The 57,832-nt window shown below is 36.2% G+C and overlaps 5 protein-coding genes across 5 annotated transcripts; 3 read left to right on the top strand and 2 right to left on the bottom strand.

The window, feature by feature from the left end:
• Positions 1-18,251: 18,251 nt before the first annotated feature.
• BDR25DRAFT_288409 (putative ABC multidrug transporter) lies at positions 18,252-22,289 on the top strand (the record flags this gene model as incomplete). The annotated part of the gene is made up of 4 exons (XM_033688388.1): positions 18,252-18,497; positions 18,574-20,489; positions 20,549-21,877; positions 21,941-22,289. 4 exons carry the CDS (start codon positions 18,252-18,254, stop codon positions 22,287-22,289), a joined length of 3,840 nt encoding a protein of 1,279 aa, XP_033546770.1.
• Positions 22,290-22,732: 443 nt separating this feature from the next.
• On the top strand, positions 22,733-24,978 carry BDR25DRAFT_370600 (glutathione synthetase ATP-binding domain-like protein). The gene is made up of 2 exons (XM_033697155.1): positions 22,733-22,795; positions 22,851-24,978. Exons 1-2 carry the CDS (start codon positions 22,759-22,761, stop codon positions 24,773-24,775), a joined length of 1,962 nt encoding a protein of 653 aa, XP_033546769.1. The 5' UTR covers positions 22,733-22,758; the 3' UTR covers positions 24,776-24,978.
• A 108-nt stretch (positions 24,979-25,086) lies between these two features.
• BDR25DRAFT_334800 (cysteine proteinase) lies at positions 25,087-26,269 on the top strand (the record flags this gene model as incomplete). The annotated part of the gene is made up of 2 exons (XM_033692963.1): positions 25,087-25,104; positions 25,283-26,269. 2 exons carry the CDS (start codon positions 25,087-25,089, stop codon positions 26,267-26,269), a joined length of 1,005 nt encoding a protein of 334 aa, XP_033546768.1.
• Positions 26,270-26,522: 253 nt separating this feature from the next.
• Positions 26,523-27,142, bottom strand: BDR25DRAFT_356194 (uncharacterized protein; the record flags this gene model as incomplete). The annotated part of the gene is made up of 3 exons (XM_033695590.1): positions 26,523-26,610; positions 26,724-27,082; positions 27,134-27,142. The coding sequence occupies 3 exons, from the start codon at positions 27,140-27,142 to the stop codon at positions 26,523-26,525; spliced, it is 456 nt and encodes a 151-aa protein (XP_033546767.1).
• Positions 27,143-51,421: 24,279 nt separating this feature from the next.
• Positions 51,422-53,045, bottom strand: BDR25DRAFT_343567 (uncharacterized protein; the record flags this gene model as incomplete). The annotated part of the gene is made up of 2 exons (XM_033693838.1): positions 51,422-52,805; positions 52,918-53,045. 2 exons carry the CDS (start codon positions 53,043-53,045, stop codon positions 51,422-51,424), a joined length of 1,512 nt encoding a protein of 503 aa, XP_033546766.1.
• Between the last annotated feature and the right edge of the window lie 4,787 nt (positions 53,046-57,832).

The raw sequence follows: 57,832 nt of genomic DNA, 5'->3' as shown, positions 1-57,832 counted from the left end.
TAACAGCAGGGGTCGGGGCCAGGTCGAGGTCGGGGCCGATACGGGGGCCTTCCGGGCCATCCGAGATGGAACGATTCATGAGGATCGTTACACTAGGGTTTCTTTTTATAAGCTAGGCCTGTGCTGCAATGTTAGCAGTTTAGCATTTCACATGTAGTAGCTAACTCTATTAGGGTGTCTATAAATTGTTTACTTTCTTGCGCGCTAATTAGCTACTATCTAGCCTAGTGTTTAGTTAGCTAGTGCTAGACATAATACTTATTTGTGCATAGGTACTAAGTATAAAGGCATTATTTAAGGTTAGTGTAAATTAGTATAGGTTGTATCTAGGCCTATTATAGGTATTCCTTTGTCTAGATTATCTGTAGGGGATGATTCCTATATTTGCATTAGAAATTATTATGTTGCTTACTTCTGCATAGAATGTAATATCTATAGATTTGTTATTCCTCTAGCTCTTTTCTTATTACTACTAATGCTAGAGGTAGTGTGTTTAGTTGTTTATTTAACAGCGCTAAAGTTTAAAAAATTGTTTAGTGCTAGTTAAAGCCTTTGCCTTTTACTAATATTTTTTTAAAGAATTTTTGTTATTTTTTCTTACTTAATATGTTGTAGTAGACTATAGCAATCTTTTTTATAACTTTATATGTGTTATAGTTATTATCTAGGATTACTTTATAGAGTTCTATTCTATAAAGGTTATAGTTATAAAGTTCTCTGCATTTTTAGCAGTCCTCTTGCTTAAACTATTGCTTAAGTTTCTTAAGTAAAATACTTAATTTGTTTTGCTTAAAGAGGTATAGTTCTTTTTTTTTATGTTTTTAACGTAGTTAGCTACTTATATTAGGTTTTACTATTTTTTAAGAACTGTAGCTTGTTTAATAGCCCTAGAGATACTGTCTTCTTCTTAGACCTCTACCTTCTAGTAGTCTATTAGACAGTTAGAGGATTTGTAATTAGCTTTATATCTCTAGCAAAGTTATTTATTAAGCCTGTTGTGTATTTCTTTATGCGTTAGGCCTTTATTAACATACATAGCTTTTATAGTTAACCTAATATTTTTATTCTTTAGTTATTTAGAGTCTAGACATTTCTAACAAAAGTAGCCTACTTTTCTATAGTTAAGGCATGCCTTCTTTTTAAGCTATTTTCTTTGTTCCTTATTTAGGGGTAGTCTGTTACGGTCTACGGTTGGACCAGCGTAACTCCACCGGCAGTGCTCCACAATCTAGCTGGATTGGGGCAGGGCTCGCTTATAGACTAGTCGGAGGACACGGACGCAGCACAGCTGCCTGCGATAACGGAAGAATGTGTTGTCTAATAGGAGGACAGGCCACAAGTTTAGGGAGCTTAGGGGAGCTTATAGAGCTTGTCTTAACAGACTACTATAAACTCCCTCTGCTCCCCTTAGCACCTCTAGCATATGTATATAATTCCTGCATTAAACAACTTTTAGAAAGTGTGTTTAATGTTTAGTTTATTTTTTACATAAACTAAGTAGCATTTAGCTTTCTAAAAAGCTATAATACTAATTATATATCTTACACTATATATACCTCTAACTCTGTCTAACAGGACTGTTTAACCTAGCCTCTCTACTGCTACATTAAGGGCAAACTATAATCTAGTCACTCTTCCCCTCTCTAATAGCCTATTAGCCTGTACGTAGGACTGTACACCCTACTAGTTAGCCTCTACTACCTGTTCTACTCTCCTCTAGGAATATTATTAGACCTAAGTGCTTCTCTAAAGTAAGAATTATAACATTAAACACTACTTTTTTTAAAAAGTATAGATTTCTCTTATTACAACCTAGACTCTAACATAGCCTACAAGCTTTATTAGAAATAATAAATGTTTCTACTTAAAGCAAAGCTATTCTAGCAGAACAAATTAACTTAATCTAAGAAGACATTAAGAAACTTTAGTAAATTGCTAAAGGTAAGAGTAAAGTAGTAAGCTTTTAATAAAAAGTTATAAACTTTTACTAAAAGTAATAAAATTATAGAACTTTTTTAAACTCTTAAGCCTCTAGAAAGCTACTAACTACGCCTATTAAATACATAAACTATAAGTAGAACTAGTAAAAATTTAGAACATCTTAACTAAGAAAGTAAGCATTACAGCTAAAAAAACTTTAAGATTAGCTTTTTTAAAGCCTTTTAAAAGATTACTTAAGAACTTTTAACTATTTTTTATAAAATGCTACCTTTATATGTAATATAATAAAGGAGCATTTTAGACTAACACAGAAATAATATCCTAGATAGGACTACACCTAGAGGGCCCTTTTATAATTTAGTTCTAGCTCTACGCAGATAACTAGATAAACTTTAAAGTAAATAGTAAAGCACTTACCTTTAAAATAAAGAAAGTGTTTAGTAGTATTAAAAACTTTAAAGACACTCTAACAGCTATTTATAAAACTTTAGATAAAAAAAAAATTGCAGCTAATAAACTAAATACTATAAAATAAGGTACTAGCCTAGTTTAGAACTATGCAGCACACTTTAGAGAATAATTAGCTATCTATAAATAAATAAACTAGAAAGCCCTCTATTACATGTTTTATAATAGACTAAGTAAAATAGTAAAAGATAAATTTATATATAGTAAAAAGCTAACTACTTTTAAAAACTTTATTATATAAGCAACAACTTATAATAACTGTTATAAGAAGTGTAAAAAATAAAAAAAATAAAAAGAAACTCTCTAGAAACTAAAGTTTATTTCTAAAAAAAAAAACCTTTATAATATAATAAAAAACTAATAGACCTTAGTTATATAAAGCATACATAAAGCCCCCCCTCTAAGAAGAGCTAAGTTCTAAGACGTAATAGGCTGCTTTTAATAAAGAAATAATAAAAGTAGCTAAAAAACAAGGCCTGCCTAAACTATAAAAAAGTAGAATACTTCTACTAAAACTGCTTAAACTCCTAAAAAAAGAAGAATAAAAATACTACTATAATAATAAAAGCTATTACTGCTAAATGTAGCCTTATAGAAAGATATTAGAAAGACTAAATAATAAACTTTACTAGTAATGTAAAGAAAACTATTCTTTAAACAACTGCTTTAAAGCATATTAGAAAGTAGTTATTTAAAACTTTAGTAGCCTAAATATAGTGTTACAGAACCTTATAATTTTTAAAAGATATAAAGAGAAGACTTAGATCTAAGAATATATTATAAATATTTAAAAAAAAGAAGAATAGTTCCTCTTTTAAAACTAAACTTTTAGTACTTTAGTAAAAGAACTTTCTAAATAGTTCTAGGAATGTAAATGCTAAAAGTATAGTCTATAACATAACTATCTAAGTTATTGCATAGTAATGCTCTACTAGATAAACATTAGCAATAACTACCTTACATTTAACATAATACAGCAGATAGCTAAAGTTAAATATAACATTATAAATAATAAAAAATAATAGTAGTTTTTTATCTAGATCTAAGACTAAAAACTAGAAGGACTAGGCAGACCTGCTAGGTTTAAAGTTTCTAAACTAGTACTTAGAAAACCTAAGACGCTACTCCTAAGCCTTATAATTAGCAGGAAGGCTTTAGTAATATAACAGAGCTATAGCTAGTATACACTCTATAGAAATAAAACCTATAGCACTAATAACTGCTAATAGAAAGAACACCCTATTTAGATAGTATAAACATAAGAATACCTCTAGTAGACTTAGAAAAGTCCTCTTAATACCTTACATAGACCTAATAAATGTCTATACCCCTAGTACTAGTGCACACAGCGCTACTGTATAAAGCACTAGGACAACAAGCACTAAATAAGCTAGTAGCCTACATAGGAAAAAAACTACAACAGTTGCCTATAGTAGGGAACAGCCTTAGCCTATAAAACTATAAACTACTATACCTATTAGACTGCCTCTCTTTACAAACAGGAAAAATAGCTAGCATGTAAAGAACAAGACAACTATAGGTTCTACTACTTTTAGTAAAAAGTAGTAAGAAAAGAGGACTATCTAATGTTATATTACTTAGTTAAAGATTATAAATATAAGGCAGCTAACTGCTACAACTAAAAACATTAAATTTATAAAAAAAGAAAGAATAAATTTAATAACAACTTGTAAGATGTTAATCTTTACCTCTTTTTAAATAAAAAAGCCTTTTATAATGTATTAGCTCTAGTAGCAGTAAGATAAGAAGTAAGACACAGTCTAACAACCACCTTTACATACAAAGAGTGGCCTAGACTAGCTCTTGTAGACAGCAGGTGCACCTTTACTACAATAAATAAGAACTAGGTAGATAAATAAAGCATTCTATTCTAAATAAAAAAAAACCTGTTTAAAGTAACCCTTACTAACACATTTTTAATTAAGTATAGTAAAAAGTAAATTAACCTAGAAATATATAAAAAGAACTTTAAAACTTTAAATATAAAAGACTAGAGGTTTATAAACATACTCTTGCTAGAAAGTAAATATAATGTAATACTAAGTTATAACTAGCGTAGAACACATAACTCTGTAATTAATTAAATAATAATAACTATAAAAACCTCTAACAACTATGCACGCATAACCTAGTTAGCATGCTATAATAACCTATGCCTAGTCTATAAACAAGTAAAGCAGGGTAGCAGTTACTTCTCTAAGAAAAAGAAACTCTAGAAATTTCTCTATTAAAAGCTAAAAGCTTAGGTAGTAAGAATAATAAAAAAAGAACTTAAAGAAGTTTCTTATAAAAAAAATTAAAAATAATAAAGATGTAAAATAAATTAGTATCTTCTAAATCTAGAACAAAGCTAGCATTCCCTTTAAATATAAAGATTATAAGGATATGTTTAAAACACTAGAGGACCTAGAAGAACTACTACTACATTAGCCTTAGGACTACGCTATTAACCTAATAAAAGACTATAATTTAAAAACTTACAGGCTTTACTCTTTAATAAGGATACAGAAGAAAGCCTTGTAAAAATATGTTAACTAAATGTTAGCCTAAGGCTATATTTAGAAAAGTTATAGCTTAGTTGCTTTAGCTGTAGTTTTTATAAAAAAAAAAGAGAGAAAAAATCTAAGTCTATTAAGACTATAGAACTCTAAATAATAACATAATCTAAAACTAATTTCTCTTACTAATTATATAAGACATTATAAACTAACTAAAAGGAACTTAGTACTTTATAAAGTTTAATGTACAAAACAGATTTAATAAAATAAGAATAAGAGAAGAAGATAAGTAGCTTACTGCGTTTAAGACTTTATAGAGACTCTATAAACTGCTAGTAATGCTGTTTAGCTTAACAAACGCCTTAGCTACATTCTAGTAAATTATTAACACAGCCTTTAACCTATACTTTAATGTCTTTACTCTAGTATATCTAGATAACGTTCTTATCTACTTAAAAGACACTCTAGAAGACTACATATAGAAAGTATAAAAGGTTTTAGAGTAGTTAAGAAAGTACAGACTCTACTTATAGCTCTCTAAATATAAATTCTATGTTGTAGAAATAAAATATTTAGAATTTATAATTAATAGTAAAGAAATAAAAATTAACCTAGCTAAAGTATAAAAGGTACTTAAGTAGCTAAAACTTATAACAGTTAAGGAAGTTAAGAGATTCTTTAGACTATTAGGATATGTTAGACAAATAATTAAAAATTACTTAAAAATTACTATACCTTTAACAAATGCTACTACTAAGGAGTAGGTAATAGCAAAATTTATTTAAACTTTATAAATAAATAAAGCATTTATAACACTAAAGTAAGCTATAATAGTAAAACTAGTATTAAAGATGTATAACCTATAGTTAGATACTAAGATCTACACAGATGCATTCTTAGAAGCTAGCAGGGCGGCACTCTACTAGAAACAGGAAGATAGTAAGTAGCACCTAGTAGCATACTACTCTGCTAAGTTTTTAGGACCTAAAGTAGGCTACAGTATACTTAATAAAGAACTTAAAGCTATACTAAACACAGTAAGAGTATAGGCTACAGAGTTACATAAAATAGTAAAACTATTTAATATTATAACTAACTATGTAAACTTAGTTATGTTTCTAACAGTAAAGAAACTTTTACTAATGCATATAAAATAGGTAATAAAGCTTGCATAGTTTAACTGTGTTATTAAGCATGTCCTAGAAGCATAAAACTAGCAGGCTAACACTCTTAGCTAAAGGCTAGATTACTTTAATAAAAAAGAAGAAAAAAGTAAGAAGTTTACTTTTTTTAAAAAAACTAATAAAGAATAGATCTATAACAGACTATAACTTATAAAAGAACTTTGCATGCTTACAGTAAATAAGCAAGGATAAAAGAACTTAATTTAGAAATATTACAAATCTCTAATGTTTAAACACCCTAGAATAGGCACTCTTTAGAAGAAACTAAAGGCTGCTATACTATAACAGATACTAAAAGTAAAACAACTGTGCACTAAGGTGCTTAGAGAATGTAATACCTGTAATAAAAATAACTTATAAAAGTATAAAACCTATAGATACTTTTACTTAATTAAAGCACTAAAATTACTATAGATAATAATTATAATAGACTTTATTACAAAATTACCCCTATCTAAAGAACTAGGAATAGAAAAGATGTGCAATATAATTATAGTAGCCTTAGACAAAACTACTAAATATCTACACACTTAGCTATTAGAAAAAACAATAATAGCTAAAAAAATTATTTATAAATTAAAACAAAACATAATATCTGTATATAAATGCCCTAAAATTATTATCTGTAACTAAGATAAGCTGTTTACTAGCAGCTTCTAAAAAGTAGTAATGCAGCACCTTAGTATAACACATAAACTGTTAACAGCCTACCACCTGTAAACAGACAGCTAGACAGAGAGAGCAAATGCAGAAGTAGAAAGATACCTAAAGAAGTACATTTCTTATACTTAGCATAATTAGGCAGAATAGCTTTTAATAGCATAACTAGCTATTAACAACATAGAATTAGCTATAATAAAAGAAACACTATATAAAGCTAATTTTAGATATAACCTTTATGTGAAGCTATGTAAGGCACTAGAGACATGAGGAACTGGATTGTATTGTATTGCTAGAGGAGTCCTTTGTAGGAGTCTATATACATGCGAAATAAGTAGGTGAGTCTTGGCAACAGATCATAGTGACAACGCATACAACTATGATGACAACGCATCTAATCATGGTAACAACGCATGCGACCATAGTGACAACGCATCTGACTATCGTGTAATTACTGCAAACACTTTACTTTATGCTATAGAGAAACTAACCTATAGACTTATAGGAATTAATAGACTAGCTAACAGATCTATATGTCAGATTTGCGCACCTACTGTCAAGACAGGAGGAACGCTTGACGAAAGCTGCTACATAGTACGAGCAATAAGCTCGAACAGTATGTTGCTGCAAATTGCAGAAAATTGCAGCATTTTGCAAGCTGGTCGCGCATAGGGCAAGTGCGCGAGGGACTTAGATTGGCAAAACAAAAAGCTAAGCAACACAAGTAGAGCAGAAAAAGGATTAATAAATAAACACAATTAATACAATTAATTAATTATCCTATATATTATATCTAAACCTATTATTTATCTTAGGAAGCCTAGAAACAGTGCTTTAATCTAACAATTAAGAGTCTTAGTGCCTCTATTAATACAAAATGGCCACCTAGCCTCCTTGAGACGCAACAGTCGTCCTTCGAGACCACACTGACTACAGAGCCTGGATGATGCAGCTGCAATTGAGATGTGTAGCGCACGGCATCTGGCCGCAAGTGGATCCTAAGTTGACTATCTAAATAATCTCTAAACTAAGAGCTCTAGAGATGCTGCTAATAGCTAAGTTTTCACTAGCCTCTAATGTTAAAACGCCTACGCACATAAACAAGCTATTAATAAGTAGTGTTAGAGCCTTTAAAGAAGCTATTAAATACTATAAGATTAAGGCTAACAAGTACAATAGTAACAGACATAATTATAAAAGAGAGTAATTAAGCCTTTAATAAATTATTGTCTTTATCTAGTTAATAGTTAGCCTGCATCTACAGCGTACATGCTGTTCCCTAGATTAACTACTTAGATAGTGAATTACAAACTTTAAAGCTATAGTAGGCGTTAATAACTAATTTAAACAAGAATGTGTGTATAACTAATATAATGCATCTCTAAAGCTGCTAAGAAACGCAAGCATATAGAACCTGTAGCTAGCAGAGTATAATTACGCTGCTATAAAAGCAGAGACACAAAATGTTCTAGAAACAACGTAGTTTAATGCTATTATAAAAGACTTTCTAACTACTATAAATAAAGTTGCCCCTTATTAGTCTATAACCTTTTAGGAAAGCAGACAGTTCACACTAAATATAAATTAAAAAGAAATAATAAAGCGCTTTTAAAAACATATAATGTTAAATTATTTAATACATATAAGAAAGCATAAAGCTGCCTTTATAACAAATAACTTATTATACCTTACTAAAAGTAGAAAAACTACCTAGGGCACAAATAAAGACGCCTGTAGTGCAGAAGTTGTAATGTTAAGAAAATAGAGTAGACCTTAACATTAATATTATTAAAAAGATAATAAAAAGTTATTTTTAAGCTAAAAACTTACTAAAATAAAAAGCACTAAATGTCCTACATACAGACACATCTATGCACTAAAGGACTACTTCTATGTCTATCTAGACAGAGCACTAGACTAGTAGATGCTAAATAAAAGAGTTAAAAAGCTTATAGCATTAAAGTGTAAGCATAACTTAGAATTTTAAGGCCTACTAAAAGAGTAGTGTAGACATAATTTAAAAATACTAATCCTAAAAAGTTTACATACACTTATGCTAGAGATACAAAAAGACTAACTTAAAGGCTAGAAAGTATTAAGAGTTAAGGCAGCTATATTGCTAGCTATAGTTAATTTAAACTAGAATAGATATCTGCTAAGAGAATTATTTATCCTTAACTTAGGCTTAACATGCTACATTATAAATAATTTTAATTAGATTTATAACTATTATTTACTAACACTAAAAGACTTTATCTAGTCTAGAAACTCTTGCATATAGATTTAAAGCTATAGATTAATTACACTAAGCCTAAAAAGTAAGCATAGAACACATAGTTAAGCATATAGTCTTGTACTACATAACACTGCACTGTGCCTAGACCTGCTGTGCAACCTAGTCTTGTTCTGCCTACTGCAACAGAAAGGAATCTAGTAGGACACATAAGCAGAGCTAACTGCTTTAAAGGCCTTAGATAGGATAATAATTAGAGATCTTATAGAGATTTATAGCTAATAAGTATTAAAGTACTATCTACTATAAAAGGGCTTATATTATACACACATAATTAACATAAGAACTAAATATAGTCTATAAAAGGCATTAGTAGAGCTATAGTATAAGTGTTTAGGACACTCTAAACTAGCTACACTTTAACACCTTATATAGCAAGCTAAGGGGGTGCAAATTAAAAAAATTATAATAGTCTAATGTAACTTATGTAGCAAAGCTAAGATACAATAATAAATTAGCTACACACTATAAATTAGTAATAGTAGACCTAGTAAAAGACTGTTAATTAATTTCTATGCATATAAAGCACAAAGCATTATAAAAGAGCAGAGTTAAATACTAATTACTAATAAGTATTCTAGCCTCTAGTAGAACCTCTACTTTAAAAATAATAAGCTTACTAAATTAATTATTAAAGCTCTTATAATCTTTATTCTCTTTTTAAAAAACTATTATAACATTACTGTAAAAGTTATTAAAGCTAATAATAAGATTATAATAGTAAAACTAAAGGTAGAATACTAGCTAGCATTACATAGAATAACTATTAAGCCTTTAGCACTAGATACATAAGCTTAAAACAGAGGAGCTAAACGCTTAGAGGGTATAAATAAGGACAAGTTACAGGCTATGTAACTAGATGCTAACCTACTATAGAATGTATAGCTATACATTACTAGAGCTAGCATATACCTATATAATTAGACGCTAAACTATGCTAATAACTAGAAGACACTATACAAGATCTTCTTTATATAAGCAGCTTTAAATAACAAAGTTGTTATATTAATTTAAAAGCTAAGCTTTACATATCTAAAAGCTTATAGCTATAAAGCATTTATAATAACTAATAACACACATTAAAATAAATTTAAGCTATAGAGGCTAGACTTAAAGGTGTAAATTAGATATCTAGTTAGGTACTAATTATTAAACATCTACTATGTATAGATACTACTGCTAGTAAAAGTAATTTATACATATAATGTTATTTTTAACAAACACTTAATCTTTAGTAGTAAGCCTAAAGACCTAATAAATAACCTTATACATAATACTATAAAGGAAATTACTATATATATTAAAATAATTAAGCTTCTAACACTTAGTTATTAGCTAAAGATAGAGTTATTTTATAAAGACAACACTATAGATAATACATTAAATTTTAACAAAGTAGACCTACTAGGCTACTATTAAGAAAGAAAGATTAGAGATAACTATCTATTTTCTCTAAATACTCTGCTACCTGTAGTATTACTTATGCAGTTAATAGCTAGAGCAGCACTAAAGCTAAGCTAAATAAGGTTATTAAAGACTATACTATAAGCTATAGCCTTTATAGCTAGCATAAGATCTAAAAGTGTAAAAAAGCATAGCAGTAAAACGCTAGATAAAGCAGCATTAATAAAGATGCTATTTAAAAAAAGACACCTTATAGAAGCTAGCTACTACCTCTACTATTAACTTAAAAGCAACTAAAGGAGCACCCTCTATATAAGATGTTTAAGGCAGCAGAAAAAACACACCTAGACAGTTATTAGATAATAAAATCCTAGATAGAGGTCTAGACAAAGCTAACTAAGGCAGCTAGACAGTAGATCCTAGATTATATGTAGGTGTACACCTACAAGCTTAACAAGCACTATAAATTATAAAGATGTAAAGCGTAACTAGTAGTCTACAGTAATTAACAGAGAAACATTACTACACAAGATACCTACACTGCTACCCTAGTAAGACGTTTATTTTAAATGCTACTAGCAATATCTGTATGCTTTAACCTAGAGCTTAAATAATATAACATAACTAACGCGTTTATACATGCAGCAATTAACTGCAATATCTACATGCAGATGCTAAGAGGCTATTAGAAACTAGGTATAATACTAAAGCTTTAAAAAGTACTATATAGCCTATAAATTTCTTCTTTACTTTAGCAACACTATTTTATAATAACTTTTAAAGGCCTTAAGTTCTTAGCTGTCCTATATAAACCCTACTGCATAACTAAAGCTAGAATATTTGTCTTCTTTTATATAGACAACCTTATTATTGCGTACAAGAAAGGCTCTAAAGCAGATGCACAGTGTGTAGTAGACTAGTTACAAGAGAAGTATACCCTAATAAAAGGCAAGGACCTATAATAGTTTCTAGAAGTTAAAATTATTAAAGATTAATAGCAATAAATAATTTAGCTGTTATAGGCCTTATATATTAATAAGATAGCTAGGCTAGCTAATAAAAAGAACCTGCAGCACGCTACACCTATAAGTAGGATTAAACTTATGCTGCAATCTAGTTTTACAACCCTATTAGAAGTAAATTAATATTAGTAGAAGATTAGATCTCTGCTCTTTGCAGCAGTTACTACAAGACTAGACATTGCCTTTGCTACATCACGCCTTGCACAGTTTCTCACGAATCCCGCATCTAACTATTAGGATGCAGCTAATTAAGTCATCCTGTACCTACATGCGACACAGACGTACGCACTCTAATTAGGAGGAGAAGACTACTTTATAGTAGCAAGCAATGCGTTATTTATAGATAATACACTAAATAAAAAGAGCTCTTAGGGCTATGTTATTTAACTATTTAGCAGATAGATTGCATAGTAAGTAAATAAATAAGATATAGTTACAACATTAACAACAAAAGCAGAATTACTTGCACTGTCTTAAGTTACTAAGGAAGCTATGTTTATAAGAATGCTTCTTAACAAACTGTAGGTTAAGCTGCCTAATTTAACTATTATAATCTAGTGCAACAATAAGCAGATAATTTAACTAGTAAACAAAGAGATATCTTAACTTTAAACTAAGCTCTGACATGTCAACATCTATAACCACTGGCTCTGACAGGAAGTCTCTCGACAAACGATCAAGGTTGTCCATGTCCCCTCTAGCAAGATGCTTGCGGACGGACTCACTAAAGCGCTTCTAGTTAGCAAATGGCTAAGCTTTCTTCAGCAAATTCGGCTAGTTGACGTTAGGGAGAGGATAGTCAGTTAGGAAGCGGATATGGAAGAGATTGAAGCAAGAATGGAAGCCCTGGAAGCATACTAAGGTTGCGCAATCGGGAACCAGCTTAAAGCATGTCTAAGCTGAGGGGGTGTGTCAGATTTGCGCACCTACTGTCAAGACAGGAGGAAGGCTTGACGAAAGCTGCTACATAGTACGAGCAATAAGCTCGAACAGTATGTTGCTGCAAATTGCAGCATTTTGCAGCATGTTGCAGCAGTTTGCAGCAAATTGCAGCAAATTGCAGCAAATTGCAGCATGTTGCAGCAGTTTGCAGCAAATTGCAGCAAATTGCAGCAAATTGCAGCATGTTGCAGCAGTTTGCAGCAAATTGCAGAAAATTGCAGCATTTTGCAAGCTGGTCGCGCATAGGGCAAGTGCGCGAGGGACTCGGATCGGCAAAACAAAAAGCTGAGCAACACGAGTAGAGCAGAAAAAGGATCGATAAATGAACACAATCAATACAATCAATCAATCATCCCATACATCATATCCAAACCCATCATTCATCTCAGGAAGCCTAGAAACAGTGCTTCAATCTAACACTATAACATATACATAAAAAGTTAGCAATAGAAGCTAGATCTAGCAGAGAAATAATAAAAAAATTATGTAAATAAATTATAATAACTAGAACTAGAGATCTATCTAGAAGACTACATATATTTTAACACTAAGAACTTTAAGATACCTAGACCTTCTAGGAAGCTGGTAGAAAAAAGAATAGGGCTATATAAAGTCTTATAAACTTAATAAGATAATTATAAACTTAAGCTTCCCCTAAGTATAAAGATACACCTATAGTTCTATGTCTTTAGATTAGAAAAAGCATCTAAAGAAATCCCCTTATCCACGTAAGAATAAAAGGATAAGAAAATAAAGTATAAAGTTAAACATATTATTAGTAATTAAAAAAACTAGAAAGAGTTCCTAGTAAAATAAAAAGAGTAGCCTACTAGTAAGAATATATAGAAACTAGCTAAGAATTTGCAGAACGCGCAGCTATTAGTATAAGAGTACCTTTAGGCTTGTTTAAAAAAAACTAGCTAGGTAATAAGGCACCTATATTAAAAGGAATAGCTATGTTATTATTAGATAGTAGCAGCCTTTAGAGACAAGTCTTAGCTAAGAAGGGCTGCAGAGGGGAACAGCCCTCTGCCTTAGCCTTAAGAGCTTTTATCTTGTCTAAGAAGGAAAGGTCCCCCTCTAAGTACTTTGCGCAACAAGCCTCTAGCAGATCTAGTAATTTCTAGATATAATCTTGTTTAAAACGCTTCTTAGCCTTTGCCTCTAGAGTCTTCTAAACCTAACGTAACATCTTGTTATTAAGCTCCTACTTATAAACCTTTGCAGTAGACACTTTTTAAAGAAGCGTTTTTCTTTCTTTCTCTAGCTAATCCTACACAGCATTAGAAATAAAGGCGTTACACTTGCTATGCTTTCTTACACACTTAACACACCTGTCTAAGGATAATGTTAACACACATAATAACCTAGAGGATTAGTAAGCGCTGCAGGGCCTTATCTTTGTCTAGTAAAGGGGATTAAAACAAAGAGCAACATAAGAACAATAGAAGGAGCAGGACTAGCAAGCTATTTAGTTTAAGAAAGATAAATATTAAGGATGCCTTTTAGCAGGTAGACACCTACTTTATAAACAAACCCTTACTAACACAGTTGTGTGAGCAGAGCGGCGAGGACGCTGCTGGGAAGAAGGGGCAGCGTGTTACGGTCTACAGTTGGACCAGCGTAACTCCACCGGCAGTGCTCCACAATCTAGCTGGATTGGGGCAGGGCTCGCTTATGGACCAGTCGGAGGACACGGACGCAGCACAGCTGCCTGCGATAACGGAAGAATGTGTTGTCTAATAGGAGGACAGGCCACGAGTTCAGGGAGCTCAGGGGAGCTCATGGAGCTCGTCTTGACAGACTACCATAAACTCCCTCCGCTCCCCTTAGCACCCCTAGCACATGTATATAATTCCTGTATTAAACAACCTTTAGAAGGCGTGTTTAACATTTAGTTTATTCTTTACATAGACTAAGTAGCATTTAGCTTTCTAAAGAGCTGCAATACTAATTATATATCTTGCACTATATATACCTCCAACCCTGTCCAACAGGACTGTTTGACCTAGCCTCCCTACTGCCGCATTAAGGGCAAACCACAATCCGGTCACTCTTCCCCTCTCCAATAGCCCATTAGCCTGTACGTAGGACTGTACACCCTACCGGTTGGCCCCTACTACCCGTTCTACTCTCCCCTAGGAATATTATTAGACCCGAGTGCTTCCCTGAAGCAAGGATTGTAACATAGTCTTACACCTTTAAAGGGACTGCTTTTTTTCTTAGAGAAGCTACGTGTGTGTGTTAGATTGAAGCACTGTTTCTAGGCTTCCTAAGATGAATGATGGGTTTGGATATGATGTATAGGATGATGATTGATTGTATTGATTTATTGATCCTTTTTCTGCTCTACTCGTGTTGCTCGGCTTTTTGTTTTGCCGATCCGAGTCCCTCGCACACTTGCCCTATGCGCGACCAGCTTGCAACATGCTGCAATTTGCAGCAACATACTGTTCGAGCTTATTGCTTGTACTATGTAGCAGCTTTCGTCAAGCGTTCCTCCTGTCTTAACAGTAGGTGCGCATATCTGACAGTGTGCTTAGCGTAACTAAGGTCTATAAGTTTACTATTAAACTATAGAGTTTCCTTCTTTTTCTAAAACTAGTTAGGTTTTAAAGTTGTTATGCCTATTCTTTTCTTCTTATTTTACTTAGCATGTCTTTTATTATAGGTAAGTGCTTTCTTAATGTAATCTTTAAAGCTCTTAGGCTTCTTTATGTAAGTAAATTTATTTTTAATTATATCTAAAAGCCTATTATAGAATATTTATTTTATTGCTCTTTTATCTGTCTATCTGCAGATAGCTAGCAGCTCTCTAAAGCAGGCTGCATAATGTTAGATAGAGCTTTTCTCTTGTTATAGAAAGTCTATCTTATTAACTGCTTATTTTTTTAATTAACTAGCCTATAAATTGTAGTTAAGGCTGCTTTAAAAGAGTTAAGGTTTTTAAAGACTTTCTATGTTTCTAATAATAAGAGCTTACTGTTTACTTAATAATTTATCTAATTATTAGCATAGAGTTAAAACTATATAGTAGGTAATCCTTCTAAGTGTAGGCTTATTTATAAGATTATTTCTTTATCTATTTTAAAGGCACCTTTGTTGTATTACATGTAGAAGTAACACTTTATAAAGAAGAGTTTTAAGTCTTTAGCAGAGCTGTTAAATGCTTTAAAGGGGGCTAGGTATAAGGTCTTCTTTAATTTAACACTAGTTTTTTCTTATATAATGTTTCTAAGATTAGCTACTTCTAGCTAGAGGGCCTGTAGCTAATAGATATTTAAAGGCCTTTATTATGCTTATTGCTAGAGGTGTTGCTTAAGCTGTTTTAACTTATTATAAAGATATAATATCTGCTAATTCTATGCCTCTTTAGTTGCTATAGAGGTCTAGCTAGTGCTAGCAGCTAAGGCGCCTGTTATGCTAATGTCTAAGGTGGTAGTAGCTATACTTTGTAGGTAGTAGTAATTACTGTTATAATCCTTGCTCTGCTAAAATAGTGTTTTTTAGAAGCACTACAGCCTATAGTATGTTAATAGAGAAAAGGGGAAGGACTTAGCTAGATTAGGTGTACAGTCTGTTAAGCAGAGTGTAGGATAGGCAGGGTAAAGAAGGCAGGTTGTAGTTTAGCCTAGCGGCTGTATAGGGAGCTAGCAAACCTAATCTAAAAGAATAAGAAAGAAGGTATATATAGTGCAAGATATACAAGGCAGTAATGTTCTTATTATAAAGGTTTTAATGCCTCTTAGTCTATTAAATAAGTAAAGACTAAATAGTAATCACAGCTCTTCTAACTATAGCTGTGATTAGAGCTATATACATAGGGTTTACATGCTTGCTGTCTGCATAGCCTGCATAGCCTGCAAGCCTGCAAGGCCTGCGGTTTTATTAGATAGTGCATTCTGTTAGGCTTTTGTCTAAAAGCTAAAGCCATTCCTCATCTGTCCTGTCACGTGATTTGTTCAACGTGGAGCTAAGCGTCTTCTATCTAACGTTGCTTAGGCTGTGTAGGACAGCTAATTAGGTTATTACAGTCTGTCTGTTAGCTGTAACAGTTACATACTTTATTACTACTACTACTTGTTAATAATAAGCTCTAGCAGTTGTAAACTTTAAGTAATACTTTTAAATTTAAGTTATAATTAATGCTTATAAAAGTAAAAATTTAGAGGTATATAAATAGCTTACTAATGTCTATAGTAGAGGCTTTTAAAAAGGTTTTAAAAAGGGCAGTAATTATTACACATAAGCTAGTGTTAGCGTAAAAGAAGATTATAGAGCTTTAAGTAGTAAATAAGGCTACTATGTAATGTAGATTGCATAAAAGAAAGTAGATTTAAGTAAAAAAGACTTTAATAGTTAAGAATAGAGCTTGTCTAACTGCTTTAAAAGAGTTTAAAGCGCGTAGTAATAGAAAGAAGCTAAAGACACAAGTGCGCGCTAAAGGAAGTAAGCTAAGTTAAAAGAAATATAAGTAGTGTAATTAAACTAGGTATAACTTACATATGTGTAAAAAAGTAGTAAAAGTAGACTTTAAATAATATCTTATGTTGTATTACTCTATATAGGGCTAAAGTAGGCTGTTTTGCGCTAGAATAGTGTAGTTTTAGTAGGGGCTTAGCAAAAGTAGCTAGCTAACCTGTGTAGCTAGCCAACCTGTTAGGTACGTTAATATAAATTATATAAAAGAAAGCAGATTAAAGTAAAAAAGACCTTAATAATTTAGAAAAGCCTACGCTTAACAGCTTTAAAGGAGTTTAAAGCGCGCAGTAATAGGAAGAAAGTAAAGAAGCAGGTGTAAGCTAAAGTAGGTAAGCTATTCTAAAGACGCTGCAGATAGTGTAATTAGACTAGGCATAACACGCAAATGTGTAAGTAAGAAGTAAAAGTAGTATCTAAATAATATTCTAGGCTGTACTGTACTAGATAGTGCTAGAGCGGGTTGTTATAGGCTATAATAGAGTTTGTTAGGGTAGAGTCTTAGCAAAAGTAAGCAACTCAGGTGTGTAAGCTACTCGCCCGTGAAGTACGTTAGCATAAAGTAAAGAAATATGCTAAAGAGATATCTAGCTAAAGTGTAATTATAAATATAATAACTACCTACGCATATAAAACATAAGTCTAGGTAAGAGAGACTTTTAGCTAAACTCTCTAACATTACTAGAATAAATTTAAATACTATAACTAGCTATGTATATAATTTATAAGTGTAAAAAGCTAATAAATTTATAAAGAGTTTATTATACTTTATATATATATATAAGAATTAAGGCAACACGCGCAGCTATATTACTGTTCTTATATAGTTAAGTTGCTAGAGGTGTAAGAGGATCTATTGCACAAACGCTAGGCCCCTAAGGTAATTAATTAAACACAGGGTTATCTCTACAACCTATAGTGCAGTTTTGCTAAAAAGTATACTAATTAACATAGAATTAAATAAATTAGTTTATTCTTGCGCTAAGCTAGGCAATAGAAGCAATAGAGAGATATTAGGTCGCGTTAAAGTTAGAAGAAGGTGGATTTTCCTATACAAATCTAGGCCCCTAAGCTACCAAAAATTACACGGGCGACTAGACCCTCCTGCGGAGGACCCCTCACGACACGTGACCCCTCACGGCACGTGATCCGGGAACGTGCCCTGTTACTCGGGCCAAGACAGGGGGGTTGGTTATTACTAGACTAGCAAACACTGTGCCTCAAACACTTCGCCGCCTTTCACCCACAACAGGCCGAAACCGAGAAACGACACCTCTAACGTTCTTTCTCCTAGAAATTACAGCAGCAACACCTCCTGTTGCACCCAGTCGGATACGATATGACAACACCGTCGCCAGCTCCAGCTCCAGCGCCAGCGCCAGCGCCAGAGCGAGAAGGCGTCGTGGCGGTGCGAGGTGACGAACGAGCCATTCTCGACCGGCAGCTGCATGGGCTCCCCCGTCTCGAGGGTGAAAGCGTCGCCAAGCCTACCATTCAGCAGTATGCGAACACGACCGATAGAGTTGTGCTAGGCGTTGCCGCCATATGTGCCGTCGTCGCAGGCGCGGTGAACCCGTTGGTCCCGGTACGTTGCCCGAATTCTCGTCCTGAACATAACGCCCGTCTTTGTCTGCTTGCTAACCTTGGTGCGCGATACAAAGGTCATCTATGGCCTGTTCGTGGGCGTCTTCGAGGATTTTAGCAAGGGCTCGGTGAGCGAAGCCCAGCTACGGAGCAAAGTCGCCATCTTCGCCGTCTACTATGTCTACCTCGCAATTGGGCTCTTCATCTTCAGCTTCCTGGCCACCGTCGGTTTCTTCTGGAGCGGTGAGCGCATCACCCGAGCGTTGAGGACCACCTATCTATCTGCTGTCCTGCGTCAAAACATGGCTTTCTTTGACATTCTCGACCCCGGCGAGGTCTCCAATCGCATCATGTCCGATATGGGGATCCTGCAAGAGGCCATTACCAGCAAGTTGGCCATCCTGCTTACTGCCATCGCTACCTTTTGTGCTGCCTTTGTCGTCATGTTCGTCATGTACTGGAAAACGGCTCTGATCCTCACACCTTTCTTTGTGTTCATGCTTGTCCTGGCATATCTATGCGGCGAACAGGCGGTTCGACATCAGAAGGCATCTCGCACACTGTTCAGCCACGCCAGTGGCATGGTAGGGGAGGCCTTTGGTGCCATCCGCCAGGTCTTGACCTTCGGAATGCAGCCCCTCATATACCGTCGTTACTCTGCTGCACTGACAGAAGCTGCGTTGGAGGAGCGCAAAGGCCAGAATATCTCGTCCGGGCTGATCGCAACCATGAACACGCTACCATGCCTCATCTACGCCATCGCTTTTTGGGCGGGATCCATCTACACGATGAAGGGAGACGTGTCTTCAGGGAGTATAGTGACGACGGTGCTCGCCGTCATCATTGGTATTTTTGCCCTGATACGCATCGCGCCCTCTGTCCAGGCGCTGACTATGGGCGTCGCCATCTCCTCCGTTCTTCTGGATACTATCGGCCGACGGTCCTCTCAGGATCCTCTTGCCGAACAGGGTGAAAAGCCCAGTATCGTGCGTGGTGAAATAAAATTAGATCAAGTCGACCTCATCTATCCTTCTCGGGATAGAGTCAAAGTCCTCAAAAATGTTTCTATGACGATCCCAGCGGGTAAGAAAACAGCGATAGTTGGCCCTTCGGGAGGAGGTAAGAGCAGTATCTTTGCCTTGCTTGAAAGGTTTTACGAACCTACCAACGGGAGGCTCATGCTCGATGGTCGAGACATTCAAACGCTTAATCTGCATTGGCTACGTCAGCAGATAGGGTTGGTGGACCAAGACCTCGTTCTTTTTGACGCGACGGTCATGGAAAATATCTGCTACGGCTGCTCCACCACCGGTTCTGTGCTGCATGACAAGGCAGTGGAAGCCGCGAAAAAGGGCCAAGTGCACGAGTTCATCCAAAGTTTGCCCGAAGGATATCATACGCGAGTAGGCGAGCGAGGTCTACAATTCTCCGGTGGCCAGCGACAGCGGCTGGCCATTGCTCGTGCCTTAGTTCGTGATCCCAAGATCCTCCTTTTTGACGAGGCAACCTCTGCGCTGGATTCCTTTTCCGAAAAGGCCGTTCAGGCCGCCATAGATGCTGCAGCGGAGCAATGCACGATCATTGTCATTGCACACAGGCTGTCGACAATCACTAACGCCGACCACATTGTGGTCATGGCCGAAGGAAGCGTTGCGGAGCAGGGGACGCATGCCGAGCTCATGTTTTGGAATGGATTATACGCAGATTTGATAGAACAGCAGCGGATTAAGGACGAAAGTTCTGACGTAGCCCTACCGTCACTTACTGATGAGAAAATCGATTCGACAGAGGTGCAAGCCCTTCAAGGAGCACACGAGGAAACCATGAAGGCTGCATCGCTCAAAATCGCTGAGTCAAACCTGGATCCTGATGAGCCGAGTCATGCAAACAAGAGGAGATCAATCTTGTTTATGCTTTCCATGAGCCGAGGAGATTGGAAAATGCTACTCGTCGGTCTTGTATGTGCCGTACTCGGTGGCTTAATGATACCTGCGTATGACTCCTTACCACCCTGTTCATGCCTCTAGAGACAAAAACTGATTCTTTTACCAGACAATCCGTACTGACGGCCGAGCTTATACCTACCGTATCACTGCCTTCAAACCGATACGGAGAGCTTCGACGTCGTACCAATCTTTATTGCGGTCTTTTTCTGCTTCTCGCCGGGGCCGGGCTGGTCTTCTGGATGGTGGTCTGCGTGACACTGTCTAGAGCGACACAGAATCTATGCCAAAGGATTCGAGAACGATGTTGTGAGCGCATCATGCAGATGGACGTGGCGTTTTTCGACAGGCCGGAAAGCTCACCGAGCGCGCTCGCGGGTGTTTTGTCCAAAGGCATTGACGACCTTGCAGGCATGGGTGGTCCAGTTATCGGCGGCATAATGACGTTCATGGCCACTATCGTTGGAGGCATTGTTGTTTCAGTGATCATTGGCTGGAAGCTGGCTCTAGTGTGCACAGCGACAATCCCGATCGTCGTTGCATGTGGCTGGCTCAGGCTACAAGTCCTGGCGTCATTTGACGCTAGGTCAAGGCAGAGTGGCTTCCGTGCAGCAATATATGCTGGGGAGCTTGTTCGATCCGTACGTGCCGTTGCTTCGTTGGGCATGGAGACACAGGCCATGGCGCTTTACGACAACTTTCTCATCGCCCAGGCCATGGACTCCTGGCGCCCCATCCTCTCCGCTTCAGTTCTATACGCCGCTTCACAGTCCGTTGTATACCTTTGCGCAGCTTTGGCATTCTGGTTTGGTGGGACCCTCATTGCCGCCGGCGAATACTCCGACTTCCAAGTTTACGTATGCATTATTAGTCTGGTCTCCGGGGCGCAAATCGCCGGATCTGTCTTCAACTTTGCACCAGATATGGGAAAGGCGGCTCACAGCGCACAAGACATTGAAAAAATACTGAAGGGGAACCAGGCCGAGCACGAATCAACTTCGGAAAAAGCTCAAGTTCCAGGAAATGGTTTGCCCGAAAGTTACGCGGAGTGCCACATCGATTTCCGCAAAGTTTCATTTAGATATCCTACCAGACCAACACAGCATGCCCTAGAAGATTTCACCATACGCGTCCCTGCCGGTCGAACACTTGCGCTGGTGGGACAAAGCGGAAGTGGGAAGAGTACCTGTATTTCGCTCCTCGCTCGATTCTACCAGCAGGAACAAGGCCAGATCACCATCGGTGGGGCCGACATCCGCGATATGGACATCCGACGTTATCGATCAGCCATTGCTCTTGTCAGTCAGGACGCGATCATATTTTCGGGGTCTCTGCGGGAAAATATCGCCGTGGGTCTGGTTGACGAAGTAGTGGACGATGCTCGAATTCTAGACGTATGTCGGCAAACCAACCTCATGGACTTCGTAGACTCCCTCCCGTAAGTCAACATCCCTGTTCCGCTCTAATCAACTGTCTGACTGGCACGCCGCCACCTATGCAGTGAAGGGCTATCAACCCACCTAGGAACCAGCGGGCGGATGCTTAGCGGCGGACAGAAGCAACGCCTTGCTTTGGCACGCGCGTTGCTGCGCGATCCCAAGATCCTATTACTTGATGAAGCCACTTCGGCGTTGGACAGCGAATCCGAGGCTGTAGTACAGCGGGCCATCGATGCGCTTCGCAAACAACGGACGACTGTCATGGTCGCTCACCGCCTTAAAACAGTCATGAATGCAGACATAATTGGGGTCATGGATAAGGGGAAGTTGGCTGAATTGGGCAGCCCCGCGGAGCTCATGGCTAAGAGGGGATTGTTCTGGAATATGGCACAGCTGCAGGATCTTGCTTGATTACTTGTATTATAATCTACGGAAAAGTTCGTGACGGGAGAATCTGGTCATCTCGCCATGTAATTTTTCACACTGGAAACTTTCAGAGAGATGAATGCGAGAATCTATAACGAGACGTAACTGGTCGGGTCTCCCGGGCCAACTACGTCCAGATCATTGATTGTACAGTAAGACAATGTAGCATCGCCTGGAGAATGGTCCCACAGTGACCCAGAATTTTCGTGACATTCACATGTAATTGGAAAACATATGGAGCTGGGGTCGAAGCCACTGATGGTGCCTAGTACGGGCCATATCTTGTCCGCATCAGGTCAGCGGCGCTTCGGCTCCTGCCCGTCAGCAAGCGAGTGCAATCTTTTCCTACCTAGGTAGTGCGGGGCTCGAGCTTAATTCAAAAGGCGCCGCCTTGCTGCTTCGTCGCCGGCTTCCTAAAGCCTCCAGTCTTTGATTTCAGCGCGCGTATTGGAATATGGCCACTACAACGTTCCAGATCTGGTCCGAAGGCAGTGAGTGCTACGCTATCAAGGCCTCTTGCCGCTACCAGCGACTAATGTTTCACAGGCTTGGCAGCCACCGTGGACGTTCAAGTCCTGGGAGTATCGCGTCACCCAAATACGCTCGCCGAATCAGTCGATTGCCTTTTTAGCAGTGTTGACCAAGGTCGGCACCTGGACAGAGCAGATGAATCGCTCCAAATTTACTCTATTAGCAAGCAAGAGCCTACGCAATGGACACCCGCGTCTTGTGGATCGGATAGCCGGTCCGATTTCTTTGTACAGGCTCTTTTGACCGCCTCAAATCCAGGCGGCCAGAAATTGATCAGATTCATCATACCGTTAACGGAGGGATACATTACACGCTCCGATATCGTTCCTCTCCGCTTTGTGGACTGTGCGCTCGTCGATCGGGTAGTATCTTTTGCAAAACCGTTGCAATGTTTCGAGACGAAGACGGGCCAATCCCTATCCATATCGGAAATCATTAAAGTGGCCACGGCCGGAATCTGTGCAAAAGGCGAGCCGTCCACCGACCTGGACGTACTTATACCAGGCCTTGACCAGGAAATTGACAACCGTCTCTCTTTTCCTTGGATAGTCCCTGGAACGCCTGTGGAGAAGACACTTGCGCTTGTGACGGCAAACGGCGCATTTCTAGAAATCGACGACTTTGGTATAAGAAGAGCTGTGGCCGCAATGGGGATCCGTTTGATTCTCCTCGAGGTGCCCGGTCACTGGCTTGAAAACAACACTACCGTCATCGATACCTTCCTGCCCTTACACCTGACTGACCCCCAGTCGGACGAGATCACGGAAGAAATCGTTGCCAGTCTGAAGACCTACAACAAGCCCATAGACGGTATCATAACTTTTGCGGATACATATTGGCCATCTGTCGCAGCCGCCGCTAGCCAACTCGGCCTGCCGGCCGCAACGCCAGAAGCCCTCAGGATTGCCACCAACAAATACGAATCGAGCGTCTACGCTGGACATGAAGCATACCATGCGTCTAGCCTCGATGAGGCCTTGGCACTGCCTTCCAAACACCATTTGCCTTACCCTGTAATCGTCAAACCCTGTGGAGGCTGGAGTTCCGAAGGTGTATCACTGGTGAATACATCTGACGAGTTTGAAAGGGCCGTGAGGGCAATTAGCGCTTCTCGGCACGGACCTGAGATGGTCATCGAACCATACTGCGACGGCCCCGAATACGATATTAATATTGTGCTACAAGACGGAGAACTGCTTTTTGAAGAGGTCTGCGATGACCTACCCAAGTCTGCCGACCCTAATGGCCCAACTACGTGCTCCCTCGGCGGCTTCCACGAACTCTATAGCATCTATCCATCAGTTTTACCCGAAAATGAGCTTCAGATGGCACGCGAGTATTTTGTGGAACTCTTGCTCTCGCTAGGCCTTCGAGATGGTGTCTTCCACATAGAAGGACGTATCGAAAATTCTAGCGTCGAGTACATTCACAACGATGGCATCGCGGGGCTCGCACCCCGGACTATGACCCAATCCCAGGATTCAAAACCCAAACCCTTCCTCATTGAGATCAATGTGAGGCCTCCTGGCTCGGCCGCCTCTCGACTGCCGGAATCTACGCACGGTGTCGAATACTGGGGAGTGGCCGTATTATCTGCCATCCGTGACAATACACGTATGAGAGCGCTTGCACAACCTTTCCGCACGGGACCGCAGTATACCGGCATCATGGTCTTCATTTCCGCCGACTTCCCCCTCACTTGTCAGGGCATCTTCGATTCGGACAATGTCTGCGCAGACTTGATGGAACGCAGACCAGACTTGCGCCCTCATATCAGCTCATCGAATTGCCTGGTCAAAAGAGGCGACAAGGTTCCACATCCAAGCACTGGCCGAAACACTTTCGTTGCGCTTGTCAATGTCTTCTCTCGCACTAGTCGAGCCGAAGCGCAGGCTATCGCCCACGAGGTTCGCGCCGCCGTAAGGTACAGTTTTATTTGAACTTGTCACTGCGGTTACCTGTCACCTGTGAGTATTAGCCAGGATCTCTGGTTCTCCGGTCAGGTAGAAATGGAGCTCAATGAAAGACCAGGGTGCTCAGGTTATGGTGGACCATACCTTTCATATATGAACGAACATTATGCACCACTTCCGTATGACCTTACTTCACATATGCAGCCGATGTCCCACGCAGTAGAATCTCGGACCGGAGACCTGGAATTGACTATACAATCAGTGCTTGCAGTGTGATATACACCTCGGTGAAATGATGAGATTGGGAAATTTGCGGATTTGCACCAATCATGACTACCATGGGATGTCGCCCTGCGGTATTGTTGATATGCAGCAAATGAGATTCCGTCGCTTCCCCGCGCTCCCGCGTGTCACGTTAGTCATGGCCACTGTTGACCCCCACCTCGATATATAGTTGCCGAGCTCCTACAACTTCCTCACTGTATCACCTCAATCAGACTCAAAGTTAACCTTCCTGCGATGGCTCGGGTGAAGCTTACGCGTCAACAACTCGACGAATATTTCGACCGCCTGTGCGTACCACCATCTGCTCGAACCTATGATATCTCACTTGCTTCGGATGCGTCAAAGCTGGACTTTCTCCAGCTGGTACAAAGGCACCAGCTTGCCAAAGTTCCATGGGAGAATCTCACACTACATTACTCATGGCACGGTCTGATCAATGTCTCGGTTCCTCACTTGTTTACGAAAATCACGCAGAATACCGGACGTGGTGGATATTGCATGGAAGCAAACTACCTTTTCCATGTGGTGCTCTACAGCTTGGGCTTTGATACGCACATGTTAGGAGCCAGGATCTTCCGGGGCCATGGCTATGGTGGCTGGACGCACAACGTGAACGTGGTGACGATCGGGACTCAAAGATATCTTCTCGATGGCGGCTATGGACCACGGGGACCATCGTGGGCTATGCCTCTTGAGCATGAAACAGTATCGGAGCAAATTTACCCCGCTCAAGCAAAACTCGTCTACGACCGAATACCCGAGAATCTGGACTCTTCACAACGCCTGTGGATATATCACTACCGGAAAAATCCACAAGAGCAATGGACGCCCCAATACTGCTTCGCGGAACTTGAGTTCATCCCGGCGGATATCGAAGCCATGAACTTTGAGCCGTCATTGAACCGCCGCACGTTCTTCACTCACAAGGTAGTTGCTGCCCGATTCACCACCAATGAAGATGACGATATGGGCACATTCCCAAAAACTCCCGGGCAGGAGGTAGTAGGGGAAGAAGTGAATGGGTCCGTGACCCTCGACCATGACGTGCTAAGATGGCGCAAACGCGGCGGAGAGAAAGTTGAGATACGGCTTAGATCGGAGAGAGAGCGAGTCCGGGCTCTTGAGCAGTATTTCGGCATTGTGCTTAGCGCGGATGAACAGCAGGCAATTATGGGCACTGCGGCTCAGATGGGTGGCGGCACTGTTGGTCTCGAAGAGACTGAGGATTTAGTGTGAGATAGTCCTATAGATTGTATGCCCATATGCTTTGCCACTACGATTTTATGCCTGCTATAAGGAGCGACATTGCTTCGATAACTTAAAATGCCGCAAGGACTTCATTCTGAGCGTGTGTTATTATGTTATTTATAAGCTAACACACTTTGCTAACGCTATCGCCTTTGATAACCCATGGCGCAAGACACCCGTACGGGCGCATGCCGGATAACTAGTTGATACCTGTGCAATATGAGTTCTACGTTCAAAGTATTCACGTAAATTGGAAACAACTTGGGAAAGGGCTGTAATTCAGGCTACTAAGGAACGTTCTGCAGTCCAAAAGATTATCCACGAGGTAGCTGACCACCCAAATTGCAAACGCTCCACCTTAGCTCTCACCGCTACTAATATGACTTTTCAGACAACCTTAAAACTAATTGTGTTACTTTAACAAGATAAAGTATTTGTCCACTCAACAACAGCCTTTACCGTGCCGTACTCCTCTCGGCCAGGCCTTAAGGGTTCCGCCGATGTAGCGGGATCCCACTCTGGACCTTGTAGCCTCCAATAAAGTCCATCCTTGCCATCCTGGCCCGGAAGTATTTGATTTAAAATTTCGCTGATGATGACTACAACAAGCTGCGCAGAATACCCGTTCGCAGAAGGGCATTTCAAAGACCCAACAACAAAAGGCATCCAAGCTGCTGCAGGCTGGAGAAGCGAAGTTTTAATCTTGTTATTCTCGTCCAGAAAACGCGTAGGGTCCCACACCTGGGCATTCGAGCCCCAGTATAGAGGGTGTCGTTGAACATACTCAATATCCACTCGCTTCTGACAACGCACGCAACAGATGGGCGGGTACAACTAAAGGGACTTGTACACCACTGCCATCGCTCGCGGGTTAAAGTCTGCAGCATTTTTGCGGTTTTAGAAAGAGTCAATATCAACAGACCTGCCCTCGTCACAGGTCTAAAGAAGGGCAAGCAGAGTGTAGAAGATTGCTCGCCATCATGCTTTAAAGGATAGTATGAACAAATTAAGTAGGTTAATAGAATCTAGTGTCTCAGCAGATTCGGCCAGAACCTTATATGCGAGCGGTGAAGACTAGTCCACATCTTTGAACCTCTACAGTCTGTAGCAGCTTATTCTAATTAGTTAGCTAAATAGCTTCTTATAAGTATAGTTAACTTTTTGCTTTACTCTTATCTTATACCTTACTATTTACTAGCCTATTCTATTATTAATTATTATAATAAGCTAGATCTTCTAGCTTCTTAATTATAAAAGGCGTACTGCCTTATCTTAATCCTTCTTCTAATAATCTACAGTTTCTTATCATGCTAGCTTTTGTTATCTTGCTTAATTATAATTTTTTCTCTTTAAAACACTCTACTCTAGCCCTAGAAAGTCTTTTAGCTTTTATAATTTCTTAACTAATAATTACTTTAACTTTAGAGTCTCTTTTACTCTAGAGTAGGATAATGTTTAGCTAAGGCTAAAAAAGTTGCTGCTAGCGCAGCTAGAGTATTATGTAAAGCATAAGAGTTAACTTTAAGCTAGTAATTATGCTGTCTCTAAGGTTTAGCGTTATAGAGAAGACTTAGTGTATAATAAAAACAACAGCTTAGAGGTAAAGATTTAGCTTTATAAAAGATGTTACTTTTAAAGTCTTTATAAAGCTGTAAAAGGTGTTAATAGCTATGACGTACCTAACGGGTTGGCCGGCCGCACGGGTTGGCCGGCCACTTTTGCCAAGCCCCCACTAAAACCACCCCATTCTGGCGCAAAACAGCCCACTTTAGCCCTATATAGAGCAATACAACACAAGATATTATTTAGAGTCTACTTCTGCTACTTTCTTACATATATATAAGACATGCCTAGTCTAATTGCACTGCCTATATTGCCTTTAACTTAGCTTACCTCTTTTAGCGTGTACCTGCGTCTTTAGCTTCTTTCTATTACTACGCGCTTTAAACTTTTTTAAAGCAGTTAGATAAGCTCTATCTTTAACTATTAAAGTCTTTTTTGCCTAAATTTACTTTCTTTTATGTAATCTATATTATGTAGCAGCTTTATTTACTGCTTAAAGCTTTATAATCTCTTTTTACACTAACACTAGCTTATGTGTAATAATTAATGCCCCTTTTAAGACTTTTTTAAAGGCCTTTACTATAGATGTTAGTAAGCTATCTATATGCTCTTAAATTTTTACTTTTATAAGCATTAATTATAACTTAAATTTAAGAGTATTACTTAGAGTTTATAACTACTAGGGCTTATTATTAATAAGTAGTAGTAGTAATAAAGTATATAACTAGATGTTAAAGGCTATTTTAACTTATTTTAAGTTAAATAGAACTAAACTAGCGCTTTAAAACCCTTTTTAGATATTACTAAAAGTAATTACTACATTATAAGCACGTATAAAGCATAGTAGGAACTTAAGTTTTATAATATAAGTAATCTAGTTACATATAAGATTTTTAGCTTAGCACTTATACACTTTTTTTAAAGAGGTAAAATAACCTATATTAAGAGGCTATAAAAAGTGTAATAAGTGTAAAGGCATATAAATAGTAATAATCTTATTCTTCTTATAGTACTACTAAAAATTAAGTAAGTTATAGCTTTTATAGCTATTAATAATAAAAAGCTAATAAGCGCTTATAACTCTTTTTTTTATATACTTATTAAAGTGCTTTAACTACTGCAGCCTAAGCTTATTTATTGTCTAGCTATTTTTAGAGACTATAATAACCTAGTTCTAAAGCAGATTTTTTTTTATACTAAGTAAAAAAGTAATAGCAGCTGTTTGCATTAATGACTCGGATGCATCGTCAGCATGGTCACACGATAGTCGGATGTGTCGGATGTGTCGTCACACGATGGTCGGATGCATCGGCAGATGCATCAGCACCATAGTCTGTTGCCAAGACCCACCCACTTATTTCGCATATATATAGACTCCCGCAAAGGACTCCTCTAGTAATACAATACAATCCAGTTCCTCATGTCTTTGGTGCTCTACATAGCTTCACAGCAGCTTTTAAAAATAATAAAGAGTAAAATAGCTTACTTTATTATATTAATACTTTAGATAACTATTATCTACTCTTTATTACCTTACTATATTACTTTTAGCTGTTTTTGTCTTTTTAAAGCTATAATAACTGCTTTAGTTAATATCTAGCCTATTATAAAGCTTAACTTATTGTCACGATTGTGCACGAGTAAGGTTATAGAGCTTCACAGAGGTCTAGTTTAATTACTACGTAAGGTATTATAGTAGGTACAAGACGTTGTGTAAGGAACAGGAAAGTTTAGGAGGAAATTAGTAATTAAATACTTAGCTTAAAAGTCTAAGCGCTTTAGGTATAAATTAAGCCTATTCTAAGTTTAGTTAGTGTTAAGGCAGTTTATGCTTAAGTTTATGTCTATGTTATGTTATATTTATGTTAGACATGCACTAATAATACTCTAGTACACGTTTAATATAGTTATGTCTAGGATCTAGGGAGGATACTGTAACAGTACCCCCCCTCTTATTAGGAAGGGAATTCTTTACATTAGTAGTTCTAGCATTAGGTTGTCTTTATTAGAGTACAGGTTTAGTTTAGATAGGTATTAGGCGTAGAATTAGGTTACTGCAGAGTTCTTTTATAGGGCTTCTATAGGTTCTTATAACAGTTTGTTGTATCTAGTTTATTTTATAAAGTATTTATAAATATGTTTTTTTTTATTAAACTAGATTTATTTAATGTCTTTTATAACATATTTTAGTTTATTATTTATAATAATAGGTTTAGGTAGTAGGTTTAGCTGTCTAAGTAGATAGTTAGATTTAGGGGCTGCTTAGCGCAGTAATAATACATAGAACACAGGGTGTATCTTTATGCTGTTAGGTAGGATTAATTAGTAAGTATGTAATAAGACTATATAAGCTACTATAAAAGGGCTAAAGTTCTTTTAATTAAGTTTTTTTAATTATTAGTTTATTTAAATATTTCTAGTGTCTAGCTAGACCTTCTTGCTAGCTGCATACGTAGGGGTAGGAGTTTAAAATTAGTTTACATACTCTTGTTAAAAAGCTTAAGCCTATGTAAGCTTTTTATAAACATATTTAAATATATTTTAAATTTTATTAATAAGTTTATTTACATCTATTACTTATACAGATTAATAAGTTAGTTAGAGGGTATTTAAAAGTAGTTTAAATTCTATTTAAAGGTAGTATCTATAGTTTACTAAGAATAAAAATACTTATGTTAATTTAGATGTTATGTTATTAGCTTTAAACTATGCTATAGCTAACTATTTTACCTAGTTATCTTACTAGTAGTTTATGTACACTTATAGGACTTATTTTATTACAGTGTTTGTGTTTTTAGTCTAGCTATTAGTCTCTAGGTAAAAAGCTGTAGATAGATAGAGGATAATTTAGAGCTATTTATAGAGTTTGTCCTAAAAGGCTAAGACAAACTGCGTACCCCTATCTAATATAATTATGTTAGGCAGGCTATAGTAAACTTATATGTATTAGTAGAATAACTAGGCTATATTAGGGGCAGTTATAGAGAAACATAGTATTAAGTATTAATACTTAGTTAAGTAATTAATAACTACTATAATATTTATATACCCTTTAGATAGAGGTAGGTTTATAATAAAATTAATTAATATGTCTTTCTAAGCTTATTTAGAAATTAGAAGTAGTTTAAGTAGGCTATTATACTTTTTTTAAGAGGCCTTTACTTTATAGTAAGTATAGCAACATAATATATATTAGCGTACAGTATAGAACATGCAGGGCCAGTAGTACTCTCTCTGTAGTAGGTTAAGAGTCTTTTCTTTGCCTAGGTGTCCTTTAATAGGCAAGTTGTATATAATTTAGAGTAGTTTAATTCTTAGTTTATTAAAATTAAAAATTATAAGTTAGTTATAGTAATATAGCTTACTATTTTAGTTTTTATAGTTAGCTAGTGTTACTTTTTTTAACTAACTAGCGCTGTTTTAAAGCAGGTCTAAGGTTTTTTAGATAAATTTATTATTTAGATACTTATTAGTAATAATTTAATTAATTATTTAATTTATTTTATTTAGGTTAAGGTCTAAAAATAGCTTAAGTTAGAGTAAAGTTTAGTGTTAAGCCTTTTATGCTTTTTCCTAAGTAGGGACATCTTAGAATTACTTTATAAAGGCATCTAGTTTCCTTCTGTTTTAACTAGGATAATAAGTAATTTTAAAATTAAAATAGGATAAGTATTTAAACTAATAGGCTTATTAGTAGCTAAATTATTTTATAGTTGTAAAGTACTATAAGTTCTTATAGTTAGATAAGACCTATATTAGATGCGCTGCACTTTCTAGTTTAGGTTGCTATTATTTAAAGTAGTGTACTATAGTAAGTAATTTTTTGTTGTAGATCTTATAATTACTTTCTACAAAACTTATTTTTTTTAAGAAGTATATAATAGGCCTAATAGTCCTGTCTAGCTTAGTCTAGAAGAGAACTCCTGCTACTATGTAGTCTAAGGCATTAGCTTCTACAAGTATTAGTAGTTTAAAGTTAAAGTAGTAGAGTATTAAGGCTTTAGTAAAAGCTTTTTTTAGCTAGTTAAAAAACTATTAGTAATTTAAATTAAAGTTAAATTAAACCTTTTTTTTAGTAAGTATAATTATAGGGCTTACTAGCTATAAAAAGTTATTAATAAATTATTAGTAAAAGTTAGTAAATTTTATAAAGGCTTAAACATTTTTTACATCTTTTAGGTATTACTAATCTAGCATAGTCTAAACCTTAACAGGGTCTATTTAGATGCTATTTATAGAGATTACATATTCTAAATACATAACCTTTAATTAGTAGAACTTGCATTTGTCTATGTTAAGTTACAGACCTGCTTCTTCTATAGCCTTTAGCACTAGGCGTACATGCTGTTTATGCTTTAAAAGGCTATTACTATAGATTAGAATATTATTAATATACATAGTGCAGAACACATTTAGGTAGGGTTAAAGCAAGTTATTTATAAAATGTTAAAAAGTACTAGGCGCATTAGCTAAGCTAAAGGGCATTACTAGGTACTTAAATAGTCTATATTAGGTCTAAAACACTGTTAGCTACTTATTACTCTTTACTATTCTTAGCTTATTAAAGGCAGTAATAATATCTAACTTTATAAAATACTTTGCTTTACTTAGTTAGCTTAGGGTTTCTTATAAAAAGGAAATTAAGTATTAGTTTTTAATAGTAATAGTGTTTAGTCTTTAGTAGTTAATATAGAATTAAAGCCTACCTCTAGGTTTCTTTATAAATAGTATAAGTAATGCTACTAGTAAGAAGCTAGCTTAAATAAACTTTTTTTTTAGGTTTTTGTTAAAGTATTTTTAAAGCACTTTTAATTTATTTAGCAACATCCTATATAGTAGCTTATAACTAGGTTGTTTGCTAGGCTTAAAAGTTATTTAGTAATTATATAAATGTTATATTAAAAGCTTATTAAACTTGTCTTAAAAAAAACATGTAATAAGTTATAGTAGTTTTAAAGGACTATTATTTTTAAGTTAGTGTGTTTTTAGAGAGCTAAAGCTTAGTCTATATTAGAAATTATAACTACATAGATTTTATAATCTAGTTATTAAGCTAGGGTTATAAATAGGGCAGGTTCTATGTAGCAGATGTCTATCTGCTGTTTAAGTCCTAGTTTATGTTTAAATTAGGTAAGTAAAAGTTTTTTAAAGGCTTTTTTTTTTTAGGTTTAAGTAGTTATTAAATTATTTTACATAGCCTATTTTAGTAAGAGGCCTAGCTTGTTAGCCTTACTTAAGTAGTTTTTTTCTAAGTTATTAAAAAGTAAGTCTAAAGACTTTTTATATTAAGTGCTATTTAAGTGTTGTTTAGGTGTAAGCGTAAGCATATATTTTAGCATTAAAAAAAGTTAAAGTTTAGAACTTACTTTTAGTAATTAAAGGCAACTTTATGCTAATACAGCTATAGTTATCCTAGAATTAGGTTATAACATCCTATGTTTATTACATAGAGCTTAATCTGCTTCTTATAGTGTTAGTAGGTAATTATAATAGTTATAGTATAAAAGATAAAACTTTTTTTAAGTTATTTTCTATTAAATTTAGTTAAGTAAATTATTTAAGTAAGCAGTGTTAATTAAAGATTTAGTTTACGCGCTAGTTTTTTATTAATATAACCTATGCTGTTTACTTCTAAGTTAATAAAAGCTTATATTAAAGCTAATATAGTTTTTTATTATAAATATATAGGAATATTAACTTAGTACTTTTAGTTATTAGTAGAGGACTTAGCCTATAAGTTAGCAAAGATCTAGTGTTAAATTAGTCCTAAGGGGTAACTTAGCCCTAGGACAAGCCTTTTTGCAGGCTCCTACTGCTATAGCTGCAGCTACATTAAGAGTAGCAAGGGGGATTAAGGCTTAAATATAAGTTAAAGCCCTTATAAAAATAAAATTAAAATAGTAAAAATCTTTAATAAGTACTAGCAGCACTACTTATATAGACTTAAGAAAAAAGAATAAAGCAGTTTTAAAAGATATAACTATGCTTACTACACTTAAAGCATTAACTTTTTTTTTTATAATTTTTACACTTTTTAGAACTAACTAGAGCATAATTTAAATTAATTTTTATTATATTAAAGTCTTTATTTGCAACTGCGCTAGTTTAGAGGCGTATTAGAGCTTATATAGAGAGGAACCTTATGTTATTATTATAGGTAGCAATTAGGTTCACATATGTGTTAAGGTTGTTTAGAAGGGGTTCTTCTACTATAGCACATTATAGTTTAGTTAAAAGGGAGTTATGTAGGGCTATAATAAGACCTATCTTATTTAGGCCTGTATTAAATGCAAGTTAGTAGAACTTAGTAAAGTATAAAGTAAAGCTTTTTTTTTCTTATTATAAAGTGTTTAAGTAACTTAGGGCTGTTAACTTTTTATTTAAGTCTCTATAAGTTACTTATAAGAACACTATAAATTAATCTAAGTTAATAATATTTTTATTTATTAGTAAGTTAATTAAGGCTGTTATATTATAGTTAAGTTAAGAGTAGGCATATAGTAACTAAGAGTGTTTAAAGAGGAATTAGTCTACATTTTCTTTAAGTTTATATTAGAGCTTATGTAGAAAGAAAAGTAGGTCTTTTTATTTTCTATTAAATAGTAGGGGATTAAGGAGTTAGTTAGATTTTATTACTAAGTTAAAAAGGTTACAGGTTGTAGGCAGTGTTAGGCAGAAAAGAGTTAAGCTATCTCTAGACTTCTAAGTAAGCTTTAAGGCTAGTAAGTTCTTAGTTCCTACTACTATAATAAAAGTTAAGGCAGAAATAGACTACTTAATAATGTAAAGCTGTTTTTTAAAGTCCTTTTAAAAAGCTTTAAAGCTTACAACATAGTAGCTTTTTTATAAAGTAAGCGCTTTTTAGAAAGCTTTTTAGCTTACTTTAATAGCTTAGAGTTATATAAGTACTAAGCTTATTAGATTAGATTTAAAGGCTATTCTTAGCTAAAGTTTTAACACAACATAATGTTATAATTATGTATAAGTAAAGTTATAGAGCTTTACAGAGGTCTAGTTTAATTACTACGTAAGGTATTATAGTAAGTACAAGACATTATGTAAGAAATAAGAAGGTTTAGAAGAAAATTAGTAATTAAATACTTAGCTTAAAAGTCTAAGCGCTTTAGGTATAAATTAAGCCTGTTCTAGGTTTAGTTAGTGTTAAGGCAGTTTGTGCTTAAGTTTATGTCTGTGTTGTGTTGTGTTTGTGTCAGACGTGCACTAATAATACTCCAGTACGCGTCTAATACAGTTATGTCTGGGATCTGGGGAGGATACCGTGACACTTATTAAAGTTATACATATTTTTATTCTAGATACTATACTTAGCTTTTATGTTAGCTACTAGGTAAAACTAGCTTTAAATAACTTTTAGATCTTTATAAAGCACTCTTTTATAATTATACTTATAATTAAACTTTATTATAAACTTAGAGCAGTGCTTAACTTATATACTAGGCTAGTTTAAGCTAACCTAGCCTAGATTATGCTCTGCGCGCAAGAAATTAGCTATATTAGCTATAGCTATAAGCCTAAAGGGAAATCTGCGTGTAATAAGCTTAAGTATGTACTTAATAACTACTTTTTTTAAGCTTAGTTAGATTCTTTAATTTAGGCTAGCATTCTACTTCTAAAAGCTGTCTAGCGCGTTAATTGCTTAGTGTTGTGTAAAAGATATTATAGATAGCTGCAGCGTGTTATAAAAAGAGTTTTAAGTCTTATTTAAGAGCCTAAAAAGTAAGCTGTATCTAACGTTCTTTAGAAGATTTAATCTAGTGTTGTTGTTAAGGCATTATATAGATAGGTAGAGTGTAGTAGAGGCTTAGCAAAAGTGGCTAGCCAACCTGTGTGGCCGGCTAACCTGTTAGGTACGTTAACTATATTATTAATTATCTTAAAAAGAAGCATAAAGTTAATGCTATAGGGAAGCTCTTACCTAATGCTCTACACCTGCTAGAGAGTTCTTTTAAAGCTGCTGCCTAGGGCAGTAACATTGCTAGATCTATAAGGATTGTTTTTTATAAGGCTTAGTAGATGAAAGCTTTTTAGGCTGCTATTATAAACTAGGTTATTTTTTAAAATTGATTCTTTAAATAAGCATCCTTAGCTAAAACACGCAGGGTACTTACTTAGAACTACGCTAATCTTCTTAACGCTTTTCTATCCTCTACTACTATGTTTTTAACATATATCTAACAGATTTTAGTGCGCTAGAAGCAGGAGATTTAAATAATACTAAGGTTAGCTTACAGCAACATTCTGTTAAGTGTTAATATATAGACTTCTCTAAACTACTACTTCTTTCTAAGAGTAGTAGCTTATTTTTTTAGTATGTACTAGCAAAACCTTAGCCTAGTAAAGAAACTTTTAAAAAACAGCTACTAAGTCTAACATCTATTCTTGTCAGATATGCGCACCTACTGTCAAGACAGGAGGAACGCTTGACGAAAGCTGCTACATAGTACGAGCAATAAGCTCGAACAGTATGTTGCAGCAAATTGCAGCATTTTGCAGCATGTTGCAGCATGTTGCAGCATTTTACAGCATGTTGCAGCAAATTGCAGCAAATTGCAGCATTTTGCAGCATTTTGCAGCATTTTGCAGCATTTTGCAGCATGTTGCAAGCTGGTCGCGCATAGGGCAAGTGCGCGAGGGACTCGGATCGGCAAAACAAAAAGCCGAGCAACACGAGTAGAGCAGAAAAAGGATCGAAAAAAAACAACACAATCAATACAATCAATCATCATCCCATACATTATATCCAAACCCATCACTCATCTTAGGAAGCCTAGAAACAGTGCTTTAATCTAACAATTCTAGATTACAACTATTAACACTAAGACTGTCTGTACGTGCGTACAGCTGAATTAAGTTGCCTAAAACAGTTAGCTATCTAGCCTGTGCGTTAGAGGCTATGTGTACTTAAGAGTCCTCTTTCTTTGTACAAAGAGAGAGGGCAGTAGCTAATAACAAGAAGATCTTTGCCTGCTCACCCTGTCACAGGCTGTACGCTTAGCGTACAGCTGTCCATCCACCTACCGCGTGCGTAGCCACGCAGAGAAGGGACCTACTACTAGATGCGTAGCCATCTAGAGGAGTAAGCTAACTAACAAAGGCCTTTTTATTAGTTTTAATAACCTTTTTAGTAACTATATAAGTAAAAACTAAGCACTTTAAATTATCTAAGTCCTTTATAATTATAATATTATAGTAAAGTTTTTTTATTTTATTGCTAACAACATGTTAAACAATAATGTAGAAACTATTATAACTCTAGCTAAGAAGCTTTAACTACTTCTTACTACCTAACACTAAATCTGTTGCGCTAGCTACACTATACAGATCGTTATTAAGGTAGTAATATATAGCAAAGAAGTCTTTGCTTTTAAGAAAGCTCTAGCTTAAGCTGCTCTAAATAAGGCCTTTAAACTGTAATAATTCTTACAAATTATTCTATCTTAGGTTGCTTAGATCCTATCTAAAGGGTCTCTGTATCGGCCCTAACTATAACTTAACCTTGTCCCCTGCAGTTACCTCTATTTACCTAAGTATTTAGTCGCACCTCTTCTCTTAGCTAGCTTAGTAGTTTTCTGATATCCTTTGTACAAGGCTTATAGGTGTTAATAGCATTTCCTAGGTTCTAAGTCCCCACGCACTCCTATATGCCTCTAAGTAGATTCCTACCCTATTTAGACCTATTGTCTTGCCTGTGCTGTTATATTACATTAGAAAACTTACTTTTACTAGTAATAGCTTTATTAATAATATTACATTAATTATTTATTTAACTACATCTAACTCTAAGAAGTGTTTAATTTAGTTTAAGTTATAGTTTTTACACACTGTTATATTAAATTATTTAGTTATTATAAATAAAATTTTAAAAACTTTCTATTAACTAAAGCCTTTTAGTTTAGAACTTTCTATCCTCTATAATTAGAATTGCCTTTAGAAAAGTTATAAAAAGTGCGCTAAGGTAGAAACCTAAAGACTACTAATAACTTATTAAAATTAGAGATAACTACTAATGCCTAACTTTTAACTACTTTTAGACCTTAGTATAAAATTAGTAACACGCTCTAGCTATAACTAAGGTAAAATGCCTACTACTAGAGCTAAATAACTACTAACCTTAACAGCTAAACCTTTTTTTATAGAACCTAAAGCTAAAAACCTACTAGATTTAGAGTTAAACTATAGTAATATAGCTTTAAAAAACTAAGTAGCTTAATTAAAAGCATAAATTAAGCAGCTAACTAAATTAAAAACTATTAGTTTTAATTAACCTCTACTAACTACTAAATTACCTTTAATAATGCCTTAAATTACTTTTACTACACTAATAGTAAAAGACTTTTTAGGCACTTTTAAGCTCTCTTAAAGCTACCTTACTAAACACATGCTTAAGATTAAGAACTTTATAGATAGTAAAAAACCTATGTTTAAATAATAGTAAGCCTTTATTATAGATAGACTTAATATTAATTTAGATTACTATTAAAGTAAGTGTGCAGGCATAGTGTTAGTAGAGAGACACGCTGCTAGTATTGCATAGGAATACTTAGAGCCTAGATACCTAGCTAAATTAGACAACTTTTAGTTTAGAAATATAAAAGATATAATTAAGCTTTTATAAACTTACTTTATTACTAGTAATAAAAAGATAGAGGTGTAATAGGCGTTTTAAACTTTAAAAATAAGTATAAAAAAAGGTTTTTTTACTTTTAAAGCTTACTTTATTAGTGCTGCTGTTAAAAGGTCTGTATTAAAGTTAAAATAGTTTTTCTACTTATAAAAGAAAATACTACTTAGCTTAAAAGTACTAAACTTAGGTTTTAAACACATTTAGAAGAGCTTATTTAAGATAATAGTAGCCTACTTAATAGCCTATAACATAGAAAAAAGAAACACTTTTACTATTTTAAAGTAAACTATTAACTACACCTAGTATTTTAATATTAGTGTTATTATAAATTAATTTTAAAAGGTTTCTAGTAATACATCTAAGGCAGTATACTATTGTTAGATATGCGCACCTACTGTCAAGACAGGAGGAACGCTTGACGAAAGCTGCTACATAGTACAAGCAATAAGCTCGAACAGTATGTTGCTGCAAATTGCAGCATTTTGCAGCAAATTGCAGCATGTTACAGCATTTTGCAGCATTCTGCAACAAATTGCAGCATGTTGCAAGCTGGTCGCGCATAGGGCAAGTGCGCGAGGGACTCGGATCGGAAAAATAAAAGCCGAGCAACACGAGTAGAGCAGAAAAAGGATCGATAAATCAACACAATCAATCATCATCCCATACATTATATCTAAACCCATCATTCATCTTAGGAAGCCTAGAAACAGTGCTTTAATCTAACAACTATTCTAGTACACTCTAACCTGCACCTGTGTTAGTACTCTAATCTACTCTAGCTACCCACTGTTAACCTAGCTAGATAACTTCTAGTAACTATTATAATTATAGTAAACTAGAACATGTTACTAGCAATTATTCTATCTCTAGAGTATAAAAAATTAAGGTAGAGTAATAAAAATTTAAAAAAGAGTTTATAAATATAAATAATTATAACTTAAATTTTTCTTAGATAGAAAGTAAAAACGCTTAGAAAAAATTTTATTTTAAGCTTAAATAAGTATAACTTAGTAAATATTAACTTATTACACTTATTTAAAGGAAAAAACTTTTAAGTTCTAACTATTTTATACTTAAAAAGCATTAGAGTTTAATTAAATTCCTTAGTTAATACTAGCACATGCAGTTTTTTATTTATTAATTTAACAACTACTAAGTTTTTATCTTAATACTTGTCTGTACATAGCAATAGTGTTACAGTTTAGATAGTTATTACGCGAGAGAAGGATTATGTAACTATGTCACATGATGCTTGTGCGCAAACCTCTGTGCGCGAACATCTAGATATTCCTCTTTTCCTCTAATAGAGGAAAGACGGAGCAATACAGAACTAGAAACATGTTGCCTCTACTCTACCTACTTTGTACACTGTGCACACTGTATAGTACTCTTACTCTTACTACTTAAGTGCTTATACTATAAGCAGCTAGCTAATAGAGCCTATTTAATAAACTAATTAGTAGTTAATTTAATTAACTATAAATTAGTAAAAGTAATAATAAAGTACTTACACTTTATAAGATACTTTATTTTGTTACCTATTCTTAAAGATAGCAGATTAATTCTTTACATTATATAGTAAGCTCTGCTACTGTATAAAGTAAGAAGAAGATAGTGTAATTAGTAATTTTTTATATAATTAAAATTTTTAACAAAAAGCTTTATATATTAAAGTTAAAAATATACTAAAAAAGAACTTTTTTATAGCTATTAATTTACATGTTACTAGATAAGTATTATGCTGTAAAAGAGTACTATAAACATAATTATATAAAGTAGTGTAAAAGATATTATAGCGTACTTTACAGGCAAGTTGCTTACACACCTAAGTTGCTTACTTTTACTAAGACTCTACTAAACTACTTTTTCTACACTAATGCATTTCTAACAACACTACTTAGACGTGCTAAAAGAATGTTAGATACAGCTTACACTTTAAGCTTTTAAATAAGACATAAAACTTTTAAAGAAACATGCTATAGCTATGTATAAAGTCTTTTAAAAGATAATAAACAACTACAGCACTAAATAACTTTTATAAGCTAATTCTATAGCTAACTTAGAAAGGCTAGGTAATAATAAAAAGTAAGTAATTATTAAGACTATACTTAAGCTATATGCATAAGGATTTTCCTCTTAGATAGCATTTATAGCTAATATAGCTAATTCTTTACATACTAAGCGTAATCTAGGCTATATTAGCATAAACTAGCCTAGTATGTTTATAAAGTGTTATTTAAAGCTTAAAGTAAAGTTTTAAGTGTAAGTATAGTTAATAGATATTTAGCTTATAATAAAGCTTATTTTACTAAAGTTATACATGTTATTATCTTAGATGCTATGCTTAGCTATAATATTCTTTATAAGGCTAAACCTGCTTTACATTACTTTAAGACTTTTATAAAAAGCTCTTTTATAGTTGTACTACGCTTAAATGTTACTTTAAGCTCTAGATAACACTTTCTAAATATACTAGGCTTATTTATGCTAATATAGCCTAGATTATACATAGCATGTAAAGAATTAGCTATATTAGCTATAAATGCTATCTAAGGGGAAAATTCTTGCCTATATAGCTTAAGTATAGTCTTAATAATTACCTACTTTTTATTATTACCTAGCCTTTATAAGTTAGCTATAGAATTAGCTTATAAAGGTTGTCTAGCGCTATAGTTATTTATTATCTTTTAAAGGACTTTATACATAGCTGTAGCATGTTTTTTTAAAAGTTTTATATCTTATTTAAAAGCTTAGAGTATAGGCTGTATCTAACATTCTTTTAGTGTGTCTAAGTAGTGTTGTTAGGAATGCATTAGTGTAAGAAAAGTAGTTTAGTAGAGTCTTAGTAAAAGTAAGCAACTTAGGTGTGTAAGCAACTCGCCTGTAAAGTACGTTATAAGTAAGATGCTACTGTTATAGATTTTATTTAACCTAAATTAAATATAGAAATAGCTAAAAAAAGCCTTTCTCTAAGTATAGCTTACTAAGATAAAGACTTAGTTTGTTATTATTATTAAAAGATGCGTGTACGCGTTGCGCTCTAAAGCTAATTAGTTTGCTTATATAATTAGTTTGCTTGTAGCCTATGTTATAAGCTTTAGTATTATATAATTTTTTTATCTATGCTAGTCTATAGAGAGTTTCTTTTCTTATTAGAATTTTCTTAGTAAGAACTAAACTAAGTGTTCTTTTTATTAATACCTGTTTTTAGTATGTTAGAGTAAGCTGTAGAGAATGCGTAAGTTGTTGCCTTCTTTTTCTACTAGTTTCTTCTATTCTATAGTTGTTTATAGTAGCAGTTTAGTTAGTTTTTTTCTTAGCTAGCAATTATTTTTCTATTTTTTCTACGCGTGGAACCTGCAGTTGTCTCTTGTACAGTAGTTTTAAAATAGGTTACACTTTAGTTAGAAAATATTTTTTTAGCTTATTTTTATTTATAGCACAATCTTAACATATCTTTTGCAGGTAGTTCTATTAGCTATCTTTAGTAACTTGTTCTACTATTTTAGCTGCTAGCTTAAGTGTTAGAATTAGTTCTGAAAACTTTTCTTCTGTAAATATCATCTTATAGTGTAGATGCTAGCAGAGGAACGCTAGATGTGCTGCTGCACATATTTAGCACTGTTTTCTTTTAATTCTAGACTCTATTTCTTCTTTAGAGAGGTCTTAGGTGTACGCTAGATAGTCTTTAACTATAGCCGCAACCTGTTTTAACTTTAGAAAGCACCCTTCTGTGTAATTTCCTTTGTAATGCGTACTGCAATCGTCCTAGGTGCCTGTTACGGTCTACGGTTGGACCAGCGTAACTCCACCAGCAGTGCTCCACAATCTAGCTAGGTTGGGACAGGGCTCGCTTAGAGACCAGTCGGAGGACACGGAGGCAGCACGGCTGCCCAAAGCCATGGAGGAATGCATCGTCCAATAGGTAAACAAGCCCAGGGAGCTAGAGGGAGCTTATAGAAGCCCCTCTTAGCAGGCTCCCCTAAGCTCCCGCTAACTCCCCTTAGCGCCCTAGCGCATGTATATAGTTCCTACATTAAACAACCTTTAAGAGGGGTGTTTAATGTTTAGTTTATTTATTACATAGACTAAGTAGCATTTAGCTTTCTAAAGAGCTATAATACTATTTATATATCTTGCACTATATATACCTCTAACCCTGTCTAACAAGGACTGTTTAACTCTAGCCCCCTACTGCTGCACATAGAGTAAACTACAATCTAGTCACTCTTTATTCTCCATTAGCCTAATAGCCTGTACGTAGGACTGTACACCCTACTGGATTAGCCTTTTCTACCTGTCCTACTTATCCTTTAGAAACATTATTAGACCTAAGTGCTTCTTAAAGCAAAGATTATAACATTAAACACTACCTCTTTTAAAAAGTATAGTAACTTTACAACATAATTTAGATTCTAACATAGCCTACGCTGCGCTATTAGGATTTATAGAAGTTCCTACCTAAAGTAAAGCTGTTCTTATAGAACAGATTAACTTAATCTAGGATAATATTAAAGAACTATAGTAGATTAGTAATAAGGTTAGTAAGTTACTAAAACTTAAGTAAAAAATAGCTAACTTTTACTAAAAAACTATAAATTTATAAGGTCCCCCACCTCTTATTAACCTCTATAAGGCTACTACTTAAGCCTACTAGATACATAAACTATAAGTAGAGCTAGTAAAAGTTTAAAATATCTTAATAAATAAAGTAAGTGTTGCAGCTAAAAAGGCTTTAAAACTAGCCCTTTTAAAGCTTTTTAAAAAATTATTAAAAGACCTCTAACTATTCTTTACTAAATGCTACTTTTATATATAATATAATAAGGGAGTATTTTAGACTAACGCAGAAATAATTTTTTAAATAAGATTACACCTAAAAGGCCTTTTTATAATCTAGTTCTAACTTTACGCTAATAACTAGATAGACTTTAGAGCTAATAACACACTACTTAACTCTAAGACTAAGAAAGTATTTAGTAGTGTTAAAAGTTTTAAAGCAGCCTTATTAGCTATCTATAGAACCTTAAATAAAAAAAGAATTGCAGCTAATAGACTAGATAATATAAAATAAAGCAGCAGACTAGTCTAAAACTATGCAGCGCGCTTTAGGAAGCAAATAGCTATATGCAGATAAAACAACTAGAAAGCTCTATACTGCATGTTTTATAACAGACTAAATAACAAAGTAAAAGATAAGTTTATGCACATAGACTAACTAACTACTTTTAAAAACTACATTAAGAAAGCAACAACTTATAATAATTACTATAAAGAATGTAAAAGAGAAAAGAAATTAAAAAGAACTTTTTAAAAGCTAAAATTTATCTCTAAAAAAAAAAGCTTTTATAATATAATAAAAAGCTAATAGACCTTAGCTATATAAAGCATACATAGAGCCTCTCTTTAAAAAAAAACTAAGTTTTAAAACGTAATAAGCCGCCTTTAATAAAGGAATAATAAAAGTAGTTAAAGGACAAAGCCTGCCTAAACTATAAAAAAGTAGGACATTTCTGCTAAAACTGCCTAGACTCCTAGAAGAGGGAGAATAAAAATACTACTGCAATAATAAAAGCTATTACTACTAAATACAGCCTTATAGATAAAGAAATATTAGAAAAATTAAACAACAGACTTTACTAGTAATATAGAGGTAACTATTCTTTAAATAACTATTTTAAAGTGTACTAAAAAGTAGTTATTTAAAACTTTAGTAGCCTTAATATAGTGTTGCAGGACCTTATAATTCTTAAGGAATATAAAAAAAAGACTTAAATTTAAGGATATATTATAAATGTCTAAAAAAAAGAAAAATAGTTCTTTTTTTAAGACTAAACCTCTAGCACTTTAGTAAAAGAGCTTTCCTAATAGTTTTAGAAATGTAAATGCTAAAAGTGCAGTTTACAACATAACTACTTAAGTTACTGCATAGTTATGCTTTACTAAATAAATATTAGCAACAACTACCTTATATTTAATATTATAAGGCGCATAGCTAAGGTTAAATATAATATTATAAATAAAAAAAATAATAGTAGTTTTTTATAAAGATCTAAGACTAGAAGCTAGAAGGACTAGGTAAACTTACTAGGTTTAAAGTTCTAAAGCTAGTACCTAGAAAACCTAAGACACTACTTCTAAGCCTTGCAGTTAGTAGGAAGGCTTTAGTAATGTAATAAAGCTATAGTTAGTGCGCACTCTATAAAAACAAAACCTATAGCACTAATAATTACTAATAAAAAGAACACCCTGTTTAGATAGTATAAACACAGGAATACTTATAGTAGACCTAAGAAAGTCCTTTTAACATATTACATAGACCTAATAAGTGTCTATACCCCTAGTACTAGTGTACATAATAATACTATGTTAAACACTAGAATAACAAACATTAAGCAGGATAGTAGCCTACATAGAAAAGGAACTATAATAGTTGCCTATAGTAAGAAACAGCCTTAGCCTGTAAAACTACAAATTATTACACTTATTAGACAGCTCCTCCTTATAAACAAAAAGCATAAATAAAGTGTAATAAATAAGAAAATTATAGGTTCTACTATTTTTAGTAAAAAGTAGCAAAAAAAGAAAACTATCTAACATTACATTACCTAGTTAAAGATTATAAATGTAAAGCAGCTAACTACTATAATTAAGAACATTAAATTTATATAAAAAAAAATAAGTTTAATAATAACTTATAAAATATTAACTTTTATCTTTTTCTAAATAAGAAAGTTAAACATAATATATTAGTAGTAATTATAGTAAAATAAGAAGCAGGACACAGCCTAACAACTACCTTTACATATAAAGGATAGCCTAGACTAGCTCTTATAGACAGCAGATGCACCTTTACTGCTATAGATAAGGATTAAGTAGATAAGTAAAGCATACTATTCTACATAAAAAAAAACCTGTTTAAAGTAACCCTTACTAACACATTATTAATTAAGTATAGTAGAGAATAGATTAACTTAAAAACTTATAAAAAAAACTTTAAAACCTTAAACATAAAAAATTAGAAGTTTATAAACATACTTAAGCTAAAAGGCAAATATAATGTAATCCTAGGCTATAACTAGCTTAGAACGCATAACTCTGCAATTAATTAGAAAACTATAACTATAGAAACTTCTAACAACCACGCACACATAACCTAGTTAGCATGCTATAATAATAAGTGCCTAGTCTATAAATAAGCAAAGCAGGGTAGTAGTTACTACCTTAAAAAAAAAAAACTCTAAAAATTCCCTTACTAAGAGCTAAAAGCTTAAGTAATAAAAATAATAAAAAAAAAACTTAAAAAAGTATCCTATAAAAAAATTAAAAAGAATAAAGATATAAAATAAATTAGTGTTATATAAATCTAAGAAAAAGGCTGCATTCTACTTAAGTATAAAAACTATAAGAATATGTTTAAGACACTAAAAGACCCTAAAGAACTACTACTATACTAGCCTTAAAATTACACTATTAACTTAATAAAAAATTATAACTTAAAGACGCATAAGCTTTACCTTTTAACTAGGGTACAAAAAAAGGCTTTATAAGAATACATTAATAGAATGTTAGTATAAGGCTACATTTAAGAAAGCTATAGCCTAGTAGCTTTAGCAGTAGTCTTTATAAAAAAAAAAAAGGAAAAATCTAAGTCTATTAGAACTATAAAACTCTAAATAATAATATAGTCTAAAATTAGTTTCCTCTACTAATTATATAAAACATTATAAACTAATTAAAAGGAACCTAGTACTTTATAAAGTTTAACATATAAGACAGATTTAATAAAATAAGAATAAAAAAAGAAGATAAATAGCTTACAGTATTTAAAACTTTATAAAGACTTTATAAGCTATTAGTAATACTGTTTAGCCTAATAAACACTTTAGTAATGTTTTAATAAATTATTAACATAGCTCTTAACTTATATTTTAACATCTTTACTTTAGTGTATTTAGATAACGTCCTTATCTACTTAAAAGATACCCTTAAAGACTACATATAGAAGGTACAGAAAGTCTTAGAATAACTTAGGAAATACAGACTCTACCTGCAGCTCTCTAAGTGCAAATTCTATGTTAGTAAAATAAAATACTTAGGATTTATAATTAATAGTAAAAAAATAAAAATTAACTTAGCTAAAGTATAAAAAGTACTTAAATAGCTAAAACTTATAATAGTTAAAAAAGTTATAAGATTCTTTAGACTATTAAGATATATTAGATAAATAATTAAAGACTACTTAAAAATAGCTATACTACTAACAAACATAACTATAAAAAAATAAGTAATAGCTAAGTTTTTTTAAACTCTATAAATAAATAAAGCATTTAAAACTCTAAAATAGGCTATAATAGCTAAACTAGTATTAAGAATGTACAATCTATAATTAGACACTAAAATCTATACAGACGCGTCCCTAGAAGCTAGCAGGGCTACGCTGTATTAAAAGCAGGAGGACAGGAAGTGGCACCTAGTTATGTACTACTCTGCTAAGTTCTCTAGACCTAAAGCTAGCTATAGCATACCTAATAAAAAACTAAAAGCTATACTTAATGTAGTAAGAGTTTAGTCTATAAAGCTACATAGAATAGTAAAACTATTTAACATTATAACTAACTATATAAACCTAGTTACATTTTTAACAGTAAAAAAACTATTACTAATGCATATAAGATAGGTAATAAAACTTGCATAGTTTAACTATATTATTAAGCATGTACCTAGAGCACAAAACTAGTAGGCTAACACCTTTAGCTAAAAACTAGACTACTTTAATAAAAAAAAAAAGGAACTAAAAAATTTACACTTTTTAAAAAAACTAATAAAGAATAAATCTATAATAAACCTAGACTTATAAAAGAACTCTACATGCTTATAGCTAGTAAGCAGAGATAGAAGAATCTAATTTATAAATACTATAAATCTCTAATGTTTAGACACCCTAGAATAGGCACCCTCTAGAAAAAGCTAAGGACTGTAATACTATAATAAATACTAAAGGTTAAGCAGCTGTGCACTAAAGTACTTAAAAAATGCAACATCTACAATAAAAATAACTTATAAAGGCATAAGGCCTATAGATACTTATAATTAATTAAAGCGCTTAAGCTGCTATAGATAATAATTATAATAAACTTTATTATAAAATTGCCCCTATCTAAGAAACTAAGGACAGAAAAAATGTGTAATATAATTATAGTAGCCTAAGATAAAACTACTAAGTACTTTTACACCTAGCCTTTAAAAAAAATAATAACAGCTAAAAAATTTATTTATAAACTAAAATAAAATATAATATTAGTATATAAATGCCTAAAAATTATTATTTTTAACTAAGATAAACTGTTTACTAGCAGCTTCTAAAAAGCAGTAATGCAGCACTTTAGTATAACATATAAACTATTAACAGCCTATTATCTATAAATAGACAGACAGACTAAATAAATAAACATAAAAGTAAAAAAATATTTAAAAAAGTATACTTTTTATACTTAAAATAATTAGCTAACATAGCTTTTAATAGCGTAGCTAGCTATTAACAGCGTAGAATTAGCTATAATAAAAGAAACACTATATAAAGCTAACTTTAGATATAACTTTTACTTTAAGCTATAAGAAAACTAACCTACAGACCTATAAGAATTAGTAGATAGACTAATAGACCTACATTAAATCTATAAAAAGTTAGCTATAGAAGTAAGGTTAAGTAAAAAAATAATAAAAAAATATATAAATAAATTATAATAACTAAGACTAAAAATTTACCTAGGAGATTATATATATCTTAATACTAAAAACCTAAAGATACTAAGACTCTCTAAAAAGCTAGTAAAAAAGAGAATAAGACCTTATAAAGTCTTATAAACTTAATAAAACAACTGCAAGCTTAAGCTTCCTTTATATATAAAAATCTACCTATAGTTTTATATTTTTAGACTAGAAAAAGCACTTAAAGAGATCTCTTTATCTACATAAAAATAAAAGAATAAAGAAACAGAATATAAAGTTAAACACATTATAAGTAACTAAAAAAACTAAAAAAAATTCTTAGTAAAATAAAAAAAGTAGCTTACTAGTAAAAATATATAAAAACTAGCTAAGAATTTAAGAAATGTGTAGCTGTTAGTATAAAGGTACTTTTAGGCTTATCTAAAAGAAACTAGCTAGGTAATAAGGCACTTATATTAAAAAAAATAGCTACATTATTACTAGATAGCAGCAGCCTTTAGAGATAAATCTTAGCTAATAAAAGTTAAAAAGAAAAATAACTCTTTACTTTAGCCTTTAAAGCTTTTATTTTATTTAAGAAGAAAAGGTCCTTTTCTAGGTATTTTATATAATAAGCCTTTAGTAGGTCTAATAACTTTTAGATATAATCTTATTTAAAACACTTCTTATTTATTACTCTTAACATTTCCTTTTGTAAGCAGAGTTCTTTCTAAACCTAAGCCTATTACTTGTCCTATAATGTGTAATCTTAGGCCTGTAAGGCTTTAGCCTTTTAAAGAAGTGTCTCTCTCTTTTTTTTTAAATAATCTTATGTAGTGTTAGAAATAAAAGTGTTGCACTTATTATACTTTTTTACACACTTAACACATTTATCTAAGGATAAAGTTAACACATAAGACAACTTTAAAAATTAGTAAGCACTATAAGGCTTTATCCTTATCTAATAAAAAGAATTAAAATAAAAAGCAACATAAAGATAATAAAATAAACAGAACTAGTAAGCTATTTAGTATAAAAAAAATAAATGTTAGAGACGCCTTTTAGTAAGAGAACGCACACCTTATAAATAAACTTTTACTAACACAGTTATGTAAGCAGAGCAGTAAGGACGCTGCTAGGAAGGAGGGGCAGCGTGTTACAGTCTACAGTTAGACCAGCGTAACTCCACCAGCAGTGCTCCACAATCTAGCTAGGTTGGGACAGGGCTTGCTTAGAGACCAGTTAGAGGACACAGAGGCAGCACAGCTGCCTAAAGCTATAGAGGAATGCATTGTCTAATAGGTAAATAAGCCTAGGGAGCTAAAGGGAGCTTATAGAAGCCCCTCTTAGCAGGCTCCCCTAAGCTCCTGCTAACTCCCCTTAGCGCCCTAGCGCATGTATATAGTTCCCACATTAAACAACCTTTAGAAGGGGTGTTTAACATTTAGTTTATTTATTATATAGACTAAGTAGCATTTAGCTTTCTAAAGAGCTATAATACTATTTATATATCTTACACTATATATACCTCTAACCTTGTCTAACAAGGACTGTTTAACCCTGGCCCCCTACTGCCGCACATAGGGCAAACCACAATCCGGTCACTCTTCATTCTCCATTAGCCCAATAGCCTGTACGTAGGACTGTACACCCTACCGGATTGGCCCCTTCCACCCGTCCTACTCATCCCCTAGGAACATCATCAGACCCGAGTGCTTCCCGAAGCAAGGATTGTAACAGTGCCGGCAGACTAATAGTTAGCGGGCTAGCTGCAGCTGGCTGCCTGTACCCTTGCTGCTTGCTTTCTACATCCTGTTTATCACACAGCTGACACTAACATGACGAAGATTTGTGAATGATCTCTATTAGTGGGGAGACATTGTTTCGGTCACAGATAAATGCCTCTTCGAGCAGGTTGTGCAACTATTCTTTGCAGAGAAATTGGACAGGACCCGACACGCTTACCACTACAATAATCTTTTCCATTTTCAGGAATTCTTCCAGAATCTATTATCAGATATGGGAGTTGATCGAGTCGGTTCTGATTGGCAAGGCACGACTCGACTATCTGTTATCCAAGCTCGCCATACCGAAGCCTTTGGACTTGGATCTCGTAGTTCTACTAGTTCTGCGCCGGCCTCTACCTTCTCTCACTCTCCTAACCCCGAGATACCCGCTCACCGTCCCGAAATATACAGAGGAAAAGAGAGCTGGAACGCGCATGAGATCAAAGTGATCGAGCTAGCTTCGGCAGTTATCTCTTGTCTAGTGATATGTGTTTTCCTAGGTAAGCCTTTTCCTATCGCGAGACAATCACATTTGACCGCCGATATCAGTTTTATACCACCCAACAGCTCATGAGAGTGCCACATTACTTCTGTAGAAACACCCTTGTCAGGGCTCGGAGCTCTCCATCGTTCATATGCGTAACTGCATACTCCTCGCCGGCTACCTTGGCCTGTCAACGCACACGACCAGCAACATCTATTTCGGCGACAGCATAACTCCGAAACAATCACGCCCATGCTGAATATGTGGAAAGCGCGAATGGAATCTGAAACGGTATCAAGATATACACAAGGCCGACATGAAAAAATTTGACTGCCAATATTGCGCACGCTGGTTCAGCCGAAAAGACAATCGCGAGTAACACGAGAGGAATTGTCAAGGGAAGGGTTGTGCATACATGGAGCCCGCTGTTGCACCGAACGTTCCAAACCCAATATCAGATCGGCCTGCGACTTCAGGGCCCAATGCTGCCTCAGAGCAGTTCGGTCTCACCACGGCAAGCCTTGCCATGGCCGCTCAACAATTTACAATGCTAGACTGCTCCAGCCTGGCGGTTGATCCGTCAACAATGACCATCGACGTTTCGGCGAACCTTCACTCCAACGCACAGGATCCACTTCCACTTATGGGAGGTCTTTCCCTAGCAGGGCTCCACACAGGTATGGCAACTTGGGAAGGGTATCAAGGCTGTACCGAATTCGAAAATTGGGAGAAGGCCTTTGCTTTTACCGCCTACTTTGACGAAACATAGTCATTTTCGCATGGCATCTCCCTCTGCACTTTCCCCCCAGTGCTACTCTCTCTTGAAAACTAAGCTCCATTCTATGCTCTCCCAACGTCCAACCCTCCGATCACCCCTCCCCTTCAACGTCCTCACTCTCTCAAGCCATTCCTCTTTCTCCCACTTCGTCAACCCATTCTCCTCGCCTAACTTATTCTGCACCCCCACCCTTCCCCGTCTGCTCCGGCCCACTAACCTGCGTCCTCGAAACCTTGCCCCCAGCCACCGATCCCGGCCTCGCCCACCCTACACCAGTAGCCTTCACCTCCCCCTCCTCCGTCACAATCGGCGTCGCGCGCCACGGCTCCCCCGGCGCAATCCACATATCCTTCCTATCATGCCAATTCCCGCTTCCCCAACTTTCAAAATACTGACTCGTCCAATCGCAATCCAGAAACTTACCACTATCCCACTCCGCCAGCACATCCTTCACCGACAGCGCCGCAAACTGGCGAAAGTGCGCTTGGGAGATCGTTCTGTCGGTGGAAGAGCACAGGTTGTTGCGTGAGCACGCGTTGAAGTATGCGCTAGAGGGAGCGGTGGCCATCCAGTCAGCGTTGTACGAGGAGTTTGCGTAGCGCCATTCAGTGTGGTGGGATGCGCCGATGCCGAATTCGGTAGGCTGCGCGGTCCATATTTCGCTCTCTCCTTGCGGGAATGTGATTAGAGAGGTTGGGAGGGCAGAGGAGATGTTGTAGTGCGGCGAGCGGAATTTGTTGCTGTCGCGGTTGCCGAGGTATGTTGATACGCGCACGCCGGTCAGGAAGTGGTAGACGGAGGGGCTGGTGAGTGTGTGGCCAGAGACGACGGCCGTGTTGGGCAGCCATGGGATTGTACGTGTGCCTCCTGCGCGGCGGGTAGCGTTTGCGCAGAAGGTGGTGCCTATGAGAGGGGCAGAGGGCCAGTAGTAGATTGCGTAGTCGTCTACGTCGAATTTGCAGCGTTTCGTTTTTGCGTTGGGGGACGGAAGGTCGATGAGTGTCTTGCACGTGGGCTTCATGGGCCAGAGCATGTCTTCGGGAGTGGTGGTGATGTTTGCAGACGCGGAGGCAGCAGCCTGGCTTGTGCGCCAGCTGTATACAGAGTGCAGTCTGTAGCACACTGTTTCAAAGTCGTGGGCGAACGTGCAGGGTGGGTAGGGTTTTGTGTTCGCGGTGCTCCAGCTGGAGAGCCACGAGGGGGAACTCTGCCAGTAGCTATTGTACAAGCTGTATGTGGAGAGGAAGCTTGTTGTTGCGCAGGTTGTGTTTTCGGTGGGCAGGTAGTTTCTGGTGATATTATCGCAAAGGACAGTTTGCGGGCCGGAGTATGTCGTCGTGCATTCTGTATTGGTCACTGGGTAGATGGTTGTGTGGGGAGTGGGAGTGGGGAGCGGGACCCAAGGTGCCAGGGTGAATATCTGCCATTGTATGTAAAGGTTGATGGCTGCTGCTGATGCCCATGAGTTGTAGCATTGGAGGTTTTCCTTTGGGATATCGTCGAATTCAGGTGGTAGTGGGCCTAAAGTGATTGATGGGTTGGGAGGTGGACCATCGCTGGTCGCGGTGGAGCTAATTGTTGAGTTGGAGGACGGGATGGTCGCTGTTGCGGCTGCAGGGACCTTGTGTAAGAAGCGTGCTCAATTGTAGCCACCGGCTGGGGACGTACTGGCTTGTGGTAGCGCGGTTACCGGCCATATTCTTATGATCAAGATTCCGATAAGAAGAAATGATGAAGCCATACAGTGGGACTTGCGCGACTAGTTCTAATGTGAATCTCGGTGGATAGAGCTCCATTCCGTTAGTTTTTCCGCCGTTTCCTCACCTTAAATGATCCACTCATTTCCTTAACGCAGCAAATGCCAAGGCGAAGCTGTTCTTTTTCTCATGATCTTGTCACCCTCAAATAACAAATACGATGTTGAAGCTTGCTAGTAGATGCGCGACACAGTACACTCATATCTAGCGACTAATTCCGGCTGGGTGCCGTTGCGGGTCCGGGTTCGTTTGTAGAAATCCACCCGTATCAGAATCCTGCCGCTCATATCCACCTTCGTTTTCATCTGTAGGAAATCCTTCGAAACTATAAATAGGATTCCATCAGTCCTTGCCCGGCGCATCTTGATTGACTGGCGCTTAACCGCCCACCCTCGTGCTACCTCCGCTGTCTTTCAGTTTGGCACGACAATATACCAGCGGACAGTGAAAACCCAACGAATTAGCGCGGGTCAATATGCACATATCTAAATGATTGTGTACGGGACGATCATGCAGCCTTATCGGTGAGTGTTAAGCCAATGGGCTCGGCAAACGAAGGCCAATGAGGACAGGCCGATCACGTGCCACAGCTCGCGAGACCGGTTTGTGGATATGTTCCTGCGCCATCGAGTAGAGGAGTGAGATCACTCGATTCTACCGAATAATCCATTGAAGTGCCCGAGGAGGTCCTGGACGTAAAGGCTGGAAGTGAACGCCTCAGCTCTTGTGCCATGATTGTCCGCGATCAAGGCAATAGTCCGAAGCCATCCCTCAGCGAGCCTTGTCTAAATGTACATTGTAATACACGGATATAACTAAAAGAAGTACGCTAGAGTACGTCTTCGAATGCATAGTCCGACAATAGAACATCCAAACTTGACAATCTACGCCCTACCTATCTTCCTCTTTCTCCTCCCCAAGCCCACGCCAAACCTCCGCAACAATCCCCCCCCTCACTCTCTCGGGTACATTCGCCGCGCCAAAAACAAGCCCCCCATCCACCGCAATCGCCGTCACGCTTCTCCTCCTCTCCTGTACCACGCGAATAATCTCAGGACCCTCTGCTGCGGACACAATATCCTGGAACGTCTTGTCCGCCATGACGCCATCGCGGGCAATGGAATACGGTCCGATGACGAGGACGAGAAGGGCAAAGGCATTGGCGAGCGTATAGGGGATGAAGAGGCCGTAGGGCTTGTAGGAGTAGCGGTTTGCGGGGGTGGAGAGTTCGATGGAAGTGGGTTTGGTGTCGCTGTTTGTGGGGTGTGAGTAGCTGAGCAGCTAGTTGGAGGGAGTAAAGAGTTCCGCATCAACCCGACGCTAATGTTAAAACTTAATTGTTCAATGAGAACATCCAGCGTCCCATTCCTCGCTATGGCCTTATCCCTCAATCCCTGATCGCTCAGCGTCCCGTTACGCTCAGGCGTCTTATACAGCGCATTTTCCGCAGACAGATCGAAGAACGCATCAAGATCAAGGCTTCCCAGAAAACTAGTCCGTAGTATCTGTGACTCTAGAACTCCTTATTGCGCCGCGAGCGTGGTGTTTGACGACTGCGAAGAGTTGGATACAGGGGTGTTGACGTACCACGAGAATTGGCCGATAAGCCGGTGGCATAGAATCCACATGAAAGACGAGTATGCGTGTTGCGCCATGTTGGAAATTGTAGAGGTGCTGTCGTGAGGGTAGGGGACGAATTCGTTCACAATGAAGGAGCCGGCTATATTTTGGAAGCCGTGGTCACGCTCGATGTGGAAGTCGTAGGCTGCGTTGTAGAGCGAGCAGACTTAATAATGGCGTTCCTTGGTTCTGATACCGGTGTCGCTTACGGTAGGTCGAAGGAAAGTCATCCATAGCTCGTTAGTGGCGTTTGAGGGCGACTGCTGACGGGGCATTGACACAGTTACGAGCTGCCCTGAACCGTTGCATGTTGGAACGAAGCTGAAGTAAGTATTGTTCGTTTCAACTACCACTCCTTTATTGCTCGCCATTTCTTCTTCCAGAAAGCCCTTGATAAGCTCGGTTGCCAAAGCGTTGGCCCCGGCACATTTGACCAGTGGAGAGAAGAATTGTATCGAGTGAATGGAGTTGTTGTACGTAAATCCGCAGGAAGTATTTCTCCCAGTGAGGCGGTACCAGTTGCAATCAGAGCGAGGGTAGTACGCGGGCCAGTGAAAGTCCGACTAGTATCGTCTACATACTGAGTAGTTCCTCTAAGCAGAGGCGGCGAATACGCATACTTATGGCCGGCGCTGCTGTTGGCGATATCGGGATAAGGCATAGACGCATCTATCAGCTGACTGCTGAGGCTCTGATATACGGAAAGGGTTGCGGGTGTGAAAAAGGGCGGTAGGAGAAGACCCCTAGTCGTGCGTCAGCCTCGTCGCAAGGGATAAGCGTGAGAGCAGTGCCTCAAGGATGAGCATTACCATGCGAAAGTAGCCATCACATAGCCAATTCGCAGTTTTCGTAGAAGCTCCACATTTAGCAGAGACAGCACCGAAGTGTCTGCTCCGAAGGCGGCATTGAGCGCACCCACTGACATCGGTTCTCTTTTCACAGTAGCCTACAACCACTGCGTACGGCAGATCCACACACTCGCACCCAGGCTGATTTGGGATATGAACGCAAAGGCCGTCCTGAATCTGTCTGCGTCAGGAACTCACAAGTGAGGCACAGCGTGTTACCAGGAGTCTAGCCGGATGAATCCCCGGTCTATATTTTACGTCGCACTATCCCAGACAAGCACCAAAACAATCACACAGAATTGCATCTATTAATTCGATCCTAAGCTTTAAACATACGAACCTAAGTTTCTCCTGCGCATCCGGACTCCCCCACAATCTTCCCGTTTAGCCGAGGATAGAAGATGCTGTGAGCCAAGCTCATCGCCAACCCGAAGACAAAAAATATCATCATCAATAAAGGCGACTTCCAATGACGGATGTGTCGCGGACTCCAAATATGTCTGGCAGGAGGCGGAAGCGGAGCATTTTCTGGGAGAGGTTGATCGGGGATCGTTGTGGGGGCCGGCGCCGAAGGGCTTGCAGTGGCATCGGCGGTCGATCGCCGCTGTTATAACGTCTTCACGATTCTCCATAGAGACAGATATTGGATTCCCTGTGCCTTGAGATTGAGAAAGAAATGTTCCACGAGGGCTTTTCGCGTTGCATCGCAGCCATATAAAGCAGTGTGCAGCCGGTTGCCAAGCAGCTGTGCAAGTGAAGGGCGCTGAAGGCAATACGATACGCGATCTCAGGCAACGGCATCGCATGACTCGATATCGCATGGTGGCTGCTTGACGTGATATTCATTCATTGTCTTTCCGAACGCCATGTTACCATGGAGGGTGCAACCTATCCCGACTCTCTGTTGAATTCTAGGAAAGCTTGGCACGGGGCATCGCGATTTTCCGCCCGACGCCTAATTTTGTATGGGAATTGACGGGTCGCGAGGAACGCGTCGATGCCCGTACAGAGCCTATAGGACATCCAAATTGAAGTGAGGCAGTTCGCTTACGCGTTTTCGGCCTATACTGACTTTTCATGGTGTTGTAGTCGCCCAATTGCCTCCCAGACCTCCCGAGAGTCGTAGAACGCGTCCAATATAGTTACCAGCAGGTCGCAGAGCCGCAAGACGCGTAAGTCGCCTAGGGCAGCTCACTTGAGATCCCCGGGTTTACGATTCCTGTAGAGTCTCCAAGTTGCGAGAGCGTGCGCCCAAGCTGGCTTAAGAGACCAAGGCGGCCTAGTTATTTGCTTCAGCGCCAGCGGCGGCTTTAGCACTCAAGGCTGAACTAGCGTCTAAGACAATGCAGAAGTTAGGTGAAGCTAAAGAAGACGCTAGCGCTAAAGTTAAAGAAGACGCCTACGCTAGAGCTGATAAGAGCGCAGAGGCTGAAGTTAACTCTGCTAGTACAGTCGCTAGACGCTGCTTAGAGGGACAAGAATACTATAAGCGCTAGCAGTAGTTCTTCGTTGCTTAAGGGAGTGGACTTTATGGCGCCGCGTGTCAATACTAAGACACTGCCTGTCGATCCTAAGAAGACTATAAAGCAACTTAACAACGTCTTAGCTTTATATAACCCAGCGCTAAGCAGAGCTAAGCTAGTCTTACGCTTGTCGCTGCTAATTGTAGCATGTCTAACAACTGCTTGTGTTGTATTGCTGCTTGCTTAGGCGTTAGCTTGTCTAAACAACTTGTTAATTCTATTTTTATTGCTATCGTAGTCTAAGCACAAGTATACAATAGATATTAACCTAGATATAAAGATTAATAATAGTAGAAAGTAGAGTATAAGAAGCAATATTAGTCTAAGTTTAATAAAGCGCTTATATCTTTTATTAAAAGTAAAATTTATAAGCTTCTTATGCTTAAAGCGTTTAAAATTAAAAATTGCTAGTATTACATTACAACTACAAGTTAGACAACTAGAAAGGTTATATAAACACTATAGATTTTGTGAGAGGTATCGAGCAGGAAACACAGGTCACAGAGAGGGAATGCAGGATAGGGGGTAACGAGAGTAAACCTTAGGGTCGGAGGCAGAGGTACGGAGGCCGAGGAGCCTATATACCCCATGCCAAGCCTAGGGTACTCAGGGGTTGGATAGCTGTAACATAACCGTGACAGATTTAATCTTAGAAAAATAAAAACTATGTAACAATTACGTAACTAGAATAGATTAGGTAAATAAAACTGCTAAAAATTTTGCTTCTTTAGTAAAGCAATTGTTATCTTAGTAAAGTAGTTGCTAGCAACTACTAGCTAAGAATAACAACTACTAGCTAAGAATAACAACTACTAGCTAAGAATAACAACTACTA

Source organism: Lindgomyces ingoldianus, assembly GCF_010093535.1.
Source record: "Lindgomyces ingoldianus strain ATCC 200398 unplaced genomic scaffold BDR25scaffold_19, whole genome shotgun sequence".
Lineage (NCBI taxonomy): Eukaryota > Fungi > Ascomycota > Dothideomycetes > Pleosporales > Lindgomycetaceae > Lindgomyces > Lindgomyces ingoldianus.
Note: the sequence above shows the minus strand (reverse complement) of the source record. Positions and strands in the feature narration are given on the sequence as shown.

Bases quoted from the DNA above. Each gene is read 5' to 3' on its own strand.
- BDR25DRAFT_370600 (XM_033697155.1), top strand. From the start codon at position 22,759: ATGGCCACTACAACGTTCCAGATCTGGTCCGAAGGCA. The intron at 22,796-22,850 runs GTGAGTGCTACG...AATGTTTCACAG, and splicing joins CCAGATCTGGTCCGAAGGCA to GCTTGGCAGCCACCGTGGAC.